The sequence below is a fragment of the Siphateles boraxobius genome, unplaced genomic scaffold (genome assembly GCF_051911475.1).
Source record: "Siphateles boraxobius isolate OS27281-9 unplaced genomic scaffold, OSU_SipBor_1 117, whole genome shotgun sequence".
Taxonomy (NCBI): domain Eukaryota; kingdom Metazoa; phylum Chordata; class Actinopteri; order Cypriniformes; family Leuciscidae; genus Siphateles; species Siphateles boraxobius.
The window spans coordinates 518685-590773 of record NW_027508719.1 but is presented as its reverse complement, the minus strand read 5'-3'; the positions used below and the strand labels follow the sequence as shown (position 1 = coordinate 590773).

At 38.0% G+C, this 72089-nt stretch overlaps 1 protein-coding gene across 1 annotated transcript; it reads right to left on the bottom strand.

Annotated features, from left to right (window-relative positions):
* Positions 1 to 39358: 39358 nt before the first annotated feature.
* ccdc142 (coiled-coil domain containing 142) lies at positions 39359 to 60870 on the bottom strand. The gene is made up of 14 exons (XM_077201643.1): positions 60546 to 60870; positions 60397 to 60425; positions 60239 to 60295; positions 53392 to 53450; positions 53174 to 53237; positions 50917 to 52353; positions 49795 to 49881; positions 48991 to 49134; positions 47383 to 47546; positions 45615 to 45734; positions 44375 to 44489; positions 43449 to 43626; positions 42348 to 42559; positions 39359 to 40546 (listed from the first exon to the last, which is right to left on the bottom strand). The coding sequence occupies exons 3-14, from the start codon at positions 60288 to 60290 to the stop codon at positions 40305 to 40307; spliced, it is 2874 nt and encodes a 957-aa protein (XP_077057758.1). The 5' UTR covers positions 60291 to 60295; positions 60397 to 60425; positions 60546 to 60870; the 3' UTR covers positions 39359 to 40304.
* Positions 60871 to 72089: the final 11219 nt, after the last annotated feature.

Here is a 72089-nt window from a genome sequence, read left to right as displayed (position 1 = left end):
CAGTCCTGAAACAAGGCCCTGTAATAAACCCCGGTTTTCAAGCACAAAGTCAAACGCATAAGATCCTTTCCTCTCATCACAGGCACGAAACACGCCGTTCCACCTTAAATGAGAGCATCAGCTCAAGCTTGGCTGCCCATGGCTAATGTTTGCATCCAATAAAGAACAAATCAGCACCCAACTTGACTCATCTTATCACGCAGTCATAACTGATGATCAAAGAAGTCATAAAGATCCCATTTAATCTTCCGCCTATCTATCACACTGATGTCTTCATCGTCTTTGTGCAGCCGTAATATCAGCCCATTACCAAAGCAAAATAGATCTGGCGTGCATACAAGGCGAATGAAGTGCTCACTTTGACGTGACAGCGTGATCAGTGAGAGCGGTAATCTGCGGGAATAAAAAAGATCTCAATTATTGGCCCGGCGTAATGTGGGAGAGCAGCTTCACGCACGCACATCTGCTTTCATATATTGTGACACGCGCTGATAAAACATCCGTGCCAATTTACAGTCTCTCTGCTTGAGTAATCTCCAACAGCTCTAATCACTCCATCAGCCGGCGCAGAGACGGGCCGAGTCCGTGCGGCAACAGACACATCTCCTGTTCAATTGCCACCCAAATGAGTGGGATATTGGAAGACGATCCTCAATTCAAATTACATTTGTAAATGAGGCAAGCTCTTTTAATACGGAGGCATTAGGGATTTTTATCTTGCGGGCCGCAAATATAAAGGGACATTATTGGGGGCCGAGCGTGTTGTGTTTGGCTCAGGTAAATTACAGCGGATCCGCCGACCGCACCAGTGGACACCATTAATGTAATAACTTATCTGAGCCGCGACGGAGAAATGCATGAAATAACCGCTAACCAAACACACATTTTTCATCTCAAAACACAGCCGTTTAGTCACTGAAAACCTTTCAAAATTTCAAACCCATACATACAGCTACAGTATCACTGTGGAAATGGTCCTATTTTGCATTTGTTATTTTGTTTTACACACACACACACACACACACACAAATCATTACGAATTACAGCAGTGGCCAAGAGTGATGTATATATTGTGTAGTTGTGTAATATATTCATCAAATATTTATAAATTTTCCTGTTAGCTTTTCTTTTTTTTTTGCATAGTAAAATAAAATATGTATCTTTAGTTTGCCTTTTATTACTAAATCATTTTGTCGGATAAATACTTTAACCAAGATTAGTGTTTTATCCTTTCCTCGTATTTAAATACATATTCCTCATATTTTGATGGTTTAATCAAATTTATAGTGTCATTAAAATCAAATATCCCCTCCAGAAACCACGTTTGGCCACTACTGTATATTACCAGCAAAATAATTATAATAAAAGGTTGAATAATTTTAAATCAAAACTTTTGCATTTTTTCATAATCCTAAAACTTTCTGCTCATTTTCATGATAAAATGTGGACAGAAAAAAACTGTGTGGTTTGGTATGTAAGATTGTTTATTATTTAAAATAAATAAAAAGGTTTATTGCTAATACTTTTTTCTCACAATTCTGAGTTTAGCCAGAAAAATGTTAATTCCAAATTAACTTGGAATTTATATCTCGCAATTCTCACTTTGTTCTCAGAATTGCGAGATATAAACACACAATTGCAAGTTCTAGTCTGAATTGTGTGATAAAAAGAGGTAATTACTTTTTTATAGTTTCTTTATTCAGTGGCAGAAACAAGCTTGCATAGTTTGGACCCGGTTGTGTGTCAGACAGCGAAAACCCACAACAAAATGAGACAAAATCAAAGATGATCATTAGACTGAAGGAATTGAAGCGCTGTAATACTCTGAGCAGTAATTAACAGCAGCGCACGAGACTCGTGGTATTTAATAATTACTCCAGCAGGCTTGGGAACGGCCCCTCGCGCAGCCATCATTACCCCAATTATCATAAATTTCCCTGTGCACCAATTAACAATATGGGAGGGCAGTGCTGCATGTATTTTAAGTGTTATAATTAAGCCGGGCTCTTTTGTTAATTAGCCTGTTCTGACTCTTTGCTTTTTATGCTGCTCGTCTACTCATTACCAGAGTCATTTAATTCAATTAGCACCTTAATTAGATGAACAGCCATGTTCTGATGTTGCAAGTCTTGTAGGAGGAGCACGGCATGATTAGCAAAGACAAACACGGCATGCAAATCGTGGACGCCAATGCTGGAGGTGGATTGGAGACGAGCCAGATCTCTCTCTCTCTCTCTCTCACACACACACACACACACACACACACACACACACACACACACACACACACACACACACACACACACACACACACACACACACACACACACACACACACACACACACACACACTGACAAACATCATCGACTTCATAATGGTTCAAATTTATATGAATGAAAATGGAAAGTTTCAACAGTTCTTTATAATTCCACCATTGAATAAAAAAAATAATAATTCTTAAAGGAATAGTTCACCCCAAAATAGAAATTCTGTCTTGTGGACTAACACTCAGTACATTCTGTGGTTTTCATCCCATTTAAAATCCCATCGGTTAAACAGTGAGTTCCGTTGTTGTACGGGAAACGCTCTGTTTACTTCCTGTCTCTATGAAGCCCCTCCTCTTGAAAAGCACACTGTGCTCTGATTGGTCGGCTGGATCAGTGTGTTGTGATTGGTCGAGCGCTTCGAGTTTGTTTGGGAAATGTCCCGCCGCTTACCATAACCACCAGTTTAACACACTACTAACTAACTCAACCAGGCCCCACCCCTTTATTCTGCGTATGAAATATTATAATGAGGAATATTGTGACGTCTTCGTTCCCGGAAGAAAACTTCCGTTCCCCTTCACTAAACCCGACCCCAAACCTAACCGATGGTGTTACCAAAAGCAAAAGTGAGATAAAAGCACATTTGCTGAAGCAACATGCCATTTTAGCTTGTTTCTAGTCTTTGTGCTCTTTGATTGTCACTTGTGTTTCACGGGACTCGTACCTGAGCGCTTTGTACCAGGTGAGCTACTGAGCAACTTTACAAATATTGCTATGTGGTAAATGTGTTTTGAGGTCATGACACCTTTTTATTAATCGATAATCTGCTCCAGTAATCACAATTTGTGAGAAAAGGAATATAAATTGTAGGTGTTTTACTTTAATGTTCTGTTCAGCTGGAAACTGAAGTGAATTGTATGCATATGTTTTGGAGTTTTGTAAGAATGTAGGTACAGAGACACGCTTTGAGAGTGAGCCTGGGATGCGTTGTTCACTGATAAAGAAGTGATCACACTGTAGCACAGCATTCGGTTTCAACACATGCAAGAACCAATGCCAAGAAGCCATTCTTCACAAAACATAAAACTCACATACAGAGTCCGAAATTTTCATATGCATTTTTTCGTATTGGTCATTTGGTGGCTCTGAATTGTCAAAACACCTCTCAAAATCCTTGCTATGGATGCAAAAAACGCAGAAAATCGAAACCGATACAATTTATTTTATGACGGACGAAAGTTTCGGAGGCGTGATTGACACAGCGTGAGGTCGTATTTAATTTTTAACGTGCGAAAATTCCAGAGGAGGTTGTCGGACTCGCGTAGGCAGATTTCTAGACTGATGACAGGAGGTCTGGACTTTCATTGGCCAAGGGCCGCCCAGAGGCCGTCTGACTGACATGTACAGCAACCAATCAAATAAATTCACGTTTATTTGTACAGCGCTTTTCACAATACACATAATTTCAAAGCAGCTTTACAGAAAGTGCATGCGCCCGTATTACAATTTAGAGTAGGGCTGCACGATATTGAAGAAAAATGCGATATGCGATAACTCTTTAAATAATGCGATATTCGATATGCGATACGATAATGCTTAAAGTGTGTAAAATAAACTTAAATTATCTTTAAAATTGATTTAAAATTTTATAATCTGCAAACGTGTTTCACATTCTTTCGGTGACAAGAAAACATCCCTACAGCTTCTGAAAGTGAACAGCAGTGTTTTACAGTAGCATAAGAAGTGTTATTTTAACATCAGTGTAAACCACAGGGTTTAGGGTTTCAGATGAGCCTACACTAGGTTTATTTAAGGCGAGACACTACAGGTGAATAGGGTCAAATTTAAAATAATGTCAACAAAATTGAATCACAAGTTTTCTGTAATTTAATGTTTAAATATGCAAACTAGGCATTATCTAATTAAATATGCGCTAATTTGCATATATTTAAAAACATGAAATCTGAATATTGGATAAAGCCAGGTTCAAAATAAGTTTTTCATTGTGTTCACATATTAGATGGGAAAAGAATTATAGAGGGATTTGTGGATATCTACTTTTGTTATCCTGTAAATCATGTTATTCTGTCAATAGCCTTAAAAAAAAGATTTTCGCCATGTTTTTTGGAATAAAATGTTACATAAATCAGGCTAGGAATAATATATTTACAAATCCCTCAGTAAATGTCTTCATAATATAACTAGGTATAAGACTGGAAAGTTTGGTGTAGTGGAGATTTCGGACTTGGAGTCATTTTGAGAAAACGGGCTTTAAAGATTTATATTGTAATATGAGATTGCGCATTTAGAGTTAAATCTGTCCTTTCACTTTCACGATTGGTTGCTGATAAAAATGAAATGACCATATTTGGATCCGACAGCATTGTACAGCAGAGAAAGAGCTTTCTAACGGTGTATGTGATGACGTTGCCGGCAGCGTTTGCGGAGCAGCGGGAGGATTTAGAACGACAACTTTTAATGAATTTATGAGAAATCTACAGTCGCAAATGAACAAAGTCTAGTAAAATAAAGACCTCAATGTGTATTTCGGAGTCTGAAAGTCTGAAAGATGATGTTATTGAAGACAAATATCCCAAAATCTCAAAATTGACCAGTGAAAAAAAACACTATGTTTTTGCCTGCCGTGTCTCGCCTTAACAACAGAAACTGAATAATCAAATGTAAAAACAAAATACTGCTTAATTTTCCCTGTATGAATTAAATATATCCTGATTCTTATTAAAGCTACAAAAGTTATTCAGCCAAAAGCAGTGAGTGATTTTCTCTTTGACTTTTGTTCATGACCCCAGTTATTGCACACCGTTGCGAGATGCATATCGCGATATATACATTTGCGATATTTCGATATATTGTACAGTCATCAGGGCTAACTGTCTAAGTATTTCAGAAATGTACATATACAAAGTCACAGTCACAATCACAATTCGTTTTGTTCAGAGTCATGTTTAGGGGTGTGAAAGCGTAAAGTCGTTGTCCCTACAATAACAGCGCAGTGTGTAAAACTCTTGGACGTATTTTAAAGTCTAGACTGAGTCTATGATAAGCGCTCAGTGTCACAGTTGTAAACATGACAGCTTTCTTTTCCATGAGGGGGTTTGGCATCACGGCATCTTTATTTCCAGGTGTGCCTTATGCATCCGCCGTTCAGCCAGCGGTCGGTGGGCAACACATCTAAGGCTGAGACTGTATTAACATTAGCATGTTACTGGCCAGTGTTTTAATCCACTTACGTCAAATGGAAAACACATTTCTATGGATGTATTGGATATTATTCTGCGCCATGTTGAACATCGTAATGCCGCTGTAACCGGGGTTGCCTACGCTGCCGTTCCATTCAGAAATAATTAGGGCTGTAACAATATATTGCAATACAAAAATGCAACAATATGTTTTGTAATATAGTTCACCCAAAAAAAATTAGCTGTGTGAGGAAAAAAAATCAAGTTTTCAGAGTTGTAGTGTCAGTGCTACATTAAACTACTATATATAACGTTGAATATAATGTATAATAATGCAATGGGGAATATTTGTGGGTTCTGATAATGCCAGATGTCTGATGTTACCAGTAAAAAGTGGCATACATTATTTTAAATATATCTAGTCAGTGAAAGAGTTCAAGCATGTTCATCTAAAATAATTCAGTATTTTCATCTTCAGAATCATGAATATTGTTATTCTGGTGTCTCTATTGTCCTGTGCTTTGGGTTTCCAGCATCAAGACCAACCCTATTCATTTACACACACAATGAAATATCAAATTTAGCATTTTAATCAACAGTACTTTTTTCTGTTAAGCTTTTATCATGTCTTGAAGTATCGCAATAATATCACATCATGAGTTCAGTATCGTGATATGCATTGAATCGTGACATGAGGGTCTCGTTACACCCCTAGAAATAATATAATTTCAGAATAATGTCACTGTGTTCATTCATGAAGTTGCGTGAACAAAACACGTCATCTGTGCACGTCAGAGCACATGTGCATGTTTTTACATGCCTGTGATCGCAATTAAATTTGGCATACACCACACAGTTTGATGCGATTATGGTTACTACGATTATGAGCATTAGTTTGATCAAAGTATTTTGTTTACATGAAGTAAAGTTTAATCACAATATTGCCAAAATCCAATTATAACAGTAGTACGAGGGTGCATGTAAACAAAGTCAATGATGGCTAAATGCATTCGATTTTTAAGATCAGCAAAGAATTTCAAATCGAATAAAGATTCAAATCACATGACCATTATATGACATAAGAAGAGTCTACATATAGCGCACAAGTAGAATGAACTTTTACTATTCTTATAGGCCTATATGTTGCTATTTGCGTCCTATTCGGAGTTGAACAGCCACTATGAACTGCCATTATATGGAAAAGAAATGCATTAAGATTTTTAAAAAAGCACAAATATTACATACTATAAATTCTCAAGCAATATAAGGTCATAAAAACAGCACTCATAATGATTACTGAAACAGATGTGATAGAACTAACAGTATTTTGTACTCCATTTGTAAAAAATTGGTCTTCTCTGTAAAACTTATCACTTTGCACAAAAAAAGTTACCGTAACACTTTTTTTAAGGCGAAATTGTTACAGTGTAATTATGCATTTAAGAACTGAGTAATATTAATTAACAACATGTATATATATAGTTATAGTACTTACTATATAGTTAAGGTAGGACTAGAGTTTGGTTAAGGGGTAAGTTGAATGTAATTATGCATAATTTACTGCTATTACTATGGTAAGTTGTACATGTAACATATGTAACAAGGACACTGTGAAATTGTTTTCCATTAGTTTCTAGATGGAATATATAGCATGTCACACTGTAGGAGATTTCATTCACACTCACAGTTTGACGTCACAGCCACGCATAAACAACACGTTATTACTTTTCTCGAATATTAAGTGGGAAGAGGGCCGTTTATTGTGAAGCGCTCGCAGTAGTAGCCCAGCGCTGAGACTGACATGTGAGATTAAGAGTGTGGGATTGGAGCAGAGGTAGTCTACTCTCACATCCCTGTTGACTCCGATAAGAAAGCCCATTCGATGACATGGAGGGACAAACTCAATTAACTATAATGGAGAGAGGCCATTCCAGCCCTCTTTTGACGGATGGCTACAGAATTCAGTTTTCTTGCTCAGAGAGATCTTGAAACCCGCTGAAAGGACGGGAGACAACAGGGACAAGCTGAATCAAAGGCTATCAATGAGAAATATCCTAATCTGTGGATTAAATGCCTCGCGGCCACAGTTTAATTTGAAGTGGAATACAAACCATCTCGGCGGAGTAACTCCAGCCGTATCGTTGGGCGAAAGGATAAAGAGAGCAGGCCGGATAAAGGAGGCAGGTCACGCTGGGAAAATACACTGCAGCTGATCAACAAGCGGATCATCAGAGACACACGTCATGATGTCCTCGACACAGCCTTGTTTAGTGCATCTGTTGAACATCTGTGCATCTTATTGTAAAGGTCAATCCTTCTAAATGATTATTCTCAAGGAAATTGCTATATTTTTTGAATTTTAACCTGTTGATAAACGGCCACAGCCTCAACTAATATCACACATGCAATATATACAACATGTTTTTTTGACAATCTCTGAGGACGTGGAAATATTTAGTATTAAATTTTAGTAATGCATGATCTTATTTGAGATACTACACTGCCCTTTGGGTTCGGTAAGATTTTTTAAATGTCTCTTCTGCTTCTGCTTTTCAAGTCTCTTCTGCTCACCAAGGCTGCATTTGTTTGATTGAAAATACAGTAAAAACAGTAATATTGTGAAATATTATTACAATGTAAAACATCTGTTTTCTATGTGAATATATAGTAAAGTGTAATTTATTCCTGTGATCAAAGCTGAATTTGCAGCATCATTACTCCAGTGTCACATGAGCCTTCAGAATTCATTCTGATTTCAAACATTTATTATTATTTTATCAAAGTTGAAAACAGTTGTTCTGCTTCATATTTTTGTGTGAAAAAACTGTGAGGCATTTTTTTTAGGATTCTTTGATGAATAAAAAATTAAAAAGAACTGCAATTATTTAAAATAGAAATAACAATATCAAAGTCTTTGCTGTCACTTTTGATCCATTAAAAATAATTCGGTCTTTCAATTTTCTTTAACTTTTGAGTGGCAGTGTGCATTTGTGACTGTGATACAGGCTATGCACTTTTAATATTCACAGCACTGCACAGAAAGTGTTTCATGCAAAAAATTCATACTAAGATTTCATTTCTGTAAAACAGACTTGAAAGACTTCCAGGATGATATATTATATAAAAATATTTTTAAAATTCTTACTCCGATGAAAGTGACTTGAAACACGACTTCCATCCTTGTAAATACGAACTTCCCAGGAGAACTTGAACGCACCAAAAAACACGAGAGAAAAACAGCGAAGGTGATGAAAGCAAGAAAAGTCACAACGGTAAACAGACAGAAGGTTGTAATAATTTTGTCATAATTCGTATGTACGACTATTTTCATAATAACATGAGCCGACAGGAATGCTAAAGTGATTCACAGCCTATTGAAAATGGTAAGCAAGCACTGCTTTGTTTAGGGTTTATAAATCTGCAGTTGATAAACAGCTAATACATGCAATATACTGTGTAGAACATACGTTTTTTGACAATCTCTGAGGACTTCCATGAATCATCCATGATCTTATTTGAGATACTACATTGCTGTTTGGGTTCGGTAAGATTTTTAAAGTTTTTCCAAGTTTCTTATGGTCTCTGCAGTCCTAGTTTCGGATTCCCTTTATAAATGACGAATATAGACTATTGATACCTGGTGATATAGACAGATATTTACTTACATTAGGCACAGAACGCACATGATAGTTGACAGTCGCCTTTAGTCCTTTTTGTGTGTTCAAGAGCAGCTTTTTGGCCGACGAGAGGCGATACCTCATAATTAAAGATGCCAAACTGTGTGGAGTCCAGAAAAAAGTGCTTTGAGAAGATGATTTCTCATGGGATGTTACTCCCAATTTTCCTGGAGCCAACAACTTCAAATAAAAGTCTTGGCACAATGAACCTCTCAAACCTCATCAAACATGACAACGATCCTCAGAAGAGCTCACTGTAACAGCCTCATAGCTTGTAAACACACATTTGTTTCCTTGGACAGATAATAAAACAGGTGCAATCTGACTCCTCTCATGCGTTGAGTCTTTATCAAACCTGAAACCACTCTACTTTTTCTTTTCACAAGGTCATTATTCTGCAGCTTCACTTTTTCCATTAATGACTCTGATTATTCATTCAATGAAATACTCAGTCAGCTATTCATGAAGAAAAGCAGTTTCCACACCAGGTATGACTAGAGTTATTCCAGACGCTATAAAACGAATCACTGACTTACTTTTAATAAATCCAGTGCTTTCAAAATCTTTTGAATCCCACAAATTCAGTCTGGAGTAAAAAGCTCTGCCGCGCGCGTGTGCTTTTGTGACAACTCTGAGTGTGAGATGAACATCAGGTCAATTTAGAGCATGGAATTGATTTATTACCCATAATCCCATTCACAAAGCAAAGCAGGTCAGATAGGTGGAGGAAAGCAGATTTATGTTCCCGGTTCTGTCAAAGCCGCTGGCACACAGCTTGATCATTTTAAATCCAGAAAGTGTCTTTAACCAGGTAACCAGCTGGAACAGACACGGACACTGGGCCGCTAAAATAAAGCAATCCAGCAACACTTGTTAATTGCATGTCAAAAATACACCGGCATGAGAGCCTTCATCGGGGCATCCACCGCAGTCAACGCAATACGTTTTTAATGTGCTTTAAGACAAACCATGTGCAAATTCATAAGTCAACACTAGGGTTGGGTCCCGTTCACATTTTAACCCGTACCTGAAATTCGGGGCTGGACCGAACGGTACCTTGTTTCGGTCATTTAGGCATGTTTACCTCAATAACTGTAAAGAAACTCAGTCCTTTGTAGAAGTGTTATTGACATTATACCAGAACTCCCTTGGTCGCTGTCTGCCATTGTCTGTGATGCTTGAATATTAATAAAAAACACAATTTTAGTACTAAAATTTTTTTAATTTCTATGAAATGTTTTGTTTTCCACAAATTTGTGTTGCGAATTTTCTAGTGATCAAATGAAAACTTAAAACATTATATATATAACATATTATATATAATTGATCTTTTATATGAAATTAACTTTTTTTTTGTCAAACAAAAAGCGGCACAACTGAGCTTTAACTATTAAAATTACAACAGAATAAAAAGTGTGATTAACCCTTAAAAAAGTATTTTTGATCATTTATTATTATTAGTGTTAGGATAATTATTAAAATTGAGATATCTAAATGTTTACTACAACAGTAATATATTCTCAAGTTAAACCAAACTTTTATTTTGACGGGTTGTGGTGAAGACCTTTGAGTTTCCCTGTGTTAATGATATAACGATAGTTTTTCTTAAATGAAACTGTAAAATGCTGATGAACTTTAGTAACTCTCAGAGCGGCTCTGGAAATGAAGTTCATGCATTCATGTTCTAAGATAGTGAGACTGTAGAGGCTGAAAAACACAGCGAGCTTCAGTGTGTGTGTGTGCGTAGTAAATGAAACCGCACAGACGCGCCACTCATTCACACAGACACGCAGAACATGCAGGATTCTTATACTCTCTTCTCAGGTACCGAAATTTGGCACCGACTGAATTAATGTGAATCGGTGCTCGGTAGTACAGACGTAATTCGGTCAGTGCCATAAAAGTACAGTTCAGAGTTCGGTACCCAACCCTAGTCGACAGCATTGCTGAGTATTTTCTGCTTAAAACTGCAGTGAACCAAAGACAGTCTCAAAAACACGGTTTGAAATCGCTGGTGTTTCTGACGTCACAAACTACCTTGTAACCAATCAGATCAACGTGTGATCTGGGACAAGCTGACGAGTGGATCTCTGAGTGAGTGAGTGAGTGGAGGCGGGGCTCATTTGCATATTCACAGAGCCGTGCATACTAAATGAGGCAAGGGTGTCGAGTTACATTCAAGATATTTTAAGGCATGAATACATTTTTTTCAAGGAAAAAAACGTTTAAATGTGTAATTTTGGTAAACAAAGATGAGTTTTTAGGGATACAATTATTGAGTACAGGAGGACTTTAACATTTTTTTGTAATTACCACATCTAAATTTACCCAATTGAGTTTGGATGTTTGGACTGGCTTTTTCAACTCTACTTTAAATGTTTCTAGCACATTCTGTGAACTGTAATCCTCTATAACTAACCCACAATACTTCAAGGACAAGTTGTTCCTCTATTCCGGCGTTGAATAGTTTTCAAGCGCTACTTTAAAACGATTGTTCTCACTTAAGGAAAGCCATCTGACTGTTAACTGGTTGTGAAATTCCTCCCTCCAGCTAATTAATTAGTGTAATAATCAAGTTAATGGAGAGACATAAATGGTGGTGTGTGTGTGTCTAAGTGCTTAAATTACAGTGCTTTAGTGATCTTTAAACACAATTCAAGAAGTGATGTAGGAACAAATGAACCTTGAGATTGTTTGGCCTTAATTTGGAAGAGCTCCAGTAAAGTCATTTTAGGAAATACCTCTGAATTTTCTTTGTGATCAGAGCGGATCAAAAGTTAAGATATTTCTGCATGCATTGGAGTGAAATTAAAATATGAATCTGTATACAGGCTTGGGAAACAAGTCCAGGCCAGCCTTAAGAAACAAATCAGCCCCATTATTGACACCCCTATTGGAATGATTAGAAGAAAAAAAGGGATCTTTACACCACCACCATCCCGACGAAAAAGGCTGACTGTCAAAACAGCTAAACAATAGAGTGGGCTTGTAAGTATCCTGCTTGTATCAACTGATAAATGGGCCGCTCTTTAAGGAACTTATCTCTTTAGGACTTGCAGCATGAGGAATGGCATCATTTGTACTGTTTGCCTGGCTGGACGAGTCAAGCTGGATCCATTTAAAAGATAGTGAGATACTGTCGACAGCAATAGACAGGGTAATTGCAGAGCCACTACTGTGGTATAAATTACATCACTCCAAATGGCAGAAGGGCCCGCAGAGAGCGGGAAAAAAATCTGACAATTCACTCCACCTGCCACCCTACCATCGCTTATCACTGCTTAACAGAGAAAAAAGAGGCAGGTGAAAAAAATTAGGTATTGATCAAATTAACAGTTTTAGCAATCTGTTTAAAATGGGCAGGGGCAAAGGAGATGGAACAATTAAATTCCCTCGGGATAACTCTCGACCTCTGGATATATACAGCCCTGCAGAACTGAGACACAACGACAGACGACACTAATAACGTGGGATTCAAAAGCTACGACGAAGAGCATATTGAGCGTGTTCTCTATATAAGCATGTTCGAATCAAGCGGCAACATTCCAATCTGAAAAATTAAGCCTACCCGGAAGTGCGAAAAACTGCAATACATCGAAGATCCGCTAGGGGCAGGTCCCAAAAGGGAGCAAATGTCCATAGACCCCCATGTTAAAATGTCCGTTTTCCCCGGTTTTCACAGCATAAATTCATGTTTTTACAGGTTGGTCCCATGGACTTTTATTGTATTTTTCGATAGGTTCCGAGTGCCTGACAACTGTGAGGGGGCTTTTTTTCTAACTCGTTAGTTTAGATCGTATTTAGATATAAAATGTATGACAAATAAGGGCGTGGTTAACTTTGATTGACAGCTTGATTGACAGCTGATAACGTGCTGCGCCGAGTGGAATTCCTGAAATTTGACGTCTCGGCCATGATCTGACACAACACATCATACCACCTCTGTATCCTTTCTGAACATTTGTATTGAAATATCGTACGTAAAATTGGTTGCTCTGCTATAAACTACACTAACTGACACTGTAGGAGGACTTCGCTTCATTTTTTCCGGTAACGTTAAGTGACATTCCACTACTATTTCACGTAGTTAGCACTATTTAGCGTCAATGTTTGTGGGCAGTGGCACTGCAACAGTTAGCATTAAATCGCCTCAGATAAGATAGCGTCCGAGGTAACTTACTTTACCTATGGTTGTAACTGACGTTTGAAACACTGTAAATGCGTCTGGCAAATGAATAAATGTAACATAACATTTAAAATATTCCTACATAGGCTTTATAAAATAAAATGTCACAACCCTGTCTCTTTTTGTGAGACCAAAGATCGCCCGTTAGATATTCACAAGACGAATTATATCTCATGTTCAACCACTAGACTAGAGACATTAGAGCCAGCGGCACACGTCAGAAGCACTAGCCGAGGTAAGGCTGTTCCAGGCGGGATACATGAGTGCTGAGCGCGCGCTGATCCCTGGATCTCAACTCCGAAAACGTCAGATCAAATATTTAAATAGGCGCTATCTTTATAAATAAACCACAGATTTTAGCTTTAAACAACTACATTGTCGACTGAAAAACTATTAAAACTACATTTCGTGACACAATAACAGTAGTATTTTAAATTTCGCGGCTTTTCTCCTCTGAACGTTACTTTTATTATTTATATCATGACCAAATACAACCAGAAACAAATGTTCAGTCTTGCTTGTGAAAGATAATTCATCGAGACTTGTTTTCAATTGTGTGGCGATTTGTACAGCCCCAAGCAGGCACGAAACTCATATGGGTTGGCCAGAAGGTGGGCGGGGTTAGGATTTCCTAAGATTTTCCAAGATGGCGCCGCCCATACCCCCCATAAACGGCTTCAAAACCGTTCTTCAGAAAGTCTATGGGTGACGTCACAGACGCTTTGTCCATATTTTTTACAGTCTATGGTTCGAATATAGTCAACGTGAGCGTGTTCTCTATAAGCATGTTCGAATATAGTCAACGTGAGCGTGTTCTCTATAAGCATGTTCGAATATAGTCAACGTGAGCGTGTTCTCTATAAGCATGTTCGATTATAGTCAACGTGAGCGTGTTCTCTATAAGCATGCTCGAATATACACAAAACATAAAGTCTCATTGTTTAGGAGTAATACAATGCCAATTGTAGTCTATTCAGTATACTTTGACTTATGAGGAATATGACTCAGCTCAGGCCCCTCCTTCAAGTTAAATACACAGGGTATAGTTCAATAGTATAGTTCAAATACTCCAATAGTAACTCACTTAATGATATTGGGTTAAAAATAACCCAACGAGTAAAACAACTATGGGGTGGTGTAGCACCTTCCCAACTGTGGGTTTATTTATGCATTGGGTTAAAAGCCAGTTGGGTTGAAAGTAACCCAACAGTTAAGTTAACTATTTGTTTTTATCTATGACATTATTTTAATAAATACAATACACTTTGTTTTCAAATACAGATTGTTTATTTGTATAAAACAATAAATATATCTCAACAAATATATTTTTAATTTACAAACTAAATATTGGAGAGTCTAGAATATAATGTAAAATACATAATTGACCCTTCGCAGGGAGCTTGACTGACAGGTGATCTGACCAATCATACTTCGCCATCCGCCATTTTGTCCAACAAAGCAGTCAGGAGAGTTAGTAGATTAACATGGGAGGATTTTAACTTGAAAAACTGAATATACTGACGCCTTTCCGCGGTTAAAACAACATTCCTTCTTATGTTCATTCATGTTTATTTGATGCTATAAATGAACTAGAAGGAAGAGATGATCGGTTCACGAGCAGCTTTAACTGAGGCTCTACAGCGATCTGTCACGACACATTAAAGAGCCACAAAGCGGTATTTATTGTTTAAATTTCTTTTAAAAAATGACCAAATTTGAAAGGTGAGACTTTGTTTAATATGTTTAATATCAAAAGTAACCGAAAAGTAACCTGGTCTGTCAGCGTATTGTCAGTCTCCTCTCTGATCCGCGATGTATTTTTCACTGCGTGAGAACATGGTGTGTGCGTGAGAGCGGCGTAGCTTGTCAGACATAGCGACAGTAACTAAGGGGGGCGGGTCTTTGCGAAGGGTCAATTGTGCACAATTATGATTTCATAGTTGTTGTTTCAACCCAAATTTGGGTCAAATATGGACAAACCTAGCCGTTTGGTTAAATTTTAAACTACATTTTAATCCACACATATGTTAAAATGCCACACACTGGGTTAAAATAACCCAGCATTTATTTTTCTTAGAATTTTAAAAATACACAAGTGAACATACAACATACGTATTTAACCCGACAGCAGGTTTATTACTAAAAATTACCCAATGATTTTAAAAATGATCCAACGTTTTCGGAAAATAACCCAACATAGTGACCCAATATTTGCAACCCAATGGTTGGGTTAAAAATAACCCAACATTGTTTACCCAACCCAACGCTCTCTATTAATAGAGATGATTGCCTTGACTTTATTTTTGTTCTATCTGTATTCACAAAGCTGCAACCAAGACCCTCAACCCTGACCTTAGTGGCAGACAGATAAAACGTATTAGGTTATTATTTTTCCGCCCCATAAAATAATAAGTAAAAGCCTGCAATTAGTGATGAGCCATAAATCTAAATATTCTGATGTGTATTTTCAAACGTGAATTGTTGCAGCCGTCTATATGCATCCCTGGACATCCTTCATTTGGAAGAGCTGTATAATACTTCCCATTTTAAACATTTCCCGTGCCGTGGTCCTGGGGAGAGGGAGAGGGCGAGGGCTACGGGACGATTTGTGTTCTGCATGGTGGTTTTATGCATCAACTGCTTGATTTCAATTTACATGTATGTCCTGGGTTACGGCTATATTCATTTGGCTGAGGTAGTTAAATCAATGGAGTACAGTGTAACCTTCCCCGCCAAGACGAGCCCCACATTAGAATGGGCCTCTGTGGCGCGGGGCAAAGCTAAATAAGGGGCTGGTTGTCATTCGAGTCATTTGTTTTGACCCGAGCTCTTCAAAATCAGGGGAGCAGACGAGCTCCTGGTGACAAATGATGTTCTCCTTTTATATGTTAAACCAAACTCGCGATTGACAATCTTTTTTATATTATAAGGGTACACTCTTAAAAATAAAGGTTTTGAAAGAACTATTGGTAACCCTTTCTATGAAGACCATGCTTATTATGAATTATAGCTCCATTTATACTTATTTATAGGTATTACTATTTTATAAATACATTTATAAAGACTCATTAAGACTTATACTGCTTTACAAGAGCAGTTATAGTTACATTTGTATTATTTTTATAATTACTTATAAGTCATGTATTTTGTTTTTCAATGCGTATGCTCATAATCCAAATTATAATTCCAAACTGCTATAGGCAATATGCATATGGCGGAGGAGATATAGATTTAACAAATCATAAATCACCATGCATGACCTCTAATGTAAACATTAGCCATTAAAGATGTAATTGATAACTAATTGGTGCAGCAAATAAGTGTCTCTGGAATTATTTTCAATCATTTATAAATCAGTATATAACGGATTCTGAGCATGTGCATTGAAAAAGCAAACGCATGACTTATAAGTAATTATATAAATATTATAAATGTAACTATAACAGTTCTTATAATGCAGTATAGAAGGAGTCTGTATAAATATATTTACAGAATAGTAATACATACTTTTATAAATAGCCCATTTATTTATAAGCATGGACTTCATAGAAAGTGTTACCGAACTATTTTTAGAACCTTTTTCCAGAAAAAAGAACCTTTTGTCCAATGGAAAGATTCCATAGATGTTAAAAGTTCTGGATGGAACCGTCAATGCCAATAAAGAACCTTTATTTGTAATAGTGTATGACAAATTAAATAACTCGCAAGAAATACAACAAAAGAAAAGAAAAGAAGAAGCTATGTATAGCCTAAATCCATGGCAAACAAGCAGAGATATATTTCAAATGACGATATAAATCAAAAGTTTTCAAATCCTAGTCTGTTCTGTGGACATTCAGGCACATTTGTCACGGCATTATCACATCGTTGTCTCTCCTAACCATTTCTGGGACGGCCATTTCTCAAAAAAAGATTTTTCTAAATGCAGTAATATCTTTCCCGATAGGATGCCTTTCCTTCAATGCATAATGTCTTCAACAAAAAAATCCCAGATCTGTGTTGTAAAAGCTCTATCTCCCTGGCTGGCTGAACTGCTTTAATTCCCAGACATCTTATAGTGATGGCTTCAATTTCCAGGGCTTTTGATAAAATCGGGCAGTCTCCGGTGGATTGGGATTGAGTACCCCGCTATGGACGCCGTTTAATGAAGTGTCATAGTTTCAGCGCCTGATGTTTGACATAACCTCATTCAGCGCACTTGTGATAAATGTGAGCCTGGCAATCACAAAATATATAGCTATAATTGAGTTAATATGATTTAAAATACTAACCATTTGTACGATGGGATTGTGCTGTCATTTGCCTTCCACAGGTACACTGCAGACAATACACGGTGTAAATGTTTCATTATTGCGCTATCCACTCATCTTGACTGTCAACTAATTCATTCAAATAAACATAATGATGATAAAATGATTATGGTACAGATGTAAAGATAATGTCATTAGGATCGCTATGATTTCTCAAAAGGCATTACAGACTTTAACAAAATGCAGTTTACCAAAAGCAAGCGTTCTGGAGTCACACAGACTAACACAGTGTGATGAAATTACTTAAAGTCCCCGTCTAGTCAATCATTTTATCCCTTAAAACTCATCTTTAATCACCAAAATTACATATTTAAACAATTTTTCCTTGAAAAAGATGCCTTAAAATATCTTGAACGTAACTCGACACCCTTGCCTCATTTAGTATGCGCGGTTCTATGAATATGCAAATGAGCCCCGCCTCCACTCACTCACTCACTCACTCAGAGATCCACTCGTTGACGATCACACGTTGATCTGATTGGTTACAAGGTAGTTTGTGACGTCAGAAACACCAGCGATTTCATACCGTGTTTTTGAGACTGTCTTTGGTTCACTGCAGTTTTAAGCAGAAAATACTCAGCAATGCTGTCGACTTATGAATTTACACATGGTTTGTCTTAAAGCATATTAAAAACACCACATAGACACATAAACAACGTTAAAAGCTGGATTTTCACCACAGGGGGACTTTAAATCAAGTCGCGATGAAATGGAAGAAGAGTCAGATCTTTTCTTCTGTATTGTGATGTACGTACATATGAGTGTAACAGATTATCGCAAAAGAAAAAATGGTAAAAAAAAAAAAAGAGTAAAAAAATATTAAACATATACATGTGTTTACAAAGTAAGCAGACTTTACATTTCGTTCTGACTTGGTGGCACTTAATGCCCATGGGCTGCTCTTTAAAATAAAGGCCCTTTTTAAGTATAAATAAAGCTGAACCTTGTTGTAAAGTGTTGTCAAAAATGTGTTATCAAGAATTTGCCTCGTGACTATATTAACAATATAGCACTGCCTCTCTTATCTTATTGCTTACATAATACATTATGTATAGTATTTCCTATAAAGCAGCTTTGTCATGTTTTCATAAATGTCAGTGAAAGTGCATTGGCCGAGTGTCTGGCCATCATAGAAAAACACATGATTTCATCTGACAGCTCGAAAGAATCACTTTCCTGTCCTAAAACTGCCTTAACACGGGCTGATATCTACTTGTTTATTGTGTATCTGGTGGGATGACCATTGTGTGGTGGAGGAGCTAAAGGATATCTGGCAGGTCACATCATTGGAGGGGGGTTGATGACTGGGTTAGATCTCCATCACTCTCCACTCGAGCGGAGAATATGTCCCCAGCAGAAGTACACTGTTTAGATGGTGATGGGATAGTGAACAGGTGACAGGCCGCTGACAGCTGTTTCCCGGGGAGAAGCCTCTATTAGCCCTCCGTTACCTCTTAACTAGTGTTTGTATTGCGACACAGTAAACAACGTTGGGTTACACATATTGGGTCACTATGTTGGGTTATTTTTAGTGCTGTCAGTTAAACGCGTTATTAACGGCGTTAACGCAAACCCATTTTAACGGCGTCAATTTTTTTATCGCGCGATTAGCGCTCTTTTTGGCCTAGCAAACTTTTTTGTTTTTTTCACATGCTGTTGCAACCATAGACATAATAAATACAACTAGTAACGTTAGAAAAAACTGGATCTAGCTAGACCGGAAACAAAACAACAGGCACCTCACACACACTTGGTTGTACTTGCTAGCCAGCCAAAGAGTAGAAAGCTAACGTTATGTTGGGTGGAGTGGGTTGTTTCATGACAATTTAAATTTTTTTCATTGGTTGTTGCGTTAAATCTTACCCAGATACAATAGTGCTATTTTCTGATTGGCTATTGTGTAGCTTTACTAACAACACCAGGGGAGATATGCTTGATTCCTGCCGGTTCCACAGTGAGCCAGAGAAATTTTGGACGCTGCGGCATATTAAATATATTATAAATAGTTTTTCTGCGTGAGAAATACAATGTGTGGCGGGATTTTTTGTTCATGATTAATAACTAGTCTAAAATTAAGAAACCCCTAGAAAACAGTAAAAACCAACAACAAATAGATGTGTACATTTAAGATAGGCTACTTAATTTATTATTCCGATATTCAAATATGATACTAAATCACACAGAAAAAACGACTATATTTGTGACGTGCTGTCTTTGCATTTCAACATTGCACATTTTAAACAGGACATGCATTAGCTGAATAAACGTTAGCCAATACAAACATATTTATAGAAAATAGTTGACAATGAATAGACAGGAGTCCAATAATAGCAAAACGAATCACTTAAAGAATATCAAGTTTATAAGTTTAGATGAATCCGAAATATGGGTCTGTGATAACAGTAAAACGTCTGTCTTTTAACGAATTTTAAAAACACGGATGGATAATACAACATGCTTTCTGACATTTTGACAGAAAAAAACACAACCTAAAACAAAATTTAAACTTAGCCCGTCAATTTACAATTATCTTCTCTCTGTGTACGCGGTCTGTGTTTGTGAGAGGGAGCTCGCGCAGCACTGATACAACCGTACTTTTTAATCCATAACTAACTAATACGCTAGTATTCATACAAAATAATGATGTAACATAATTAGGTACTTTAGTTATTATTAACACAATAACATAACACATGCAGACTACGTTTCTCAACACTGAGAATGAATAAATAAACGCCTGTTTCTCCAGACTCGTGCTTCTCAGTAATCCACAAATTACAAAACTTGCATAATCACTAAACCATAGCGATTTTAATTTTATTTAGATTTATTGTTCATTTAGATTTACAATGCACACTTAAGCATTTTAAAATGTGCATGGCTGAATTATGTTTTCCTCTTATCTGAGTGACCATGAATGAAGGAGTATTTTAATCCATGCGATCACTCCCGTATGATCATCGAATCCAGATTAACTTAACTTAAAACAATATTTCAACTTTCCACATCCACCCCAGCCCGTTTACCTTCAGGAGTACTGTGACTACTGTTGGGTTACTTAATGTATTGGGTTAAAATAACCCACATTTGGGAATGTGCTCTACCGCCGCATAGTTGAGTTACTTTTAACCCAACATTATTAAGTGAGTACAGTCAGCGGTAAGTAATGCTTCTGTCAGTGTAACGATGCCATTGCATGTCATCATGTAACATGACCAGAGCGTGTATGATTCCCTTATACATGTGGTGTATCAGAGAAAGATGCTTGGCCTTTATATAATGCTAGCATGCTTTGCTCACTACTTCTGCTTTGACAGACAAGGGAGATGGAGATTCACATGAAATGGCATTCACAAACCATTTTAGTTCAGAAATGTCACGTATTTTCCAGTTAAACAGGATATTCAACAAGATAAAAATGGATTGAATGGATCATGAAGAGTGGGCATCCCATACCAGAACAGAGGCAGGGCTGTGAAGGCAACAATGCAAGTTGCTTGACACTTTGATTGTTACGATTTATCAGTGTTAAAGGGATGTTATCTGTATAATTCAGGAGCCCTTGTTATTAGCGACACCGGTGGCCGTTAAGTGAACTGCAGCAGACACCTATTGCTCGCACTCGATATACTCACACCTAAAGTCTTTTTCGTTCTTCGCTTAGATGTAAACAGAAGTTGTAAATACCTTTGCAGAGATATACTGTTAACAAACACCCGACGCCATCCACGCTAATGAGAGCGACGTTTAGATGAATATGTAAATATGTGCTGCACACTTTCCTCTCAATAACACAATAAACACAACAAAAATGAGAAAACAGCAGTTCAGAAAGCATCAGATCACAGTGATGTGGAAGTGTTTGCAGCAGATCTGAGATCAGCGGCACCATGTCGACAGATGAGGTCCTTAAAATAACACCGTTATGATAGTTTGATTATAAAGTATATTTGAGACTATAGACTGTATAGATCTGGCGATGTGAGACTATCGTTTGAATTAATTACTCTGAATGGATAAATGATTCAATGACTCAATCGTAAATTCTTCTCTTGCTTCATTACTGGTTGAATCAGGATTTTTGACAAATACTTTTATAATGGTCACTTGTCCCCAATAACTAAAATTTTAATAACTGATCTAATTCTATGAGAATAGTGAAGTCCACATCACAACTACAGTGCCTTGCAAAAGTATTCATACCCCTACAATGTTGTGCTAAAATGCTAATCAATCTACACTCTATACCCCATAATGGCAAAGCAAAAACAGATTTGCGTCTTTATTTGCAACATTATTTATTCGTGATAACCTATTTACAATGACACAGAGGAACAGTTTTTTTTGTTTTTTTACTGATGAACGATAAAAACTTTGACAGCCAATCAGAATCCATTCTGCTTTAAAGAGCTCAGAATGTAATAGGCCCATTGCAGTGTTTATTATAAACGACTTAATCGAGCACATCATTACTTTTTGTTAAATTAATGTTTCTGGTAATCTTGAATCAAAATAACTTCAGCGGCATCTCTTCTCTTCTCTGATGACGAGGGCGGTGCTATAACCTGTCACTCACATGAGATCCACCAATAGCAAACCACAACCATCCAATCATCAAATTAATTCCCCACAGACAAAATCAAGCCCCGCCCTACATTTGTTCTCATTCCTGAAGCGTTTCAGGTCGAATATACGTCACAATAGGGAAGAAAAGACTTTAACTGAATAATCCTGAGTTTATAAAGTGCTGAGGTGAAGAGGTTGTTCACTTAGTGCACTGGTCGGCTGTAATTTAAAGCAACTATAGCCCCCAGATTTCTACCCACTTTCCCCCCCAACCTTCATGGGTCTCCCTGAGCGAAAGTTTTCAGCAGGACATTACACACTAGAGCAGGCAGCAGATTGTGTGAGATTACGACAACATCCCGGCTCTGTAATATCTCCATGTTTGCAGTCATGGCCCGTCACCTCAGCTGACCAGTGGGGACGCCCACGCCTCAATCAACTCCAACTGTTATTAAATACTGACCTCCATGAAGAAAAGTACAATGTAATGATGGTTTAAACAAACACAATTTATCATCGTCCTCACGATGACATTACTTTACCCTACCAAACCCAGCCAAGCAGGCCCAGTGCAATTGGCCAGACTGACCCCAAAACAGGCTCCCACAATCCTCTGTCCACAGTTCAGCTGCGCTCGGCCTACTCGCTCACACGGAAACAAGCGCTTTGTGGAATGATTTCATTATATGTAATACAAGGATTCAAATAATTTACAGAACCATCTACAGTCAAACCAAAAATTATTCAGACACCAGATATCATTTGTGATATTCGTTTACTAGTGTGTGCAGGACACTATAGTTCATTTATGTAAGTGAGGAGAGAAAAATACAGTAAACTGTGACATATTATACCCAAAAATTCTTCATACAGTGACTACCAGAAAAATTTATAAAGATTTGGGACCAAAAATGATTCAGACTCTTTGAGCTGATCATGTTTTGCTGAAGTGTTTTTTCTGTAATTGCTAATGCACATTTTTACAGCACAGACTGAACAACATGAAGCATTGCTTGGTGATTGGTTGAGCTAAACTGGTATTATCTAATTGTGTAGTTAAATTTAACAGCTGACAGATATTCAACATAATTCATGTGTGAGACAGTCTAACAGAAGGATGGACAAAACCAGTGAAATATCAACAGATTTAATAACTCTGACTTCTGGTCATATTTTATCACCATTTTCTAAACTATAGTGAATAAACTGTGATAATGTGAGAAATGGTGAAGGTGTCTGAATATATTTTGGTTTTAACTGTGTATTTATATACTATATAAATATGTTGAAGGTGCAAATAACAGTAAATGGTGATATTGACCAACTGTAAACATTACAAGACTCAAGTTCTACTAAGTTCTGCAAAATCTATTAAAAATGTAATTGCTCAAAGGTTTCTCTTTTACTGCTCCAGAGATCTGGACACTGAGTTCTACGTTTAAAAATAAAATAAAATTATCAACGTCGTCTCAGATGTGCATACTAAAATTCATTAGAATGAATAACAACAGATGCTAATTAGATAATTGTTGGCATATACAGTGCAAAGAGCTATGCAATTAATGCAGAAACTCAGATCATGTAATCTGGCAAGTATTTGATGAGAAATGTTTGAGTCCATTTTAAGATCTTTAACTTTGTCTGAACACAATTTGAAACATTTTCAGGAGAAATCTGAGAATATGTAAGATAGATAATTGTAGATTTTTTTCCGCCCTATGTAACTATGGGTCAATCCTATTAATTTTATAATTTTTTTCTTCATTTGATCAGTATGAGCGTTCTTTGAGAACTGAACACATGACCATTGAGGCTCAGTAACACATTACAAGTTACCCTACTTATGTAATCAGATTACTTTTTCAAGTAACTAGTAAAGTGATTTTTCAATTTACAACTAAATATCTGAGTTACTTTTTCAAATAAGTAACTCAAGTTACTTTGTTTTAGTAGCTTTAGTAACCATAATGACTTTAGTTAAGCATCACATTTGTGCTTAATTCTTTTGTTTTTATTGCTAAAGGAAGAGTGTTGAGGTTTCTTCTTCTTCTGCGGTCCTGGGGTGCGTTTCCCAAAAGCATCGTTGGCCAACTATGATCGCAATTTCCATTGAACTCTATTGGTAACGACGGAACTTGCTACCATAGTTGGCTTTGGGAAACGCATCCCAGAACAGCAGCACAGCTGAAAGGTTTGTTTGTACAGATGTGAATTTACTTTTACTTCAGCCTGAGCATTATTTGTTTTGTTTTTTTGTCATTAAAAAACAAACAAGCAAACCCATCCCATGACGAGAAAAACTAACGCAAAAGTAGTCACTAGCTTTCCATAAAAAGTACCCAATGAACCCAATTAGTTAATTTTGAAGGAGTAACGCTATTTTGTAAAGGGCCGTTCACACCAAGAGCGATAACTACAGGTGAAACTCGAAAAATTATAATATCGTGCAAAAGTTCATGTATTTCAGTAATTCAAATAAAAAGGTGAAACTAATACATTTAGCATATATATATACATATGCAGAATGATTATACTTTTCAGAGGGCCGACATTTTTGTATTTAAAATTCTTTTTTTTGTATTGATTTCATGTAATATTCAAAATTTCTGAGATTTTGAATTTGGGTTTTTCATAAGCTGTTAGCCATAATCATCAAAATTATAAGTTTTTCACGATATTCTAATTTTTCGAGTTTCAACTGTATAACGATAAAGATATAGACCTTATGCACCAGAGAAACAAGCGCAGACTTGTGTAAAATTTGTGTTTGAAGTTCTGTTTTTGCGGTAGCTCTGTATATTTCTATGGCATCGCTGTTGAAGAGTAATTAGCTGGTGAAGTGGATTGCAAAGTTAACGAAAGTTATCATGAGCATTGCAATGTTTAAAGCGGATGTCATAAATGTCAGCAGACCAGGATGATTTTAAAACCAAAGGTTCATCCATAAATCTGTAAGATCTAAAAATCAAACTAAATAAAAACAAATCGCAGAATCCACACCACAACTATAACGATAACGGCACAGAGAAACGATATTGCTGAAATCAATTTCAAAATGTTTTTTCCCCCAGCTGATCAACGATACACTGACAGCCAATCAGAATCCATCCTGCTTTAAAGACAAAACTGCATCACTTAAAATAAACAGAATGATGTCGTCCGCTGGTGTGGACGATAATATAGTTATTGTTATAGTTATCGTTCTTGGGCTTGATGCATTGATCATGACCTAATGTGTTGCATAGGTCGCCTTTTTCACCTTTCTTCGCATTTGTCGCCATTGGCTTTTGGCTTGCTTAGTTGGGGACATTTAATTTTTATATTTAACAATATTATTACAACATTATTTTCCTATTATCTCTGTAAAGCTGCTTTGAAACAATCAGTATTGTAAAAAGCGCTATATAAATAAAGGTGACTTGACTTGCAGGCACCAAAATTCAGCTACATCAGTGGTTCTCAACCTTTTTACAAAGACATTTTACATTAGCCTCGTTTCCAGTGTCGGGCCCAAAGCCAGATACCTTGGTCCAAAGCGGGCCAGCTCGGGCTTGAGGAGTGATCATGAACAGAGGAGGAGTTTACCTGAGTCTGGAGACGACAGCGCCGGATGATCCCATATACCAGCGAACATCAGCATTAAACACTTTAACATCATTTTAGCTCAAAACTCACATTCAGACAGCAGCGAGTGTTTAAAATAACTTGCTTGTGATCCGAAGTGGATTCTGAACACTGTATAAAGCAGAAATATTTATAATATACGCGATGCTAAAGACTATGTGTGCTAACCATTACCATAGTAAACATGGTAAATACGACCGCTGGAAGAAATCAGACAAATCATATATAGGCTATCACAATCATGTTTTTATTTTATTTCTCAGTACGTCTCGTCTCTTTATACTTGACTGTCTGATATTCATATTTAACTCTGGTTTTTCAGGAGTTTCCTCTGTTTCTCTGACTGAAAATATAACTGTGTTGGGACGGTCACTGGAGAGAGTGCTTAAGCTACCCAAGTCAGATTATTGGTGGATAATTTCTGTAGAAATGATCATTCTTTCCAAATGTGATCTAAACATACTGTCCTGTGACTAAATCAACAGAAACAGACGCGACTGAATAAGTACGTGTTCTCTTTCTTTTGTGAAATAACAGTTAATATCACTTTATTTATGAGTGACTAATGTGCAATCTTGACACAAATTAAATGATTATGATTAATGTATCACTTTTTAGTGTAAACCTGTGGTAAAACATCAATGCTTAGGTTTTAAATCTTTAGGTAAAGGCCCTTGCACACTGAGTCCGAAATTTTCGTATGTGTTTATTCGTATTCGTGAATCGGCGGCTCTGAATCGTCAAAACACGATTCAAACACCATTCAAACTGCTTGCTACGGATGCGAAAAACGCAGAAAATCGAACCCGATCTGATTTTTTTTTATGATGGACGAAAGTTTCGTAGACAGTGTGCAAGCGTGATTGACATAACGTGAGGTCGAATTTGTTTTTTAACGTGCGGAAATTTCGGATGCGGATTTCGGACTCAGTGTGCAATGGCATTAATGTTAAACAATAATGTCAACAAACTGACGCTTTTATCATGTTCGTTTTGCATTCTCACTTCCAGTGATTTCTTTCTGATCAATCTTCCATGTGCTGGTGAAATGATGGGTTAGTGTGATGTTGTTTCAGAGAGGTGTGTGTGTTAGTGAAGCGTATTTCTGCTATAATTATGATGAAGCTGCTTGATTTTAATCTTTTTATAAACTAAAACAGTAAAAAAAAATAATGACAATAATTATGAGTAATATACATTTTTAATATAACTGTATATTTTATATTATTTGTATTAATAATATATTAATTTGAATAGTTTTAAGTCGCTCTTGTACATTTGCTGATGCTCCCTATCATGGATTATATATGGTTTCCTATCATAAAAACCACAGGACTGCTCTGCTTATAACACAAACTTTTGCTACTTCCACTGTGCATCTGAAGTTTTTATAACTTTACTACCATAATCATTACAGGTATAAAAAGTTTGCTTTATCAGTTAACCAATAAATGCAATGTATTGGTCAGACCCATCAAACAGGTCATTCGGGAAATGATGTGCCAAGTGGATTTTTATGAGTGTATTTTCCAATGTAGTATACGCTGCGGGTCAATGCTAAGCTGAAGTTGCTTGACACTTCATCTATGGTGCTATGATTTTTTATAAACACTATTGACTTGGGCTATATTGATTGGCGTGAATGTATCACACAAATCATTTTGCACCAAATCAATAGAGAAATCTTGTGGAAAATTTATATTAAAAGGCCTTTGTTTGCCTAAGTGAGTTTCAGACATCATGCACACTGAATGCTTTGCTGATTAATTGAATTAGTTTAAATTTGGGAATGGCAAGCCCATTAAACAATGCATTCTTAAATCATGCACTGCCATGTGTGATTGAAATGAGATTTTCAACACAATAAGAGAGCTGTTAAATAAATCACATATGCATTTTACACATTCAGAGAAAAGGAGCATAACTCTTATGAACGTCTCTCAATCTTTAGGTTCAACACTTGCTGATGGCCATTTGCCTGCAGTGCTGCCAAACGCTTCTCGCTTATATGAACATTTGAGGCTTCGTACAAATTATGTACAAATGATCTATAACAAAACGGATCTGTATGGAGAGTATGGGTGGATTGAAGCGGTTTTTAATTACTACAGATTCAGGGAAAGTGTTTCATATTCAGGCAAATGCATGCTCACTTAATAATGTTGGGTTACAAATAACCCAACGAGTAACCCAACTATGGGATGGTATAGCACCTTCCCAACTGTGGGTTATTTTAACCCAATGCATTGGGTTAAAAGCCAGTTGGGTGAAAAGTATCCCAACAGTTTAACTAATTATTTTTATTTATGACATTATTTTAATAAATAAAATACACTTTGTTTTCAAATACAGATTGTTTTTTGTATAAAACAATAAATATGTCTCAACAAATATATTTTTAAATTACAAACTAAATATTGTGGAGTCTAGAATTTAATGTAAATATACATAATTGTGTACATAAATTCAAAATACACAAGTGTACAACATACGCATTTAACATAACAGCCAGGTTATTACTAGAAATTACCCAACGATTTTAAAAACATGTGTAACCAAAAGGTTGTGTTAAAAAATAACCCACGGTTTTTTTGTGTTATTTTTTTTACTTTGTGACAATTTGTACATTCTGGTTTAATTTGCAGAGACTAAAATGTGCCGTGGCCAAATTAATCTGTTAAACATATTCTGCTGTTTCACATGTTCATCTGTCTTTAGTGTGTAATGTTGCTGTTTCAGCATGAAAAAGAGTTCTTCTCTATATCAGTGTCAGTGTTTCTGAACTCCTGAAACGACTCCATTGTAGTCTTGAGTTTCTTCCGGGAACGAACACGTCACAATATTCCTCATTATAATTAATACGCAGAATAAAGGGGCGGGGCCTGGTTGAGTTCGTTAGTAGTGTGTTAAACTGGTGGTTATGATTAGGGGCGGGACATTTCCCAAACACAAATGTCAGTGCTTTTCTCAAATGTCAGTGCTTTTAGCTTTTTCTCTTCTTTTTTATGTTAAAGGACAAGCTCGGTATTTTACGCTTAAAGCCCTGTTTTAAGATCGTTTCTGATGAAATAGAACAGTTAAGATTGAAATTTGGACAAATGCTGCTGTCCCGGGAATTTCCGGTTTCTGTATTAGCACCCCCCACCTATACAATGGTTTCATAGGTTCACAAGAAGAATCATTCATAAAACGCATTAAACTTTAGTTTATAAAGACGTGAAACTCACCGAGTGGTCTGGGGTGTTCATATGCTCATACAAAAATGGCTGCAAAAGATGCTTTCCAACAGGTTTTATCGTAGTTTTTGTCCAACTCCATTGACTTGTATTGTATGTTCTGTGAGGTACGGTATTGCTCCGCCGCCGGAGACGGAAATGGGGTTGTTTGTATTCTTTCTGTAGTTATGCAGTCGCGGTATCGTAGGCTACGGTATCCAAACGTTGCCAAAGGTGCATTATCGCTTATTCAAGCTCTCAACGGAAGAATGTCCGGTTGTGAGGCGTTTGGAAAATAGGTCCACAGTTTTACAACGAATGGTAAAACACCTGTTGGAAAGCATCTTTTGCAGTTTTTGCGTAAGCATATCAGTGAACACCCTAGACCACTCGGTGAGTTTCATGTCTTTGTAAACTAAAGTTTAATGCGTTTTATGAATGATTCTTCCAGTGCACCTATGAAACCATTGTATAGGTGGGGGGGTGCTAACACAGAAACCGAAAAGGGACAGCAGCATGTGTCCAAATTTCAATCTTAACCGTTCTATTTCATCAGAAACGATCTTAAAACAGGGCTTTAAGTGTAAAATACCGAACTTGTCCTTCAAGTGCTCACAGAAGAGATGAGTTTTCAGATGTCTTTTGAATGTTGTCAGGGATTCTGCATTGCGGACAAGGGTGGGGATTTGTATGTATTATAAATAAAAGGCACAGATTGCACTGAATGTCAGCTTGCGTATTTTGCTCAGGATAAGGATGTGTTGAGTCCACATGTCCTGTAAACTAGAGACTGCTTCTAACCGCAGCTTGAGATCTGTCGCTCAAACACACAACTCTACGATACTGTTTGCGAACGTTCGTTGTAACGATGGTTTCGGGAAACACTGACTCGTTGAACTGCTGTTAATGACAGAACTTGCGACCATAGTTGGCTAACGATGCTTTCGGGAAACACAATCCAGCCCGACATAACAACACAGACTCAACCAATCGGGTGACTTTGAGGCGGGACTATATGTTTGACTAACAAATGACAGACCAAGAGGGAGTGTTCAGGAAAACTGTTTGCAATTAGTCATTATTCTTTGCAAAATCTGTTTAGTGCAGTTGTTTTCTAACTTAATCATATTAGATATTTCCACCAAATTTCTGCTGTAATTATGAAAAAAGTGCTTGTTTTTCATTATATATATATATATATATATATATATATAAAATATGATTTCTTAGTTTTATGTAGGCTATTTTTTACCATTTTAATTAAGTTTTTATTTTACGTTTATTTTAAGTTTTATAAAAGTCTCCCTGAAAATCCAGCTTTTAATGTTGTTTATATGTCTATGTGGCAAGGCAAGGCAAGGCAAGGCAAGGCAAGGCAAGGCAAGTTTATTTATATAGCACATTTCATACACAATGGTAATTCAAAGTGCTTTACATAGAAGAAATTAAAATAATCAAAAGAAATCAGAATAATTAAAACAGTTTAGAATAAAAGATAAAATACAGAAATCAGAATAATTAAAACATAAAATAAAATACAGTGCAAACAGTCGGACGAACAGTGGCACAGTGCTCATTCAGTAAATGCACAGCTAAACAGATGTGTTTTGAGTCTGGATTTGAATGTGACTACTGTAGGAGCACATCTGATCTCTTCTGGAAGCTGGTTCCAGCTGCGGCTGGCATAGTAGCTAAAAGCAGACTCGCCATGCTTAGAGTGAACCCTTGGTATTTCTAGCCGATGTGATCCTAATGATCTGAGTGATCTGTTGGGTTTATATTCAGTGAGCATATCTGCAATGTATTGAGGTCCTAGGCCATTGAATGATTTATATACCAGTAATAATACTTTAAAATCAATCCTAAATGTAACTGGCAGCCAGTGTAAAGACCTGAGGACTGGTGTGATGTGTTCATATTTTCTGGTTCTGCTCAGAATCCTAGCAGCAGCGTTCTGTATGAGCTGCAACTGTCTTATGGTCTTTTTGGGAAGGCCAGTGAGAAGTCCATTACAATAATCCACCCTACTGGTGATGAAAGCATGCACAAGTTTTTCTAAGTCTTGACTGGAAACAAAGCATCTAATTCTTGCAATATTTTTCAGGTGATAATATGCTGATTTAGTTATTGCTTTGACATGACTACTGAAACTAAGGTCTGACTCTAGAGACACACCCAGATTCCTGACTTGATTTTTAGTTGTTTGACCCCTAGACTGAAGGTATGCGTTCACCTTGAGAACTTCATCTTTGTTTCCAAACGCAATGACTTCAGTTTTGTCTTTGTTTAACTGAAGAAAGTTTTGGCACATCCAATTGTTTACTTCATCAATGCATTGGCAAAGGGAGTCAATGGGGCTGTAATCGTTAGGCGATAGGGCTAAGTAGAGCTGTGTGTCGTCTGCATAGCTATGGTAAGCGATTTGGTTCTTTCTCATTATTTGGCTCATTGGGAGCATGTACAGGTTGAATAGGAGTGGCGCAAGAATTGAGCCTTGAGGGACTCCGCATGTCATGGGTGTCCACTCAGACTTATGGTCTCCTATACTCACATAATAACCTCTGCCTCCTAAGTATGACCTGAACCATTTTAGGACTATCCCAGAAAGCCCGACCCAGTTTTCCAGCCTGTCAAGAAGTATTTTGTGATCGACAGTGTCAAATGCAGCACTGAGGTCGAGTAGTACCAGCACTGATAATTTGCCTGTATCAGTATTTAAGCGAATATCATTTATTATCTTTATGAGCGCGGTCTCTGTACTGTGGTGCGGTCGGAAACCAGATTGAAAATGGTCAAAGTATCCATTCGAGCTTAAGAATTTGTTCAGCTGATTGAAGACAACTTTTTCAATGATCTTGCCTATGAAAGGAAGATTTGAGATCGGTCTATAGTTGTTTAATATGGTCTTATCCAGATTGCTCTTTTTCAGGAGGGGCTTGACAACAGCAGTTTTCAGGGAGGTCGGAAAACTCCCAGAGAGAAGTGAGGCATTTACCACTTCTAGGAGATCTGCTTCTAAGCTGTGTAACACATTTTTGAAAAAAGATGTGGGAAGTGCATCAAGGGCGCAGGTTGATGTTTTTAGTTGCTGTACGGTTTCTTCCAAAATTTTGCCATCAATTTCTTCGAAATCAGACATAGTTGCTACTTTCTCGTGCTGTTGTTTGATCTGCCTGACCCCAGCGCAACTCAAGGATGAGCTGATCACCTTTCTAATATTATTGATTTTCTCAGAGAAGAAAGAAGCAAACTCACTGCACTTTCTCACTGAGAGCATTTCACTGGGAATCTGGCTTGGGGGGTTTGTCAGTCTCTCTACAGTAGCAAAAAGAGTGCGCGTGTTGTTTATATTGCTGTTTATAATATTCGAGAAAAAAGTCTGTCTAGCTTTGCTTAGTTCCTTATTGAAAGCATGGATGCTGTCTTTGTAGATGTTATAATGGACTACAAGTTTTGTCTTCCGCCACATGCGCTCTGCTTTTCTGCATTGTCTTTTCATATTTTGCACTGCTGTTGAGTTTCTCCAAGGTGCTTTTTGTCTGCCACTCTTCTTCCTGACTTTCACAGGAGCAATATCATCAATTACACTCTTAACTTTTGAGTTAAAAGAATCAAGGAGAAAATCAACAGAGTCAGCAGATATGCTTGGTGTTAAAGATATAGCCTTCATAAATAGTACACTAGTATTCTCATTTAAGCATCTCTTCTTGACAGACACAGATCTAGCTTCAATGGCAGGAGAGATCAATATATCAAAGAAAATACAAAAATGATCAGACAGTGCTACATCCTTAATAACAATTGATGAAATGTTTAGACCCTTACTGATAAGTAAATCTAGAGTGTGTCCACGATTATGTGTGGCTCCATGTACATGCTGAGTCAGATCAAAAGTTTTTAAAACAGTTTTGATTTCTTTTGCCATATTGTTTTCTGCATTATCTATGTGAATGTTAAAATCTCCAGCAATGGCAAAGCAGTCAAACTCTGAGGAAATAGAACTTAACAGTTCTGTTAAGTTCTCAGCAAAAGCTGGAGAGTATTTTGGAGGCCTGTAAACAATGATAAGTAAAATGCGTGGAGCACCTTTTAACACAATACCCAGATATTCGAAAGACGGGTAATTCCCAAATGATATTTGCTTACATTGATAGACATCTTTATAAAGAGCAGCTAAACCTCCGCCTCTTCTGACAGCTCTGCAGACACTCATAAAAGTAAAGTTAGGAGGGGCTGTTTCATTGAGGACTGTTGCACTGCAACTTTCTTCTAGCCAAGTTTCATTTAGCAACATAAAATCCAGGTTGTATGTGGTTATTAAGTCATTGACTAAAAGTGATTTATTTTTAAGTGAGCGGATGTTTAAAAGTGCTAACTTAACAGTCTTACTTTTTGTCCCCATAGCAATCTTGGTATGTCGTGTAATAGGCACCAGATTAGATGGGTTTGCTGTACGGCTTTTGAAGGCCTTAGACTTTCTATCATGTAATTGAACAGCAATAGAAAAACATACAGGCACACTGGGTTCCCGCTTGTTCTGTAAACATTTGAGAAAGTTATTGTTATCATAGCGGGGACCCGACACATATCACTGAGAGCTGGTATCATGTGGTGTTTTTAATATGCTTTAAGACAAACCATGTGTAAATTCATAAGTCGACAGCATTGCTGAGTATTTTCTCCTTAAAACTGCAGTGAACCAAAGACAGTCTCAAAAACACGGTTTGAAATCGCTGGTGTTTCTGACGTCACAAACTACCTTGTAACCAATCAGATCAACGTGTGATCGTCAACGAGTGGATCTCTGAGTGAGTGAGTGAGTGGAGGCGGGGCTCATCTGCATATTCATCAAACCGTGCATACTAAATGATGCAAGGGTGTCGAGTTACATTCAAGATATTTTAAGACATGAAGATTTTTTTTAACGTTTAAATATGCAATTTTGGTGATCAAAGATGAGTTTTAAGGGATACAAATTATTGACTACAGGGGGACTTTAAGGAAATAACCAAAGTATGGCAAAAATGTAATTTTGGCAGCAAAACTTTTCCTCTAAACAGCAGCGTCACATTCTTAAAAGCACTCGGTGAAAACTCTTCCTGAAGATGTGTGATTTTGTGTGAAGCGTCGAGGAGATGTCTCACTTCAGTGGCACTGAAGGACTGCTGAAGGAGGACACTTTTATTTTTTTATAACTATCAGTTGATCATTACTGTTTAATTATGTCGGGTGGATTCTGGAGTAGATAACATGCTGTTATCTCCCGGTGAGAAGGCTAGAAAGGATATCAAAAAGATAAGTCCCGTTCCAGCACACGCGGCTGCTGTTTAAATATTGTAATGTTCTTTCGTCTTTCAACGTATTTAATCTTCAGCCGAACTGAAGCAGAAGAACAGTCAAAGGAAAGCAAGAAAAAAATGCGTTGAGAATGGCGAATTCTTGCATATCTATTAAGCACAGGTGCATGTAGCCTTTAAACAGATAAAGCCAATGATGGAATAAGGGCTGAGGGGGAGGAGAGGCTCATGGCAATAATAATAGCCCACAGGGATTAAAAGATCACAGGAGTCAAGAGGTGTGTTAACCACCATAAAATGCAGAAATGATTAGGCGAGATATGCACTCGACGCGTAATCGAGGGCATGAGCTCCGGCTACAATATGAGATTCAGTGCAGGGTCATCTCTGTTCTGCAGTGCCTTATGAACTCTGTGATTAATCCAATATGCAATTTAAGGAAGTGTTTGTATAAAAAAGGCCATAGCAGAAACATGCTCTATTCAAGCTCAGGCACACAAAAAAGATTAAGGTTAAATTAAATTTAGCCAATAACTCACTCAGTAAGGGATCGACAGCTAGATGAAAATAATTTAGATTTAATTTTTTTTAAAAATCATATAGATTTCCATAATTTTCTCAAACAGAATGGAATGTTTCATCACAATCATCACAGAATTCATTAATTCCACTGACTGATGTTTGCATGGTTGTTTTCCCTCCAAAGTGATGTCACTTCCTGGAAGGTGGTGCCATTGAGCAACTGGCTGTTGTTAGTTAAAGGGATTTTCTAAAAGTCAAACAGGAAGGACAGACATTTAAAGGACAAAAAAACTATAAATTGATAATCAATTATTCCCCCTGTGGTGAAAATCCAGCTTTTAATGTTGTTTATATGTCTATGCGGTGTTTTTAATATGCTTTAAGACAAACCATGTGTAAATTCGTAAGTCGACAGCATCGCTGAGTATTTTCTCTTTAAAACTGCAGTGAACCCAAAGACAGTCTCAAAAACAACCCCTGTTTCCTGCATCACAAACATGTGACCAGTTCCAGGCTCATACTAAATGAAGCAAGGGTGTCAAGTTACATTACGGCTATTTTAAGGCTTGAAAACATTTCCACAGGGAGAAAATGTTTAAATAAGTCATTTTGATTATCAAAGATAAATTTTAAGGGATACAATGATTGACTGCAGAGGGACTTTAAGACAATATTCCCAAGAAAAAGGTTTGTTTGAAATATTTAAATTAGAAAAAGATGCCAGATTCACAAAAGTATAAACATTTAAAAAAGTCTTCACAACTGCTATTTTATTCTTATTTTCTATCTAAAGAATAAAGTTAAGAATATGTTGTATTCCCAAAACATTTTCTTAAGGAATGTTATCTTTTTTCTACAGATTGTTCTAATGACAAAATGCAAGAAGAATTAGAAATTCCTGAAAATAATGTTTAAAAAAAGCATTGTAAATATTCTCCTAAAGTTAGTATAACCTCAGACTCGTCTCAAATCCTCAAAGTTTAAATGTTTAATCAATTTATCAGCTCAGTTCAAATATTAAGCATTAGATTGTTATTATGATTATTATGGTAATCTGCAAAAAGACTTGGCAATCGAGTTGATCAGCAAGAATAACACCAACACCATTTTCCTCTTAAGAAGAAAGAAAAAGTTCTGAAGACAATATTTGAGAAGAATTTTCACTTAGAATTAATCTTAAGAAAAATCCATTTAAACCAAAGTGAAACGATTTAAATTCACTAAACTGTGATTAAAGGCAACTAAATACAGTACTTACGATTTACGTTAATATATTTAAAATTATAAACTATATTGATAATATTAAAAATATAATTTTTCTTAAAAAGTAAGTTTAATTTATTTTTGGTCACACTTTAGTTTAGGGTCCGATTTTCACTATTAAACTGTCTTCAATGCCTCAATGAACTCCTAATTATTTCTTATTAATAGTTAGTAAGGTAGTTGTTAAGTTTGGGATTAAGGGATGTAAAATATGGTCATGCAGAATAGGGCATTAATATGTGCTTTATAAGTACTAATAAACAGCCAATATCCTAGTAATTTCCATGATAATAAGAAACTAGTTATGGTAATAGTGAGAACTGGACCCTAAACTAAAGTGTTACCATATTTTTTTATTTTATCCAATATATGAAGACTTAAGATACGAGATGATGAGGACAGACACACGTTTATAGAGCGACTAAAATCACATCATTATTGTTAAAACTGGAGCTGACACGTATAAGATAACACATATTTACATACAGCTCACCTTCACAGTGACGCGTCACATTCACAGCCTGTCTTTACGAATCTGTTGAAAATCTGCTCATTCTGCAAAGAAACGACATTTGTTAGAGTTTTTTTACATTTGTAACTACACTGTAGAGACAAGGACTGAACATAGCAATACAATCAATAGATTCACAATAGCAATACACAGTCTTACACAGACATCATACAACTATCACAAGTCATAGAAATCTAATACTTGATTAAAGATTTTAAAGGTTAAATGTTTTGAGTTTGCAAGTTTAGAGGAAATGTCAAACGACGCATCCGCAAACATTTCCCCGACTCCCGGCGAGGGCCGGAGAGAAGCACAGGTGAGCTATTGGGACGGGGAATCGGATGCTCCATTAGCAGCGGATTTATTCAATCAGCTGGCTCACCTCTTAATTAAAGGAGCTAATTATGCTATCGAAGGGCTTGGCTGGTGGCTCCAGGAGTGTTTTGGCTGGCACACACACACACACACACACACACACACGTACCTCGCTGAAGGTGATGACCTTGTGATAACCCGTGTGTTCATCACTCAAATTACTGTCCCCTGTAATGGTAATGCCAGAGCACTGGAACACCGGGGCCGACTAATCTGTATTCAAATTACATGCCAGCAAACAGTGAGGTGGCCCGCGCGGCCATAACTCAGCAGCAGTGCATGCTGGGAAGGGAGCTCCTCCACGGCCAATCAGGCTTTATCATACATTTCCCAGGTGTGCGACGGGCCTTCTGGGGAGCCGGTGATATTGGGAAAATTCATCACAAGTCTCCCTCGCAGCCGTAATGGTCAATTTAAATTAATTACTAGTGGGACGGGTCAGTCATTCACGGAGCTAAAGCCAGATGAAGCCGTGGAGATCTTGTGTCTTCCATTGTTGGAACTTCACATTGACTTTAATCAGGACAATTCACCCAAAAAAATTAATTCTGTCATCATTTACCCACTCTCAAGTTGTTTCAAACCTGTCTTCTGATCACAAAAGAAGATATTTGAAAGAATATTGGTAACCAGACAGTTAATGGACCCCATTGACTTCCATGGGTTTTTTTTTTTCTACTATGGAAGTCAATGGCTACCATCAACTGTCTGATTACCAATATTCTTTAAAAAATATCTTATTTTATGTTCAGCAGAAGATTCATACAGGTTTTAAACAACTTGAGGGTGAGTAAATGATGACAACATTTTCAATTTTGAGTGAACTATCCCTTTAATGCCTAAAATCAATTAATGAACATTTAAATTAATATTTCCATAATTTTCGTTAATGGCTTTTAATTAGTTACCACGCAAGACTATAATGAAGTGAGGACATTTTTCATCAGAAAAGGTACTACATTTATCGCCAGATGTTATGATCTGTATGGCTCAAGCTAACAATAACATAGCTAACGTTATACATCAAACTAGCATCTCTGTTGTAGCGTGTATGCTACAGATTGCAAAATGTTTGGCGGGAATATTGATATTTGTATATAATTTGGCATACCCATTATATACTTAAAAAAATACTTGAGTAAATTGGCAACTATAAAATAATTAATAATTATAAATCGTAAGTAAATTAGCATAAACAGTATAAACTTACATCTGATACACTTGTTGGTATTTCTGCTCCCAGTTCATTCCTGTCATTTTTTCATAAATTAACAACAAATATAAACAGGTAAAAGAGTCAACAAGAGGGTGTGTGTGTGTGTATGTGTGTTAAATATTGTAGGCCTACATTAAGAGATTTTTTCATGATGTTTTGTCGCCATCTGCCGGTCATGTGAGATTTCTCGGTTAAACTGCCCTTCATAGTGTTCCTGAAACTCATTAAAAATGCTTTAAATATATATAATTCTGTCAGACTTCTGTGATATCCTCCTGAGACCCAGAAATAAAAGCTCTTTTGAATTTAGTATTTTTTCATGTCATTACATTGTTTAGAGCATGTGAAACATTTATATTTCATAAAATAAATATTTATTTATAAAATTATTTATTTTAAAAATTGTAAACAAGATAATTTATTCATATCTCATGCTATGTCCTCTAGTGACACCAGGACTCAGTTGTTTAAAAAATAAAGACATAATGACATTCAATATGAAGGGAATTTTTTTTCATTCAACAATCAGTTTTTATGTTTCTGGATTTTTTAAACAAACTTTGAATAAAGATGATTCTCAACTATGTTATGAAAGATATAATAGAATGAATTGATGCACCATTATACTTCATACAATATTTGGGTAAAATGGCCATAAACGTGTAGTCCCATTCAATACACAATACAAAATTCAATACAGTATCTATACACTCTATTTAATTTGTATATTAATGTGTTCTGGGGAAACATGTAATTAAAAAAGGTGTAATAATGGGAGTAATAATTGCCAATATTTTCATAATATGTAATAGGAATATTGATCTATAATTTCACTTGTTGTGTCTCCCAGAATGCCTGATAAACATGCTGTAAGTCCTAGTGTCTTTACAGTGGACATGTATGAATCAGTGTCCTGTTCTGTAACAGTCATATTTTGATTAGAAAGCCCATAACATTTTCCCAAAATGTAAAAAAAAAAAAGGAGTGTAAAGTTTAAGTTAAGTGTTACGCAATGTCCAATTTCAATTGTATTAAATTGAATTATACCTAATTTATGATTATTAATGTGATAGGGGAAAAGGCAATAAAAATAAGTTCAGAACAGTTAACAGACTCCAATTCCTCAAATAAACCATAAACATTTTATTTTTTACATTCCATAGAAAATAATAAACCGATCAACTGACAATTTATTACAGTTGATAAAAAACATTTGCTGTCATTATCCTTATAATAAATGATGTATATCATGGATTTAGTATGCATTATTTGTAGGGGTGTAACAATATATTGTGTCAATATATCGTATTACAAAAATATGTATGGTGGATATTTCACCCTAAATTAAAATTAATGTCCGTGAAAAAATTCAAGTTTTTAGAGTTGTAGTGTCAGTACTACATTAAACTACTATATATAACGTTGAATATAATGTATAATAATGCAATGGGGAATATTTGTGGGTTCTGATAATGCCAGATGTCTGATGCTACCAGTAAAAAGTGGCATACATTATTTTAAATATATGTGCAACTTCATATACGCACGCATGCTCGTCTAAAATAATTGTATATTTTCATCTTCAGAATCATGAATATTGTTATTCTGGTGTCTCTATTGTCCTGTGACTAAGCCCAAGACTATTCATTTACACACACTGTGTAATATTAAATTTAGCATTTTATTCAAGTTTATTTTTTCTTAATCTTTTATCATATGTCTTGTAGTATCGCAATAATATCGTATCGTGAGTTCAGTATTGTGATATGCATCGAATATGACATGAGGGAATCGTTACACCCCTAATAATTGGAGTAAAAAACTAATTAAATATCACAATAATAACATTACTCAGCATTTACGTACTTTGGCAATAGACTTTTGGAAATGAATATATGTAAAATATGTAACTATTTTCACAGTTTATTCAGAAAGGCATCAACAGTGACAGTGTTAATCTGATGATAAACAGATTTTCACAGAAAATACGAGTGTTACACATGTGAATTGAGTCCAGGATTCGCTCACTTCCTCAGAGTGTTTGTCAGTTAGCCCGTCTGATGTGAATGACAGGCTAGGACTCAGATCTGCTGAAGCACTGCAGGCCCGGGAGCTTCCAGCGGGAGCCGGTGTGTATCCGCAGGTCCAGCCACTCCTGCTGGGCCGAGGCCAGGTAGGACTCGCAGGCCTCGGGCGGGGGGGGCAGTGAGCTCTCGGCCCGGGTCAGGGCCTGGTGCCACGCCGCCTGCACATCCATGCTCTCCAGATTATGTAGACCTCCGGCTGCCTGATCCATCACCTGAGCGCTGTTCGGGCCTGAGGGACACGGCACACGGGGTTAAAGGGACACGCAACCCAAAAATGAGCATTACCCCATGATTTACTCACCCTCAAGCCATCCTCAGTGTATATGACATTCTTCTTTCAGAGTTATATTTTAAAATGTCCTGAATGTATATAGAATGTTAAAATTGTCACTTTTTTTTTTTTTTTATATTTCCATTTTATTAACCTTACATATAATACAAAACCCAAACAAAGTGTAAAAAACATAAAACGTACAGTATACAATGATTATTTGATATTGAAAAAAGATATATATATACCGAGTATGTATCACACATTCAACATGAAACAAATAAGAACAATAATTAAAAAAGAAAAAAAGAAAAAAAAAAGGGGGTTTTCTTTTGGGATAGATTACCATGAGGGTAGAGAAGGAAGGCTATGTGTGTGTGTGTGTGTGTGTGTGTGCGCGATAGAATGGGATTAATACCATGCGTGTAAGTTTGTGTGTGATTGAGTGTTTTGTATTTGAATGTTGAAATCAGCAGTATTGGTATAGTATGAATGATTGTAATTGAAGTAATGTGTCCTGGTTATAAGAGGGGATTGGTCGGGTTGGGTCAAGCTCAACGACTCTTTCCTCTGGCTGCTCCAGTCCTCACCGAGGCAGAGGAGTATATTAATCCTAGGAGATAGAGGAGAGAGGGGCATCGGACACGGGGGGGGGGCACACAGTGCCAGAACCCCTCACCACTACTGCCCTCCTCTGGCCCCGCCGTCAACTGCTGTTCTACTGACGGGCCAGCTCATCTCCCCAACCCAATATCCCTGTGTTATGTCTTCTAGGGTGTAAATTAAGTCTAAATGCATTAAAAGAGGTGTGGCGCAAGGGGTAGAACTTATTCAGAACCACCTCAAGCATCACACAATTCCCTACCTATTAATTGATTGTGTGATTAAATGTATGATATGAGATGCATTAAAAAGAAGTGGGGGGCAACAGTCCCGAACCTCTTCAGGCCCTCCACACAGCACACCTTAATTCTAAAATAGGAATGTGAATGTTGGCCATCTAACACGAGGAGCATTAAAAAGTGAGGTGTACAGAGTAGAGCCGGCCCCAGCAGTTGCAGTGGAGGAGGTCGTCCGTGGAGGCGCGGTGAAAGGGGAGGCATGTTCTCCCTCAGGGGAAACACCCTGTCACTTTTTGAGGGTGAACAAATACGCTCGTTTGTGTGTGTCGCTTTAAATGCAAATGAGCTGCTGCTCCCAGCACAGAGGCCGGAGCCTCAAGAGCTTGTGTGTGCGTGCGTGTGTGCGTGCGTGTGTGAGCAGCTCCGATTACCTCACACAGACACACTAAATAATTTCTAAAACGTTTAGCCTTTAATGTTCCAACCGGAATCGGACAAAGATGGAGGGACTCAAGAAGAAGTGACAACATGTAGAGCAACAGGACGTTTCTGAATAGTTAGTTGATTTATGTTCCTGATGTGGAGTTAACTATCTTCTTGTCATTGATTAGCATAGTCTGTCATGATAATCTATAAATCGTGTTCTGGGGGCGGGGTTTATGTAAATGTTAGGGTTAGTGATGTCACTAATCCGGGAGGAATGTGGTGTAGTCTCTACCAGCCATTTGTTGTAATCCTTAAAAAGTGATTTCTGTAAAAGAAAAAATCTCCCTTTGCTTTGAACTTTGAGTGTCGAAACTTTGCAGATGTTGTTTATGCTGAAACAGCAACATTACACACAAACTAAAGTTATAAAAGTGAAAACATGATCAAGCACTGTTTAATTGTGTGGTGAAAGCTGGTTGTGTGAGACTCACAGCAGTGTCTGAAGGGCTCCCAGCTGCGGGAGGGCAGGTAGGGTTTGGCCACGGGCTGCTGAAGCAGACACACGATCGCACTGTCCACCTGATGAAACACACGCAGAGACAGCAGCTTCTGGAGCAGCTCCTCCGAGAGACGGTACTCCGAGGAGCGCACGAGGTCTCGGATCGAGTCGAAGTCCTGCTTCAGCTGCAGCGCCCCCTGGATGCTGTGCAGGATCAGATCACGAAAACACACAGTGAAGACCTTTACTCCACCACACACACACACGCAGACACACACACACACACACACACTCACACTCACACTCACACTCACACTCACACTCACACTCACACTCACACTCACACTCACACACACACACACACTCACACACACACACACACACTCACACTCACACTCACACTCACACACACACACACACACACACACACTCACACTCACACTCACACTCACACTCACACACACACACACACTTACAGTCAAAAGTTTGGGATCGATAAGATTTTAAATGTTTTTAAAAGTCTCTTCTGCTCACCAAGGCTGCATTTAAATTCAAATTGATCAAAAGTGACAGTAAAAACATTTCAGATAAATTCATTTATTTTAGATAAATGCTGTTCTTTTGAACTTTTTATCCATCAGAGATTCCTGAAAAAAAACTGTTTTCAACATTAAAAATAATCATAAATGTTTCTTGAGCATCAAATCATTATGATTTCTGAAGGATCATGTGACACTGAAGACTGGAGTAATGATGCTGAAAATTCAGCTTTGATCACAGGAATAAATTACACTTTACTATATATTCACATAGAAAACAGATGTTTTACATTGGCATAACATTTCACCATATTATTGATTTTTCTGTATTTTTAATCAAATAAATGCAGCCTTAGTGAGCAGAACAGACTTCTTCTAAAAAAATGTAAAATCTTACCGATCCCAAAGGTTTAAACCGCAGTGTACATGTTAACTTATTCCAGCCCTAACCTCACAGTCTACTAATACTCTACTGTGAGTTAGCTGACATGTAGTTACTGTAGTTGGACCATGAAAATAAAGTGTATCCTGTTTTTGTCAGTGTGTACACCCACCTAAACTTGATCTTCTGTGTGAGTATGTGCTCCATCCAGGCCTCCATGAAGGCGGTCGTAGCCTCGGCGAGGGCAGGAACACGGGCTTCATCGGGGAGGGTCTGAATGCTCTCCATCACCGGCCCGATCACGCTCTGAGCCGCAGACGATGCGTACTCACTCGGGCTGCTGGGAAGCTCTGAAAACATCCAGCGTTTAGCGGTTCACAAGCACAGACACAACACACTGCAGACTAGCATGAGGGGCTTTCGCATCGGAGGAACCTTTTTTCCTAGTTCCTAGAACTGTTGGAGGAAGTTCCTAGTTTTGGGCGTGTTCACACCGCAGGAACTAGGAATGATTTTAGCTCTAAAAACTCCTTTAAGAGGAACCAATTTACTCCAGAGTCGGTCTAAACCAGCGCTATAGGAACTATCAGTGACGTCAGTGACCCTGATTGGCTGGACACGAGAAAAACCAGAACCCGCCATTTTTAAAAAAGCTGTGTAAACACACTCATTATAGACTATATATTTACTCCAGAAACTAACTCTACGAACATGGAAAACACTGATAGATGAGCCTCTTAATCTTTACACTGAGGAGAAAATCATGATGCTGTATTTCTGCTCAGCAACACTGGACATCAAACACACGGTATACGCTCATAACACATGTTATAATGTATAATACATTGTATGTTTTATCTAATAACGTATTAGAGAGTTAGACAGATCGCAAACTATGAACACAGAGAACGCCAGCGCCGTCAAAATAAGTCACAGCAAGAAAGGCGGCTCACGTCACCTCAGAGTTCCTGCTGGCGGCGCGAACACAACCAGGAAAACGCTCCTATGGGAACCATTAGTTCTCTGGGAACACCATCCTGGTGGCTAGATCCTATAACTAACTGGTGCGAAAGCCCGTACTCATTCATGCTTCTGTACCCGCTCTGTGACTGATCCTCCAGTGTTTTGCTGACGGCATGGTTTGCTGGAAGATCTCCACAGACATTTTCTTGCAGTCCATAGAAAAGGTCCTCAGGACGAGATCAGAGAAAGCCTGCAATACGAGACGGACTGAGCAAGTCAGAAAGCACAGATTTTTCTCATAAAGCATTTTGTTAAAATGCGTTTCTTATTTTATTGTTACCTTACAATGTTAATGTCAATATTTCTGCACCGGTATGGCTCAAAAGTGTGGGGTTGGTAAGATTTAATTCAAATTAAGATTGTTTTTCTTTAAAAAAAAAAAAGTCTCTTTTGCTCACCAAGGCTGAATTTATTTGAGCAAAAATACTGTAAAAACTGAAATATTATTACAATTTAAAATTTCTGATTTCTTTGTGAATATATAGTAAAGTGTAATTTATTCCTGTGATCAAAGCTGAATTTTCAGTAAAGCTCAAGTCTTCAGTGTCACATGATCCTTCAGAAATCAGTATAATATGATGATTTGATGCTCAAAAAGAAAACAGTTGTGGAAACCGTGATGGATTTATTTTTCAGGATTCTTTGATGAATAGAAAGATCAAAAGAACAGCATTTATTTTAGATAATATTTTAGGCTATAATATAATGTTTATTTTGAATGCATCCTTGTAGTTTCTGTCAAAGAAAACTCTTACTGACTCTTACTCACTTTTGAACGATAATGTACTTAATCTTCATTATTACTATTTTTCTAAATTTTGGAATAATTGTAAAGTCTACAAAAATTATGAAATAACACAAATGTAAGTAGTGACCAAAAAATACAGTATTGAGTGAGGACGACACTCTTTTTAGCTGCTTTTCATGTAGGGAGATTTTGATCAAACAATTAGGAGATCAGATCATTGAGTCCAGTACTGAGTGTTGAAACCTTTGACCAGTGATGTCAGTTTAAATTAAATGATCAAACCGGATCAGTAGAAGCCATTTTAGAACTATTAAAGTCTCAACATTAGCTTGTGAATAACTTGAAGAAGATATTTTGAGAAAAGATGGTGACCAAACAATTATGGTGACCATTTACTTTCTTCGTATGGAATTCCAATCTTCAAAATATCTTCTTGTATGACTTTCTTTCCTCTTTGGAACATAAAAGTTAGGAAAGATGTGAGGGTGAGTAAATGAGGACAGAATTGCCATTTTTTGGGTGAACTATGCCATTTACAATGTTCTGCAGAACTGTGTGACTCCTCACCTGTAGGTGTGTGAGAGCCTGAGAGAGTGAAGCTGTTTGCTGAACTATCAGCCGCTGATCTGAGTCTCTGCTGACGGCTTCAGTGAGCTGGACCAGGCTCTCCACCGAGTCCTTCAGATCCTTACCACAAACACAAACACAGGCTACATTAGGATATTTTAATCATTCCCAATCTAAATCATCATTTCTCCACGATCTGCCTTCGAAGAGGGATCGTAGTATCGTGACCAAACACACATTCACATTCAGTAACGCAGCGGCAGAGTTACGCTCACGTTACATTGCAGTTCTTCACCATCAGGAAAGTTTATTATTTGCATGCATTTTAAAGCCTTGCACTTTTTATTCACACACTGTTCTGACTTAAGCTTTCTGAGCGCAGACACTCAAAGTGTCCGCACACTTCATCACGTCTTATTGCACTATAACTGTCAAATACACACAAGGTTTACAATAAACACAGTCATTTATATCTTAAAGGGTTACTTTGCCCATATATGAAGTTCCTGTCATTAATTACTCATGTCATGTTGTTCTAAACCAGTAAAACCTAGGCTGCAACGTCATTGCAACTTTCAAGGCCCAGGAAGGTAGTAAACATTGTTAAAATAGTCCAAGTGACTCCAGTGGTTCAATCTTAATGTTATGAAGCCATGAGAATACTTTTTGTGTGCAAAAAAACAAAAAACAAAAAAAAAAAAGACTTTATTCTACAATTTCTTCTCTTCTGTCTCAGATCTCCTACGCTATTCGCGTAATAAACACAGTGCAGCGCTTCCGGGTCCTCGCCAGAATACCGCCTCACCATTGGCCGACGCTGGTCACGTGATCATCTCGACATGCACGTGATGCTGACGCAGGAGCAGCCAATAGTGAGCAGCCGTTCTGGAATCAGGAAGTGCTGCACTGTTTACACTACGCCAACAGCGTAAGAGAATGACGTGGAAGAGAAGAGATTGTTGAATAAAGTTGTTATTTTGGGGGGATTTGCACACAAAAAGTATTCTCGTCGATTCATAAAACCACTGTAGTCAAATAGACTTTTTTTTTTTACTCTTTTTTTTATTTTTAGGTTTTTACAACAACAATTTTCACAATTTTCCACCACATTTGGATGGTACCCAAAATCCTATACATCACATACAATCAACAACTGAATACAAAAAACAAACAAACAATTACATCCACAATAGTATCAGAAAAAAAAAAGGGGGGAGAAAAACATAAATTGGGAAGCAACACAATAAATGACTAAATAATTCAAAACATTACAGTAATACAGCCCTTCCCGCAATTCAACAAACAATACAGTTGTATATTTAACACTCAGCTGGCAAACACATGGACTATTTTAACAATGTCTTTACTACCTTTCTGGGCCTTGAAAGTTGCAATGATGTTGCTGCATTTTTGTGGTTTAGAAACTTAATTTGTGTTCTGAAGATGAACGAAGGTCTTACGGGTTTGGAACGACATGAGGATGAGTAATTAATGACAGAAACTAAGTGAATGCAAACAGTTCGGATGCGTGTCAGAATATTAGATCTGTGCATTCGCTCTTAAAGTGACAGCAGCCTAATAAACCTGCTGCCGTCTGTCATTAATGTTAATCAAACAACAAAAGAGAAAGAGAAATCACTATTAGATGTGATATAGTTTCACTATACTATGTGTCTATTTAATTCACCCCCCTATGTTAGATTAAAATATATATCCTTTATGCAAAAGATGGATATAAATGCATGGTGGAGGTGAGTGTTTAATTTACCTTGAGATCTCCTTGTGTGACCAGCAGGAACTTGCTAAGGGACCAGGAGGCCAGAAACTGGTAGGCTTTACTCATGACCCAGAGAGTGGAGGCCTGGACTGTGACGACTGACCTACACAACAGCCCCAGATGAGTCTCCCGAAGACTCCTGCATCCACGCTCACCTGGGGAAACACAGCAGTGCCAACGGGATGAGCTCAGGGATCTCATGCACCTTGATCAGTGGACAAACTAGGGATAGAAAAAATACTGGTACTTCGTTACAGAAGCAATATTAAAATCATAATATATAAAAATATCTGAAATTATTTTCACAATACACAATTTTGCTATTTATTTTATTTTATAATTTCATTATTTCATATTATGTATCTGTATTATTATTCTTTATTAGTATTCATAATCAGTTGTATCATCTTATGAAGTTTAAAATGCATGAGTAGACTATAGATTGCATGGACACACGTGTTTAAGGAGCATATTTTAGACACAAGGAGGGGAGCTGGGAGAGTTTGTTTAGAGGTTTGTGTGCAATGCCATGTTCACTGAGCAGAGATGATCCAATGATGATGATACATTAAATGTGTACATGTTAAAGGAATGTTTCAACTGATGCAAATGTACCACAAATGTATACACTAAAGAAATAGTTTCTTAATGTGGATAGTGGATTATACCATGTGTAAGCATGAGGTATACATTACATTTTTCAAACATAAGCAACATGTTTTGCTACCTTACAAGGAAGTTGATCTCACTGTCCCACCTCAGAGAAACATAAAGGCATGATGGGGTGAGAGGAAGGAGAAACATGAAGAAACCATTTACAGCTATCATGATGGGATGAGAGGATAGAGAAATGGGGAATAGAGAAATCTGGAACGAAGACCTCCTCTCATATAGACTTATTCTAATATACCTGTGTTTCTCTGTCTGACACATGATACATGATAAATATAAATCTCTTGGCAAAAGTAACTGGTGTAGATTCTGTGATTCAACAATAACGGGGGGGGGGGGGGGGGTGCATGACACTACCATTCAAAAGTTTGACATATGTAAGATTTATTTAACAAATTAATATTATCATTGAGCAATGGGGCATTAAATTGATCAAAAGTGTCAGTAAAGACATTTATAATGCTACAAAAGATTTCAAATAAAGGCTGTTCTTTAAAACTTTATATTTATCAAAGAATCCTGAAAAATAAATGTATCAGTTTCCTCAAAAAAATGAAGCAGCACAACCGTTTTCAACACTGATGATAATCATAAATGTTTCTTGAGCATCAAATCATCATATTATAGTGATTTCTGAAGGATCATGTGACACTGAAGACTGGAGTAATGATGCTGAAAATTCAGCTTTGATCACAGAAATAAATTACACTTTACTATATATTCACATAGAAAACAGCTGATTTACATTGTAATAATATTTCACTGTTTTTACTGCCCTTTTGATCAAGTAAATGTAGCATTGGTGAGCAGAAAAAAACTTCAAATACATTAAAAAATCTCAAAGTATTGAACGGTAGTGTAGCATCATGACAACCCTAGTCTAGACACTGATCAGCCTGAAGATGACAGGAGTGTGTGTGAAGTTACCGGGCAGGAGCTTCAGGACGGTGTGTAGAGGAGGGAAGAGCTGGAGGATCAGATCCATAGTGGCCGTTCTCACGGCACATCTCTCACGCTTTACTGCAGGAACACACTTCTCTTTCAGTCCCGAGCCCAGCGACAAACACATCACTGCAACACAATCACACAACAACAACACTTTCAGCTCCCAAGACTCATCTGATGGCTCATAATGTAATAATAAACACTAGGGGTGTAACAATTTATTGTGTCAAAATATATCGCAATACAAAAATGCGTCAATGTGTATCTTGGATAGTGACAATATGTATTGTATATAGTTCATCCAAAATAAAAATTACTGTGTGAGAAAAAAATTCAACTTTACAGAGTTTTAGTGTCAGTACTACATGAAACTACTATTATAAAGTTGAATATAATGTATAATAATGCAATGGGGAATATTTGTGGGTTCTGATAATGCCAAATGTCTTATGTTACCAGTAAAAAATGGCCGATATTATTTTAAATATATCTAGTCAGTGAAAGAGATATTCATCTAAAATAACTCTGTATTTTCAGCTTCAGAATCAGGAATATTGTTATTCTATTGTCCTGTGCTTTGGGTTTCCAGCACCAAGACCAAGACTATTCATTTACACACACAATGTAACACCAAATTTAGCATTTTAATCAACAGTGAATGTTTTGTTAACCTTTTATCATACGTCTTGGAGTATCGAAATAATATCGTATCATGAGTTCAGTATCGTGATATGTATCGAATCGTGACATGAGGGAATCGTTACACCTCTAATAAACTCTACTCACTTTCATCCCACCGTGTGAAGGCGGCAGTAGACAAAACATGAGAGCAGAAATTGCTCAAACTTTCTTTACATTCTTCTGGAACACGGTCTAGAAAGACACAAAAGGAATGGAAAAAGATGTAAAACAAACCTTGAGAACAACTTTGATTTCAGAATAACAAAAAAGTCAAAACCTCAATGCAGGAAGGAGAACTTGAGCACAATATACAATATCAGTCGCTATATTAGCATCAGTTAAAACTTTCTATGGCAGGTCTCCAAAATCTTATAACAGTTGTGCATATTTTCCGCTGTATATTAAAATATTTGGGGTCAGTATGATTAAAAAAAAAAAAAAATTATTACTTTTATTTAGCAAGGATGCATCAAATTGATCAAAAGTGACAGTAAAGACATTGTAACAAATATGGTATAATAATAAATGCTGTTCTTTTGAACTTTATATCCATCAAAGAATCCTGGGGGGAAATGTGGTTTTCACAAAAATATTTTGTTTTCAACAGTTACATTTAAAATACATTAAATAGAAAACATCTATTTCAAAATTGTAATTATATACCATAATATTGCTGTTTTACTGTATGTTGATCAAATGAAAGCAATATTGGTGAGCAGAAGAGTTCTTTCAAAAACATTAAAAGCTCTTACAAACCCCAAACTTTTTAACGGTAGTGCACAATGTAGTTTTTGCAAAAATATACTTAATCTTTTTCTTTTGATTTTGAGGTAACACTTTATTTTACAGTGTCCTTGTAACATATGTTACCTGTACTTACCATAGTAATAACAGTAAATTGTGAATGTAACATATGTAACAAAGGACACTGTAAAATAAAGTGTAACCGATTTTGATGTGAAATATGACCCAGACATTTCTTTGCAAAAGATTCAAGATATTTCATATCTTCTCAAAACACATTACACACATTTGATACTTTTGTTCACTTTAAGGTTAGGGTAGGATTAGGATTTGGTTGAGGTTTAATTGCAATTGCAAAGTTGTAATTATGCATAATTTACTGTTATTGCAATGGTTTTTGATGTGAAATATGACCCAGCCATTTCTTTTAAAATTCAACCATTAGCATTACATACACATTTGATACTTCAACCCCATCAGTACCTTCCATGCACGAATGCCTGAGCCACAAGACCAAAAGCATCAGCGCTTCATCGTTCCACTGGTTCAGGCTTCCCAGAGCGCTGTTGCACGACTGATAATGAAAGTGTCGTGCGACTGCTTCCCCAAACTCCCTCCACAGCAGGTGTTTATAGTGAGAGAAGAGCTTCATCTGCCCCAGATCCACACTAGTCGTCCTGCAGGGCATTCTGGGTCGGTTCAGATGCCTCTCCTCTCCTTCACTGGCCCGGCGACAAATCACCATAGAGTCCTCCAGATCCAACGCAGGTCTCCTGGGAATATGCGGAGCTAAGAGATTCGTGGAAGTCACTAGGACTTGAAAGAGAGTATCGAGACACTCTCGGTCTCGAGAGATAAAGGATGCGAAGGGAAGATTCGAGGACCAGAGGCTGTGAACGGGTTTTCGGGACTTCTCGTCAACAGCAGTTTCGACATGTATGTTTATCGCGGGTGATGACACAAATCGAGGGTTGTTTGCGATATGCATGAGGTTACTCTGCTGGGAAGACCATGTGTAGAGTTGCTCGGCGGCTTTCTTCGCTTGACTCCGGGCCAGAATCATCATTAGCCGCTCGACGGGGAAAGATCTGGCGTTTCGAAGCCAGTCTGAGCCGAAGTCGAGCCCTGAGCTCCTCTTGTCCTGAAGGATCTGGTTGAAGAGCTCGACGGCACACACCAGGTCCACTAAAGCGTCTCGAGGCACGCGATCCGGCTGGGCTTCGGCTAGGGCGCGGAGAGCCGTGTGAATGCATTGCTCCATTAACCACACCGCCTGTGAGCCTAACAGATTAAGCGTTCGCCGCATTGACGCGAGCGTTTCGACTCGGATGAAAAGCACACGCCGGAGACTGCGATCAGTTCGAGCTTTAGTCCTGAGAAGATCCAAATGGTTTACGTGAACCTGCATTTCCAGACATAAAGCTTTAAGGCTGAGACTCCATGTGGAGTTCGGTTGCCCTCTGTCGGCTAACAGGAGACGAGTCCTTTCTAAAACCGAGCCTAGTTGAGTTACAAAACAAGAGGCTAGGTGTGTTCGCCGGGCGTATTCGCTGAGGAACATCAGCTGGGATCTCTGCTCCATCAGGTGCTGAAGCTGGCAGTAATGCTGGGTGAACGCTGAAGCCTGAGAGTGATGGTGAAACTCCTCAGGGGACGAGGAGAAAGAGAGGTTTGTGACGCAGCCGAAGGGACGGGCTCCTGACACCGGGTCGTGGAGCGTGAGGCACTGAGAGCCGAGGCTCTGTAACGCCTGACCCAAACGCTGGACACTCCTGGAGGAACCGCTCTCGCTCTCCGAGTCCCAGCTGCCGTCTCTGCTCTTCTGCCCCATGAGCCACTTCAGGCTGGGGTTTAAACGGGTGCGAAACAGAGCCTCTGCCCTCTGGAGGGATTTAGTGAACGGACCCTGGTACCAGGAAGCTGGGAGGAAACAGAAAGGCACAATAAGTAAGTAATTAGATACGAGAGGCTGTGCTGTATCGTGAATAAGTCACGGCTGAAGGCCGTTGTTAGGCACGACGCTAAGCGGAGTATTGTATTACCACACAATACAAATATTAAAGCTAAAAAAAATCAATGCAACTTTTATGAGGTAAAATAACTATAAGCATTCCTTCCGCTGAAAAAAAATAGTCCCTGACCGTGAACAGCAACAGAAGAACATTATTTCACCATTAGATGGCGGCAAAGACTGTCTTTATGAGTGAGTCTGTCAGTAGAGAAGACTAACTTTTACTTCACTAGCAAAATTAACTTTACTAACTTTTCTGGGCCGGCAGAATTAAATTGCCTAGAAGCCTATGAAGGAGTGAGCCAGCTCTCAGATCTCATCAAAAAAATATTAAATTGTGTTCTGAAGATGAACGCAAGTCTTACGGGTTTGGAGCAACATGAGGGTGAGTGATTACTGGCAGAATTTACATTTTTGGGTGAACTTTCCCTTTAAGATCACAGTCTTGTACCTTTGCATTTTTGTCTGATTTTCAAATACTTTTTTGCTTTCAAATCAAAATTTGTAATGTTATGCTTCTCCTCGTAGCTGGTAGGTTTGGTTTGTGGCTTATAAAACTTTAACAAAGACTTTTTTTTAAATCCCTATTGGAGAAATGAATGGGACTAATGCACTCTATTAATTGAGTAATAAATGAATCACGACCTCTGCATTCAAATGATATTTATTTCTGTAATCTATTTCTATTTCCTGAATGTGCAAGAAGGCTTACCATCTCACGACACTTACCATCAAATTTGTCATTTGATATGTATTCCTCAGGAAGTATCTCTGAAAGGTCACTTGGCCTGCTCTGTAAAAACACACAAAGATATGATTATCAAAAACATGTCATAACACATGAGTGAGGACGCCTTGTCTGCTGGTTTATAACTCGAGAGATTTATGCTGTGAATGATGTCAGTAACACACAGGTGTGTTGGAGAGTATGAGGCGTTGGGTCTTACCTGTCCATGATCCGAACGCTGGTTTTCAGGACTGTCAGCAGCAGAACTGTCCGTTTTGTCTGTTTGGGATCAGGAAAGGCAGAATACAACCAAATGTTGAGACTTCAATGGCACTGATTGGCTTCTACTGATCTGGTTTGATCATTTAACATAAACTGACATCACTGGTCAGCGGTTTCAACACTCAGTACTCGACTGAATGATCAGGGCTGCGTTTTCCCGATAATGTTGTCTCTTAGCACGCTACGATGACTCTAAAGGTGCACTATTTGTAGGCGTGTTCCCCGAACCATACCTTAGGAAGCGGATTAAGATATGCCTTCTTACGTGTGACGATACCCGGTGCCATCCGTGCCGATGCTGCTGAAATTGTTGATTTCGATGGATCGAGAATCAATTAGGCCTCGTTTACACTGTCATTGATATGTGAGCCAATTCCGCTTTTTTGCTCATATGTGACCCTGGACCACAAAACCAGTCACAAGTCGCACGGGTATATTTGTGGCAATAGCCAACAATACATTGTATGGGTCAAAATTATTGATTTTTCTTTTATGCCAAAAATCATTAGGATATTACATAAAAATCATGTTCCATGAAGAAATTTTGTAAAGTTCCTACCGTAAATATATAAAACATATTTTTGTGAGTGAATGCAGGACAATCGCGAACATAAATGCACAACTTTAAAGTTTTTGATTTTTTTGCACCGACAGATTCCAGATTTTCAAATAGTTGTATCTCGACCAAACATTGTCCTATCCTAACAAACTATACATCAATGTAAAGCTTATTTATTCAGCTTTCATGTGATGTATAAATCTCAATTTAAAAATTGAACCATGTGACTGGTTTTGTGGTCCACCACTGATAAAGTTCCCTTGGCCTTTGGGATTGAAATATTTTACTTATGCACGCTGTATTGGAAGAACATTTATTTATTTACGATACATTATAAATTCACAAAGAAAATTGGTGTCCTTAAAGGTTGGAATTTTCCTCATTTTTTTAATTAAGGCATTAAGATCAATTTCCAAAAGATTATTTTTATTCCTCTTTTTAGGCAACTTTAGCATGGGTGTCTAAACTTATGCATAGCACTGTAATTAAAAATCTAACAACAATCAGTGTAATGCCAATTTTATTCTTTGCATGAAAACACTTGAATTAGCCTAATTGAACACTGTCTGTGTGTATTAAAACTTAGAGAAAAATTACAGAATTATATCCGTATAGACGGTCAACAGTGATAAGGTAAAGCTAAGAGTGGTCCAGATCCGAACGCATGACTTACAGAAAGTGTACTTAACTAAGAACGATTCTGGAAACACGTATTAGCGATAAGGTTCAGCTTAAGGTGTAACTTAAGAACGACGTAGCGTTAAGAAGGTTTCGGGAAACCCAGTCCTGAACTTTTAATCTGTTGATCAGAATCTCCCTACACGAAAAGCAGCAAAAAAAAAAAAAAAAAAAAATTCATTGTGTCCTTCTCATTCAATACTGTATTTATTGGTCACTACTTCCATGTGCTCTTTCATAATGTTTTGAAAACATCAAATCATCGTATTACAATGATTTCTGAAGGATCATGTGACACTGAAGACTGGAGTAATGATGCTGAAAATTCAGCTTTGATCACAGGAATAATTACTATATATTCATGTTGAAAACCGCTATTTTAAAATGGTAATAAATTGTAGTTTTACTGTATTTTTGATCAAATAAATGCAGCTTTGGTGAGCTTAACCCTTAAAACTGTATCAACATCAATGATCATGTTGATCCATTTATCATGTTGATACTAAATGATCGACATGATCCAAACTTTACAGAACAACTTTCACAAGCCTTCTGTCATCTAGCTGATACTTTTTAGCATGTAAAGGGTCTTTAAGTATAACTTCAAAAATGTTTATTTGTTCATCTCTCAATCCTCTTTGTATTGCATTGCATTATATGTTTTAAAACTACAGAGCTTTGATCATGGGCCAGTTGTTCAGAGGTAAGCTGATCGGATTTTGGTTATCGGATTGGATCAAATCTTGAAAATGGGTTGTTCAAAAGGGAAATAAGGAATCTGAGAATCAGATTAGATGAGGGAATCCAATCCTAGTTTTAATTTGGATCAAACCTTCAGTTTGTGTTGTTCAAAACTTGTCAGTGGGATTTGGATAACTTTGATCCAAAAAAACAGGATTATCCTGATCCCAACTGTAGGATTTCAAGGTGGATTTCAGGAAGAAAATGTAGTAAAACTTTAAAATTGGTCAAATAATACATTTGTATCATTTAGTGTATATACTTTTATTTATATTTTGCACTTGACTTGTGTAACCGTTGTAAAAGTGATAAAGTAGACATAGGCTAACAATTAAGCTATTCAGTATAGTAAAGTAAAAATAAAATAAAAATGATCTTGTCCCGATGAAATAATCCCCCAAACAGTTCACGACACAGTTTGTGATGATGAGGTCAGCATCGCCCACAAGTTGATTGTTGATGCTGCGCCTCCCCTTTCGGTTGATGTACTCCCAATCCCTCTCATGAGGTGCTTGGATATGCACATGAGTGCAGTCAATAACCCCAATAGTATTGGGCATGTTCTCCAAAAACTTGTGCTTGGTCTGGGCAATTCGGACATCCTTTGGAAGTGAAACAAACTGATTGACCAGGCTGGCCAATGCAATTGACACAGCTTTCACTACATCACTCACAGTTGATTTGTCCACTCCCATACATATCACCAACAACTTGGTAGAAAGTCCCAGATGCATAGAAGCGCAGACCAATGAGGACCTGTTATTCTTCAGACAGACTGTGACTCCTTCAGGTTCTCCGTTGAAGTTTTGGCCTGACAAGGTCTGCAATGTACTTAATATCAGCATTCCCAAAGCGAAAGCGAGCATACAGTTCTCCAGTGGTGTATTGCTCCAGTGGTTGTGCACGCTCAACATACACTCTTTGACGGTATCCTCTTCCACCAACACGGTGGTAGCGATGGACAACACCTGCCATGTAAGTGCCTCTCTCTAAGTCCTCTGAGAAAGGCTGAATATAAGATGGCTGTCAAATACCCACACACCAATTGGCTGACGTGCTGTGGCTTGTGCTCAATTAAATCAATCATGCCCAAGGCCTATAAATACTATGTTCACTACAACAGAAGCGGCGAAACCATGGACTCAAAAGGACCTAATTTCACTGTTGCAGAAATCCATGCACTGCTGGAGGGTGTTAAGTGCCATTATGCCTCAATAGTAGGAAGCTCTGTTGCGGGTGAAATGGTGACTAACAAAAGGAAGAAAGACATTCGGGTTGAAATCACCCAGAATGTGAATGGAATGGGGTCTAGCCAGAAGAGACCTTGGAGCAAGTGAAATTTACATGGAAGTATCTGAGGGCAAGAGCAACAAAGGACCTTGCTGAAGCAAAAAACACCCAAACAGGCAACAAACCCTTTAAGAAAGGTGAATACACAGATGTGGTTCTGGACTTTATGGGAGGTGAGAACTCTAAAGCTCTGCATGGGATTCAAGGTGTTGTAGGGGATGGTGAGCCTACGATTGTAGAGGAAAGTGAGCCAGTTCCTCCTAATGCAGAGGAAACATTCATTCTGGATCTCAGCCCTATTATTGAAGAACAACCTGGATCCTCACTGGTAGAGCCAGCAGTCACAGGAGCTCAGAAAAGAGGCTTGAAGCGTCCTTTGTCGAATAAAAATGATGATTTCTATGAATCACTTCTTAAACGAGAAACTGAAAGAGCAGAAGCACAGATATTCCTGGCAGAGGAACAAATCAAGCTGACCAAACTACAGCAAACCAAAGCGAAACTTCAGATCCACCTCCTAAAAGCGGGGCTTGAAAATGCTGGTCTCTCCTCCTCAGATGAAGAAGAACCCTGAACAATCTTTATTTCGTTAACTATTGGATATTTAGCCATTTTTTAAAGACGTTTTCAAAATGTGCACAATGTATTTGTTAATGTATGTTTGTTGTTTATTTTGTTGTGGTTCAGATGTGGGTCATAAAATAAATTATGATTAGAAGTGGATGTTTATGTTATTTTTGTGTTTTATCTCAAAATAAGAAACACTTACAGTGACCCCATGTTGGCTCTTCTACCTGTTCTTTACATAGCTGTTAGCCCACATTGTGATATGTTGTCCCATTTAGAGCACTGGTAATCCAGATTTGGTAATCTTGAAAACTGTGTATCTGGATCAGGGTGATCCAGTCCAATGTTGCTTTGAAAAACCGGCATAAAAGTAAGACGGATTACCTGATCCTGGATAGGAAAAAATGGGATTTCCAAATCCGGATAATTTTGATCCAGATTAAATGTTTTGAACAACTGGCCCAAAATTAAGCATTTCAATATCATCTTCCTAAGACATATTATAGGCAGATACAGAGTGACGACTGATACTTAGGCCCCGTTCACACTGCAGGCAAAAGTGGCCCAAATCTGATTTTTTTGGGGTCAAGTGACCAGGTCAGACTTCTTCAGAGGTAGTGTGAACAGTCAAATCTAGCCCAGATCTGATTTTTTCAAATCAGATTTAGACCACATACATATGTGGTCCTGAATCAGACCCAGATCAGATTTTTTTCAATGCGGCCGCAGTGTGAACAATCAAGGCGGATTTGATGCGACTTTTACGTCAATCTACGTCGACATTTGTCACCATTATGCGCCGGCGAAGCCCTAGACACAACAGACACAGACAGTAGCCTAACATTAAAAACTTGACTAGATATGGAGAACAGCGATGAAGCGAGTCAATGAGAGTGAGGTGTTATATCTAAGTAGTATATGGGGAGATACTTCAATTCAAGCTAGAAGGACCTACCGTAACCGCTCCGTTTTTGAAAAAATTGCACACGAAATGGAAGAACGGGGACACAGGAGAACAGCGTCTCAGTGAAACTATTCACGTCATATTCCCACCACTCCTGGCTTCGTCTACGCATCCACACAGATCTCTGTAGTGAATTTGCAACTATAAACCCGCAAAAGTTTCCATTACACAAACATTATGAAATAAATGCGAATATGCTTACTTCCTCCATAACCTCCCGAACTTTAGTGCAACCGAGTGCTGCGTCTGATGTCATTGTTATTGTTCTTTTGCGCATGCCGGTTAGTTTGAAACCTCTAACAGTTCACACTGCAATCAGATATAGGTCACATTTTAAAAGGTAATGTGAACAGCCAATCAAAAAATCGGATCTGAGCAAAAAATCAGAATTGAGCATTAAGACTTGCGGTGTGAACGGGGCCTTATATGCATTTTAAGATCTCAATGATTTCCATAACAAGCATCAGAATTTCATCTTACTTTTTGTCCATTAAAAAAAAAAGCATCTTCTGCACAATTGCATATTTTTGCCCAGTTGAGCCTCTAAATAAAATTGAGCTGTTTTTTCCTCCCTTTTCTCACTATATCAGACTAATGAGCCATACAGGCATTTTGTGTCAAATGTGATCATCAGGCTTTTGAGGAAGGTTTATTTGTTCATCTCTCAATCATCACTGTATTGCATTGAATTATATGTTTTAAAACCCGCTTTGATCATTTAAATATTATCTTACTATGACATTACTGGCATATTGTTATTTATATGCATTTTATGTAAGGGTCATTCCGTGTCAAATCAACAAAATTTCAGAAACTTCCCCATCTCAAATTTTTGGTAGAAAGACAAACATAAATAGACATGAAAGCCAACATATTAAAAGTCACAGATGTATATTTACTGAGTTATGCATTATTTTGTAGAGAGGGTTCAAAATGACCATTTTAACCTGAGATTTGGAGTCAATTTACAGGGGTGTAAAAATTATTTTAGAAGGATGACTGCATCATTTTTTAATTTTTACACAGAGATTGTATATCTATTAGTAAAATATGTTGACTTTCAATCTTTCAATCAGACTTTCAATCAATCTTTGTTGAAGTATATGCCAACAGTGACAGATAAAAAATGGAAAAAAGCACTTCTTGGGTTTTTTCCCTCAAGTTTGGATACATGTAACTCAAGAAAAATGAAAGATATCTTAATATCCTTTTAGATTCTGGTTTTATCAAACTTTTCTTTTGGTATCTTCATTTTAAAGGCCCTATATGCTTCAATCCCAGAGATATGGAGATCTTAATGCGGCTCAGTGAGTAAATTGGTAAATCTGACACATTTTCAGTGGTCAAAAACCAAATGTGGGTCACTTTGCATACAGCTAAAACTTATTGCATTTATAGAAGAATATCTAAAGAACAAATAATGTTGAAACTAAATCTGTGGTGTTTTTCTATCAACTCATTTGCATAAAACATTCCTGTCCGAGTCCTATAAATATTCCTTTTCTAAAGTTGTCATGCTTGTAACTCTAAAAGTATTCAAGATATCCTTCTAGATTATCATTCTTAATCAACTTTACTTTTAAAATCTTCATTTTAAAGGTCCTATATAGTTCATTCCCATCCGAATTTAATTTTTTTGTCCATATCAAGAACCGCATCTGCACTAAAATGCATGCTTTTTGCTCAGTTTGAGACTCTGAATAAAACTGACTTTATCATACTATACCATAAAAGCCTGCCTATTATTTCATATGTCAGACTTTTTTAAAAAACATTAAAAAATCTTGCCAACCCCAAACTTTTGAACGGTATTGTAGGTGACGTTTGACAGGTAGTTTATGCAACAGTCAAAAGTCAACATTAGCCAAAGAAAATTCAAGGTAATTTGGCAGGTTACAAGTACAACCTATAAATGTGGTATTAGCGAGACTGTGCCAGTCTCCTGTTTTAAAGACAATAAGAGAGATTAAAAGGTGAAGGTGGCACCTGTGTTTGTGTGAGTCTGTTCCTCCTGAGATCCTCCTGATGACTGAGCCATCTCTCCTGGACACACACACACACACACACACACACACACACAATAAACCACAGAAACAACGCAATCATTATAACAGTAACGTTAACTGTTACATCTGAGAGCTTACCTGTTCATCTCAACGGGCATCTCTCATCTCTAGTACGCGTAAATAAAGGGGGAATTATTAATATTTAGCAGAAGAATAATTCACTACACAGCATTGCTAAGTATAAATAACATTACACGAGAACAACACAACACTAGGTCGATACACACCTTTCACTGAACTCACAGGAAAGCTCCAGGTCGTGATTTATTCCAGTGTTTAGATTTAAAGTCCTCCATAATACACTGATGCTAACAGGCTAGCTGAAGTTAACTGGCCAGTACAACCCGCTAATAATAACAGTCACTAATCAGTGCACACGACAAACCTTCAGTTCAATTCCTATTATAGGAAGACGCCTATTTCGAGGGATATGTTGGTGGCAACAGGTTAGTTAATCCTCAGTTAAGCACATTTCCCGAATTTAGCATAGCATGAGGAGATCAGCCAATGAGAGGACAGGACGCTGAATCTGACTGTGTCTCATTACCTAGCGAGCTGCCTACTTAGACAGCAGCGTTTATGACACCCAAAATACATTACTGATGCCCAGAAGTGTTTTCTAAACTGCATCACTGAAGAGAAAGCGGGCTTCTATCAAAGTCATTTTATATATAAACTCTTTGGTTTCATGGGTTTTAAAAGTGTGGTTGAAGAGGTTACGTGTTCGTGGAAATGTGTATAGAGAAACAGTTCAAATTCCAATAAATTGGCACATTACAGCGATTCGAATTGTATCGAATCTTTTTAAGACTATTTCTTTCTTTCTTCTTTTGTATTAAATGCTTGGAAGAACAGTAACAACAACTGTCATCGATTCAAATGTGTCTTATGATGTGGTTGGGTTTTACAGCAAGTCCATCTTGAATCTTCGCTGAGAGATAAAGATCCCTAATCCTGTGTCTCCCTCTAGTAGACAACATTAATATGACAGCTTTCAGTTGAAAGTTTAGAATGTTTAGAATTGGTTTAGAATTCGCTATTTGCCTCTTGAACATCATCATTTATGAAACTAAAGCGTGTTTGCTCAGAATGACTTGTTGTTCTCAGATGTTTTTGAAGAGTTTGGACTTTGTGCACACAAGAATATCCATAGACTAATAGTCACATGGGTCATCATACATGACAAATATAAAAACTGTATCTCCTAAACTAGTTTAATAGATCGAGATTCTATTGATGACTTTTTTTGACAGCATAGAACGGACGTGCGCAATATATGGTCTGACTCTGACAAATGGAGTTTGTGTAGTTTTTTTTAACGGTGGATACATTTTTTAGATTATCGTAAAAAATATTTAAAAATTAGTTTTAATCTTTTTCGAGACTTCCGAATTATGTTTTTTTTTTGTAGCAATATTGGCGGAATTTTACCTTGTGTAAACATTCTAAATCATTACATCTTAAAGACCTTTTCTAAACGTCTATTTGACATCTGACAGGAAACGTCCTATAGACGCATTGCAGATGAGCAAACACTAGAGGTAAACACGCACATCAAATAGACCTCTCCGTGATGTACGTGTGTTATATCTGGGACTTGACAGCAGCATAGCTTTTGGTTTGGATGAATTTTAATTGTGACAATTCAATTCACAAGTGCTAGTGTTTTTTTTTTTTCTTCTATAAATGGGTTCCCTATTAAAGAGAAGCTTGTTGCTGTTTATTCCAGACTCAAACTTTTTGTGAACACACAGATGCTAAATACTGTCATAAAAATGGAGGATTGAGGTACAATTGTTTGTTTGTTTAGAGAGAGCATTTATACTTAACCTAACAATTGATGCTTATTAATCTAATTTGTTTCTGTGTTCGACTCCCTGGTGTCGTGGTTTACTTCCTGAAGGATGCTTTAGGTAAGCAAATTAAAACGACACACCACTACCTGAAACCTTTCCTTTCTTACTATTTTTTAGCATATTAGGGCTGCAATGGTACATGAATCTGTCTGAAACAAATGGATATGGGGTGTTCAATACGGAACATGAACTTATTACAAATCTTAGCATTTGTTTAACACATATTAGGGCTGAACAATTAATTGCACTGCGATAATATCGCAATATGATAAACAACCCTCTACACACCTTGGCAATAGAATCGCAGTTGGCTAGTAAATTTTGTTTAGTTTACTCGCCAGACATATACATATAGGTCTATACAGTGGTGGGCCGTCAGGGTCAGCAAGACCTTCTCTGCTGGCCTAAACACTATCAGAATCCCTGACTTACACTTTAATATATTTTTTCCATGAAAGAGTATTAAATTATTCCCAATAGTCCATTCTCTTAATTTCATAGCTTTTCTCTTGGTTGCACTGCTTCCAGTAGTGTATGTTTATGTTAGAGCGTGTATCCAATCATATTTCAGCCATCGTGTTGTCAGGGTCAAATAAATCTGCCTTGAGGCCTTCAGAATCAATAGTGCGGGCGCCTGAATGGCAATGGCAATGAAACTGTTGCTTTAACCAATCACATAATCAGTCAGATTTAATCAGCCAATCAGATTTTGATTCGACTGCACCGGGTCCATCTAGCAGGCGTACAATAACATTGGCATTTTCACGTCCTTTGATTGGATGTTCAGGGCGCATACTGGTAGTTAGAGCTAGCCAACTCATTTTAATGTCGGGGTATGCCGCCAGCATGTCCACAATCATGGCATATGAATGTTCTTCTTAAAAGTAATGTTTAATGTGTTCATTTTCGCATTTAGCAAAACAAAGTTGATCACAAATTTCTTACTTCCTGTAAAGCTTGATTGACAGGTGTCTTGTCTAATCAGCAATAAGTTTGCCATTCTCAAAATGTACCTACCTTTTCCGTTTTTTATGAATTGTCATTGTGTTTTCTGAATTGTCGTTGTGTTTTCTGAATTGTTATTTTGTTTTTATAATTGTGATTTGTTTTGCACCTCTCGGCCACCATACTTTTCCCAACTGGTGCAACATAAAAACAGCAATTTCACAACAATTATAGAGAGTCTGTGTGCTGCTACACTATTAAAAGTTATTAATTCAGGTTGGACACCACTGAAGGCCTATGTGTGAAATGCATGGTCCGCCACTGGGTCTATATATAAATATAATTCCACCAATGTACACAATGCTTATAATCAAGCATGATTTAATGATCAAACTTTAGTAATTAGAACTAACATTTGGTATAACCATGTATGAATGCGTATTTGTAATATTATAGTAATATGTAATTAAGGGCTCCCTATGTAGTTTACAGCAAAGATATATTTTATCTTTAAGAAAATTTTTATTATAATAGAATTTAATTAAACACAGAGAGTCACATAGTTAAATAAAAAAAGAAGCAATTTTGTGTTTAGTTTTCCCCCAAATCCCCGCTGTACTGAACCCGTACCGAGCCGTGTCTTCCCAATATCCATTATTAAAGAAGCATTTACATTCAAATAAATATTAAGTAAAAGGTTACATTTTTTTATTTTCTTCTTATTTAGTTGTACTTAATTTTAAACTTTTAGTTTTAATGTTGAATGCTCAGTTCAGTATCAATTATAACTGTAGCATTACATAAGAGACTGTTTACATTAAAAACATTAACAAATAAACTCAAATCGTTTTTAATGTATTAATGAGGAATTAAAGAGGAAAATACCCCTAGAGTCTGCGAGAGCAGGGGCGGAAGATGACTCAATGGTGGACAACATGGTTTGAAGATTCATCAAGGGAAAATGAAATGCTTGAGGGAGAAGGGACAAGGGCCTCGCATTGATCAGTACTTCTTACGGAGTCAGTCAAGTCAGTCGAATGAAATCCAGCGATAGGAAGCAAACCACAGTTCGCAGGATATCAGCACCCCTGTCATAGAGGAGAGGAGGGTTTGCACAGTTAGTGATGAATACATAGATACTTCTGAACCCGGTCAGACTAACCAGCATAAGAGAGAAAAGAACCTCAACGGGCATAGGCCTGGAGTTAGATGGCCAAGAGCTAGTGAGAAAACTGCGTGGGACACGGTAAACACAGATCTATGCTTTGCATTGGAAAGATTAACTGGTACAGTTGAAAAGAAGCTGGATAAATTTGGGGACATCATTTACGCATATGGAAGTGAGAGGTTTGGTGTGGAAAAAAGGAAGGAAAAAGTACAAACTACTCCTGGATTGTCTAGACGGCAGCAGAAAATTGAAGGGTTAGTTAGAGAAAGGAGACAGCTGAAGAAGCAATGGAAAAGAGAGGAACAAAGTCACAAGGAGGGACTCTATCTCTTACAAAGAGCCATAAAAGATAAGCTTGTAACTAGGGCTGGGCGATATATCGAATATACTCGATATATCGCGGCTTGTAGTCCATGCGATGTAGAAAATTACTATATCCTGAAACTCGCGGACATTTTTTTTTTCCTTTGTTTTTTCCCCCTCTTGTCCTGTCCAGCATCAAAGCGCAAGCATAATGATTACCTTCAGGGTTTTTCCTGCATAGACAATTATGAGGCGGCCGCCTCCGTCAAATTTCGTGCCGCCTCCGCCTCTCGACAAAACTCGGAAAGACAGTCTCATATACACTTTTTCCACCGTGACAGTTCTGTCGCGATTCCCGCTTGTGTCCATTCTCGGTACTGATCCACTTGTCCGTGCAACACTTCAGTCGCGCCGCACTCCGCTTTATTCCTATGGGTGACGTCACGCGACTTTAACGCGCCCGCAAAGCATCCCGGGAAGGCGGTGCTTCATTTGGAAAAATGCTGCGCGTCAAAAAGCTGGCCGATGCCCATCTTTATGCAAATGAATCCGTCAAACGCGACGCGTCTATCAAATAGAAGTAGTCTCTCGAAGGGCCTTTGTTCTAGACTGGCCGCTGGGTCAAAACCACGCCCATAGCGGTAAACTTGAGGAACGCCCATCAACTTACAAATGTGGAGAGGTGTGCGCCACGCTTCAGTCGTGTCACACAAGTGAATCAGTACCGTAACCGTGTAGTTTGCCGATAGTGCTGCACGGATCATAATCCGCGGGTCGAGCAGGCCGAGTAATAAAAACATTCCATTCAATCGAGGGTGGATGACAGCTAAATGAGTGTAATAAAGACACGGAACTCCCATCATGTTACCTAATGTACGGACGGTAACTAAGTTGCGCTGTTGAGTCTCGCGCAGTTATTTATAACATTAATTATAGTTAAGAAACAATATATAGGCTACACACGACCAGAGTGTTGTTTTCCTGAATGCCATCACGATTGAAACCGAGATATTAATTTCATAACAGTTCAATAAACAAATAGTTAAAATTAAGTTACTTTCATTTTTAGACTGTTTTTGTTCTGTTTTAGCAGCGAAAACAGTTCCAAACAACAGAACCATATCGCGTCTCACAGCAACACTAATCCATGATTCATTACTGAATCATTCAATCGCTTGAGTCAAAGATTCAATTGCCCATTATTAAACCGCCTCATTCTGAATCAATCAGCCGTTTGAACGAATCGTTTACATTAATGACTCAATGACTCGCTCATTAAGACGGCCGCCTGCCGCCTCCTACTGGCGGTTTAGTTTCAAAGTATCATTCTTTTCAACATTCCTTATTTGTATATTCAAAAAATATTCAAAACAATCTTATAATCTCATTTAAAACAGTTATAATTTTTCAATGTAAATTATTTAATTTGATTGGTAACAGCCTGTCTTATTATTTTAATTGAATGTATTGATAAAATGTAAGAATTTGAAATGAAATTTAGAGCATACATTAAATAAATATGGGGGAAAATGCCCTTTATAAAGGTACAAAAAATTGTTCTGATAAGAGTTTTTTCAAAAATGAAACATTGACAATAAGTTTAAAGGGAGTAAAGCCTCTGTTTAGGCTATAAAGAAAATGTAATTTTGCCAAAAGAAGAACTTTTAATTTAAATAAATGTTAATTGTGTGATATGTTACCATATTATCATGCTTAATTGAATAATTGTAATGTGATGATCAGATGCAGATATCTAAATCAAAGAATATGGGTGGTTGGCGGGTGGATTATTATTTATGGATTATACAGTTTGAACACGAATGTTTTAATGTAGACATATAGAATCATCATACTGGTGTGATTGTATGCATCAAAGTTTTAATTCAAGGCTAAGGCAAAATATCGAGATATATATCGCGTATCGTGACATGGCCTAAAAATATTGCAGTATTTATAAAAGGCCATATCGCCCAGCCCTACTTGCAACATTACGCAGAGCTGAGCGCCTACGGAAACTCTACAAAAAGAAGGAGCGTGCGAGAGCTAATTTCTATAAAGATCCATTCAAATTCGTAAAGAAGTTATTCACCAGTGAGAAGAATGGCACTTTAAAAGCATCTAGGGTTGAGCTAGAGAGATATTTGGAGGAAACGCATACAGATGCAAAAGGCATGAGCCTATGTCAATTCCATCAGACATCCCACCTATCAATCCACCAGAATACCAAATGGAGGTCTGTGCACCTAAGTGGAAAGAGATAGAGCAGGTTGTGAGAAACGCAAGGGCTTCATCATCTCCAGGGCCTAATGGAGTTCCGTACAGAGTGTACAAGAGTGCTTCAGGAGTTCTACGAATTCTGTGGAAATTGATAAAAGTGGCTTGGGAAAAGTAGGTTGTACCTAGAGCATGACGCCGAGCAGGGGGAGTCTTTATACCCAAAGAAAAAGATGCTACAAGCATCAGTCAGTTTCGCCCTATTTCACTATTAAACGTCGAAGGCAAAATTTTGCCTTCATCAATATTGCTCAGAGATTGTCAACCTACCTAGTAAAGAATGGCTTCATTGACACTTCAGTTCAAAAAGCGGGCATTCCAGGATTCTCAGGATGCTTAGAACACATCAGTGTTATCTGGCAACGAATTCAATCAGCTAAAAGGGAGAGGAAGGAGCTCCACGTGACATTCCTGGATTTGGCAAATGCATATGGTTCAGTTTCAGATGAGCTTGGGCATCATTTGATTTTTTCAGGGTACCGATGTCGATAACAAATTTAGTGAAAGCCTATTTTGGAGATTTGCAATTTAGTTTCTCAACTCCAGAATTCAGCACTACATGGCAATGCTTAGAGGTTGGAATAATAGCAGGATGCACCATTTCTCCACTGGCTTTTACCATGGCAATGGAAGTAATTAGGGCATCAAAATGGGTAGTAGGAGGAGAGCACTTGGCTTTTGGGATGCGACTACCACCAATCAGAGCATACATGGATGATATGACAACCATGACTACAACAGTACCCTGCACTAATCGGTTATTGGGTAAGTTAACCGATAACCTTGAATGGGCACGGGTGCAATTTAAGCCCTCTAAATCAAGGAGCATCTCAATAATTAAAGGCAAGGTAGTAGATAAAACATTCTTCATTAATGGTGAGGCAATACCAACAGTTTCTCAGAAGCCAGTGAAGAGTCTAGGGAGATGGTACGATGGGGATCTAAAGGACACAGTTCAAGTGGGAGAAGTTAGACGACAAGCAGTGGAAGGGTTGAAGAGCATAAACAGCTGTGCTCTACCAGGCAAACTGAAACTCTGGTACTTTCAGTTTGGTCTACTGCAAAGGTTGCTGTGGCCACTGACTGTGTATGAGGTTTCTTTGACAACAGTGGGTAAGCTGGAAGCGTTAATAAGTTCATACATCAGGAAATGGTTGGGAGTTCCACGCTGCCTCAGCAGAGTAGGACTTTATAGTAAAGGAGTATTGCAGCTGCCAGTCTCTGCTTTAACCGAGGAGTTTAAGTGTGCCAAGGTCAGACTGGAAATGACTTTAGCAGAGTCACGCGACAAATGTGTAAGGGAGGCAGCCCCTGTGGTAAAAACTGGTAGAAAGTGGTCAGCAAACAAATCTGTAGTAGAGGCAAAGGCTGACCTTCAAATTGGGGATATCGTGGGACAGGTACAGCATGGAAGAGGGGGTTTTGGGCTGAGTTTAGCTCCTCCTAAATGGCACAAGGCAGGCCCAGCTCAAAGGAGGAAGCTGGTAGTCAACGAGGTGCAATAGCAAGAGGAGAGGATGAGATGTATAAAGGCCATTTCCCAGGCCAAGCAGGGAGAGTGGATGAGATGGGAGAGTGTGGAACAACGCAAAATGGGCTGGCAAGACCTTTGGTCAATGGAAGAGAGTAGGATCAGTTTCATTATTAGGTCAACATATGATGTTCTCCCATCACCGCAGAACCTAAACCTCTGGGTAGGAGAGGATCCCTCTTGTCCTTTGTGTTCATCACCTGCCACATTAAGGCACATTTTGACAGGATGTAAGGTGGCTCTTAGCCAGGGTCGGTTTACTTGGCGCCATGACCAAGTATTGCGATGTTTGGCTTTAGCATTGGAAGGCAAGCGTAGTATGACCAATAAGTTGCCGTCTGTTATAGCAAAACATTACACGCAGAAGACAATATTCCTCCGCCCAGGCGAGCAACCACCAAGAAATGGTGCTAACACCAATTCTCGCCCAGGACAACTGGAAGCTGCTAGGGACTGGAAGATGCTGGCTGATCTTGATCAACGGCTTATTTTTCCACCTGAGTTTGCCACCACTAACCTACGACCAGATATTGTTTTGTGGTCTGGATCAGCATGCATTGTTCAACTGATAGAGTTAACTGTGCCATGGGAGGATGCGGTAGAAGAGGCATATGAGAGGGGAAACTGCGGTATGCTCATCTGGCCACTGAGGCAGAACAGCGAGTGTAAGGCAGGTGCCGAAAAGTCTGGGCCACCCCTGGTGGAAACAAAAGTCTCCTGAGAATTAACATTTGAACCCTCCCTTGCATAATGATATAACAGCAGCATCCGAGACGTAGCACACAGTGCAACTCACACCTCACACCTCACTTGAACAATCTCCCCCTTCTCCTGCTCACCTGAAACTCACTGAAAGCCCATGAAATGTTAAATGTGTACAAATAAGAAACTATGCATGTTTAGTATCATTTAAAGTGTATCAGTGTACCTGGTAAAATCGTCTCATTCTCCCAACCATAATGGAAAGCTAAAAGAAGTTAAAAAATATGAGTAGTGTGCCCCTCTAAGGTGTTCCCTCCCCCAGATCCTCCATTCTGATCTCACAGTTGTGAGCCCCTCACTGGGGGACCAAACCTAATTATAATGACGGACACCACCATTTGGTAAACAAATTGAATTATCTGGGTTTATAAGGAAAATGGGCAAAAGGTTCTGAGAGTCTGTAGGTTGACTGCCCACACAATCGCTGTGTGTAATTTTCATTGCCAGGTAATACTTTCTACAAATTCCTTGATTTCTGTTATGATATGATCAACTGATGATTTTATTCTCATGAATTGGATTTTGAATTATTGCTTCATTACCTGGGCAATAAATTGTAAACTTTTGATTTTACTCTGATTGACTCTTGAGTTTGTTCTCCCAAGGAGATTATCAGATTCGTATGCTCCCGCAATTCTGCGTCAGATTGGCGACGCGAATACTTTGTCACTAGTTCAAGTGTACTTGTTTTGTAGAGACGGGGCATTCCGTTTAGGGGTAGCTAACGTGCTGCCTGACCAGCCTAAATTTGGGTACGTCTATTTTACCTCTGTCTTAATTTAATGTAACTTTAGATAAGTGTACGTGAGAGATCACGGGCTTGGCCAGTCTAAACTATTATAAGGAAAGTATCGTTGGTCAACTCATTCCTATAATAGGGCCAAAACCTCTACTAAAGTATAACTATTGAATTAAGTTCAAGTGTATGCAATTCAAGGGGACTAAAAAGAAAAGTATCTCTGATTGTGTTTTGGGTGAATCCGACCGTCTGAGATATTAGTCAAAACCTCTGTTTAGTGACGAAACTGACGAGATTGTGATCGTGAGATCCACAGAAGATGCGAGGACCTCTAAGCGGCATAGTTTCCTAATCTGAACGGGTAAAACGTAATTACAGAGTTTCAAAAGAATAATCAAACATTCGCTCACTTTTAATGATACCCAGATATCATTAAAACCCTTTTCATTTATGGAGTCAGATGAAATAACGAGTCAATACATATGAGAAAAATGTGTTCCATTTAATCTTGTTGTGTTGCGTAAAAGGAAAGACAGTAACACGCAGAGACCTTCACCTGTATTATTGGAAACCCTCATTGGACCAATAAACAGGCTTACACGAGGATGGAGAGTCCGACAAGTGGGTTGTCGAGGTTTTGTGGCACACTCTACAACCCGGTTCCTCAGAGACGTCGGATTCAGTGGCCAAGAGTTGCGTCGCATGGTAAAGAACTTATCTGAAGCAGCAGAAAGGAGCAGCACTGGCTGTGGTTGAGACGGAAAGATACTAGCTGGCTGCGTACAGGCCGCCATGCTACGGTTTCGTAGATTTCTTGAAAACTTGAAGAGTCTGTTGGTTTATTTGTATAGGTTGCATAGTATTTACAGTCATTACGTTCCTGTGTATATTGCGTGAATGACGGGTGGTTGGGCAGATATTGTGTTTTTGCGGTAGGGTTGCGGAGAGATTGTGAGATTGTGGTTAGGTCTCAGCAGCAAGAGGGAAGTAGAGGTCAGTAAGCTGGGCTGAGTTGAGTGGGGGACGGAGGGGGTGACTCTGGGACGACAGAGTTACTTGAGCCCTCTTGAGGTGTCGTGGGCTAGTCGACGAAACACTGAGGACGCAGGGTGCCCACTTGAAGACCCTAGAGATGTTCCCTACTCCGCTCAATCCAGAGGGTTGTTATGGGAGGACCGCACTGTGGTTGCAGCCGTTGTGTGTGCTGACGTGCAATACACTGCAGCTATTAACACCAGACAGAAGGAGATTCACATCACCAGATGGAAAGAAGCGTAAATGGATGGAGAAGCATAGGTTACTGTAAATTACTGCTCCTGGTGATTATCTTGGCGAAAGCCGAGTACAAATCAGCATGAAGTTTTAATACCTACTCTCGTGTAATGGAAATTATGCATTGTGTAATGTTTTTACGATGTTTAAAATAGTCCATGTGGCTCAACCATACGTTTTTGTTGAACTGAGACGCTAGGCTTCAGAAGGCGGTTCTAAACCAACTTTCAACTTTTTTAAATATAAACAATATTTTTGATACATTCCAGTCGCGTTTTAGACCTTAGCATAGCACTGAAACTGCCCTTCTTAAGGTGACTAAGGTGACTTGCTTTTGTCGGTAGATTCGTGGAACTGTGCTGCCTTAGTGTTGCTGGATCTGAGTGCAGCCTTCGATACAGTGGATCATGGGATCCTCCTTGAGCGTCTGAATCTGTGGGTGGGCATTAGGGGGATTGCATTAAGATGGTTTACATCGTATTTACAGGGGAGAACCTTTGCAGTGGAAATAGGGAGCTCTATTTCCTCCTCTTGTCCCATAACATCTGGGGTCCCTCAGGGTTTGTGCCTCGGTCCTGTCCTGTTTTCCTTATATATGCTCCCCCTGGTATTAATCTGTCAAAAGTATGGTGTTGCATACCATTGTTATGCAGATGACACTTCCTGTTGTATCTTCCTTTGAAATTGAATGACATCTCGAAATGGTCACCTTTGCTTGACTGTCTGGACGAAATAAAGCTGTGGATGGCATCTATTTTCCTTCAGCTGAACGAATCTAAATTCGAAGTGATGATTTTTGGTCCACCAAAGCTAGCAAATCCGATTGCACTTGACTTGGGCCCTTTGGCCTCAAATGTTAATACTCAAGTGAGGAACCTTGGTGTGATCTTTGATTCTGAACTGAAATTTGATAAACAAGTA

Coding starts and splice junctions, on each gene's coding strand:
- ccdc142 (XM_077201643.1), bottom strand. CDS start 60,290: ATGGCTCAGTCATCAGGAGGATCTCAGGAGGAACAGACTCACACAAAC. Junction 47,547..48,990: donor CGTCCTGAAGCTCCTGCCCG/GTAACTTCACAC, acceptor GTGTTTCCCCAG/GTGAGCGTGGATGCAGGAGT. Junction 45,735..47,382: donor TCACACAAGGAGATCTCAAG/GTAAATTAAACA, acceptor GTTTGTGGTAAG/GATCTGAAGGACTCGGTGGA.